Below are 71,714 nucleotides of genomic sequence, written 5' to 3'. Positions count from 1 at the left end.
CTGTGTCTTGGGGTGACTTTATCATGTGTATCCCCCTATTGCTGCTCTATGCCCAGAAGTGAACTTTGTGCATTTCTGTGCCTTTCAACTGAGCCTGAGAGGGGGGAGAGGAAAAAAAAGCCAGACAAACTTCTCAGAGCGTTTGTTCAAGGACACACATACACACTCCTCTGCATCCTGCTTGCAGCAAGAGCAGAGGAAGCAACTTTGTTTCTTTTTAGCCAGTTTTCAGCTCCTTTTCTCTGGGGGGAGATGGAGAGTTGAACTTTGTTTTCCTGGGACTTCGGGGTTTTTTTTCCCTTCTTCTCTTCTTGACTCTTTCAACATCAGAGCACATTGGGAGAATTTTCTCCCGAGGTGGGGGCCCTGAATGTGGGCCCATGAGCCAGCTGCAAGGAGGAGGAGAGAGACTGCACCTACGGAAGTGTTGGGGTTCCTCCCCCCTGCCATGAGGTCATGGGAGAGGGGACCCTGGGGTAGAGGCATGGCCTGGGCACGGGGTCTCCCTGCTCCCTGCTGACATGTGCCCTAATCCTGTTCAGCACTGCTTATTTTGTGTTGCCCTGTGCCAGGAGGGCCCTGGTTGTGCCGTGATTGCTCAGTTCTTTGGCAGTGCCCCGCCCATGTGGCTGGAGAAGAAAGAGCTCTGAAACTTCTCTCAAGAATCGCTCCCTGTTTCTTTGCACGGGCCTCGCTGTCTATGGATGTTTCAGGAGACCCCACCGAAACACGGAAGGACTCTCAAATTATCCCAGCTTTCTCTGCACAGCGAGAGGTTTTAATATTTAGCATTGTTATCCTTTTCCTGTGTGTTTGTTAAAAAAATAGGTTTTATCTCTTTCACTTTCTTCCCAGGAAAGTTCTTTTTTCCAAAAACCTGGTGGGGGAGGGCTGGGTGTAACCTGCCTTCTATAAGAGGATATTTTCCTCCACATTTGTCCAAACCGGCACAGCCTGTCCTTTCCCTGGGTCTCTGTTGCAGATGGAAGCTGCTGGTGCCATTGTCAGCTTGAAGCCCTCTTTTGATGCAAGCAGATGTTGCCAGGTGTGTTCAGCAGCTGTTGCTCAATGCTTATGCCAAGCTCTTGTGTTCCTCATGGAACCAAGGAGCCATTGTGACACTGCAGGGGCTGATGGCATCAATGAGGCAATTGTGACAGTACAGAACCTCCTAGAAACAAGGCTCCATTGTGACACCGTGGGGAATCATGGAATCAAGGAGCCCATTGTGACACGGCTGCATGGAACCAATGGTCCATGGTTACACGGCGGATTCAAGAAGAGCACGGTGACACCACGCAACATCACGGAACCATAGGTCCATTGTGACACAGCGGGGCCTCATGGAAACAAGGGGACCATTGTGGCAAAGCAGGGCCTAATGGAAGCATGGAGAGCATTGTGACACTAAGGAAACTCCTGGAACCAAGATGACCACTGGCACATAATGGAACCTCATGGAAGCAAGCCTCCACAATGGTTTTGGAGGGCCTCAGGGACCACAGGACCCATTGTGACACAGCAGGACCTGGTGGAACCAAGGAGCCTTTGTGATACTCCAGATCCACATGGAAGCCAGGGTGCACTGAGACACAGCGGGGCCTTGTTGGAACCAAAGACACCTCTGCAAAAAGCAGGCTAGCTCATAGAAGCAAGGAGTCCTTTGTTACAACATCAAACCTATGGAAGCAAGGGACCATTGTGACACTGCGGGGCCTCATGGAACCAATTGTCCATGATGACAGTGCGGATCAAAGGAGACCATGGTGACACTGCGGAACCTGATGGAACCAAGGAGCCATTGTGACACAGTGGGGCCTCATGGAATCAAGGAGACCATTGTGACCCAGGTGTTGCATGGGAAGGCAAGGAGCCATTGTGACACTTTGGGCTTCTTCCCTTGAGCTCTGCAGCTGGCTGTCCCAGCCCAGCGCACCATGTGCCACCTGCTCTCCTCAGGGCTCTGCCTGCACACAGCCCCAGGAGAAGTTTTCCTGTTTGCAAGGAAAGAATGGAAAAGCCGGAGCAGGTTTCCTAAACAACAAACCCCACTCAGGAGCCACATGCTCAGTACAGGCTGCCGGGAACGATGTCCCCTTTCTACAAGGGTCAGTGTGAGCAGGAATGAATGATCTCTGGGAGGAGAATTCTCGGAGTCTTTCCACTGAATTCTCTCTCCCTGTGTCTTGGGGTGACTTTATCATGTGTATCCCCCTATTGCTGCTCTATGCCCAGAAGTGAACTTTGTGCATTTCTGTGCCTTTCAACTGAGCCTGAGAGGGGGGAGAGGAAAAAAAAGCCAGACAAACTTCTCAGAGCGTTTGTTCAAGGACACACATACACACTCCTCTGCATCCTGCTTGCAGCAAGAGCAGAGGAAGCAACTTTGTTTCTTTTTAGCCAGTTTTCAGCTCCTTTTCTCTGGAGGGAGATGGAGAGTTGAACTTTGTTTTCCTGGGACTTCGGGGGTTTTTTTTCCCTTCTTCTCTTCTTGACTCTTTCAACATCAGAGCACATTGGGAGAATTTTCTCCCGAGGTGGGGGCCCTGAATGTGGGCCCATGAGCCAGCTGCAAGGAGGAGGAGAGAGACTACACCTACGGAAGTGTTGGGGTTCCTCCCCCCTGCCATGAGGTCATGGGAGAGGGGACCCTGGGGTAGAGGCATGGCCTGGGCACGGGGTCTCCCTGCTCCCTGCTCACATGTGCCCTAATCCTGTTCAGCACTGCTTATTTTGTGTTGCCCTGTGCCAGGAGGGCCCTGGTTGTGCCGTGATTGCTCAGTTCTTTGGCAGTGCCCCGCCCATGTGGCTGGAGAAGAAAGAGCTCTGAAACTTCTCTCAAGAATCGCTCCCTGTTTCTTTGCACGGGCCTCGCTGTCTATGGATGTTTCAGGAGACCCCACCGAAACACGGAAGGACTCTCAAATTATCCCAGCTTTCTCTGCACAGCGAGAGGTTTTAATATTTAGCATTGTTATCCTTTTCCTGTGTGTTTGTTAAAAAAGTAGTTTTTATCTCTTTCACTTTCTTCCCAGGAAAATTCTTTTTTCCCGAAGCTGGTGGGGGAGGGCTGGGTGTAACCTGCCTTCTATCAGAGGATATTTTCCTCCACATTTGTCCAAACCAGCACAGCCTGTCCTTTCCCGGGGTGTCTGTTGCAGATGGAAGCTGCTGGTGCCATTGTCAGCTTGAAGCCCTCTTTTGATGCAAGCAGATGTTGCCAGGTGTGTTCAGCAGCTGTTGCTCAATGCTTATGCCAAGCTATTGTGTTCCTCATGGAACCAAGGAGCCATTGTGACACTGCAGGGGCTGATGGCATCAAGGAGGCAATTGCGACAGTACAGAACCTCCTAGAAACAAGGCTCCATTGTGACACCGTGGGGAATCATGGAATCAAGGAGCCCATTGTGACACGGCTGCATGGAACCAATGGTCCATGGTTACACGGCGGATTCAAGAAGAGCACGGTGACACCACGCAACATCATGGAACCGTACGTCCATTGTGACACAGCAAGGCCGCATGGAAACAAGGGGACCATTGTGGCAAAGCAGGGCCTAATGGAAGCCTGGAGAGCATTGTGACATTGTGGGGAATCATGGAAACATGGAGAGCATTGTGACACTAAGGAAACTCCTGGAACCAAGATGACCACTGGCACATAATGGAACCTCATGGAAGCAAGCCTCCACGATGGTTTTGGAGGGCCTCAGGGACCACAGGACCCATTGTGACACAGCAGGACCTGGTGGAACCAAGGAGCCTTTGTGATACTCCAGATCCACATGGAAGCCAGGGTGCACTGAGACACAGCGGGGCCTTGTTGGAACCAAAGACACCTCTGCAAAAAGCAGGCTAGCTCATAGAAGCAAGGAGTCCTTTGTTACAACATCAAACCTATGGAAGCAAGGGACCATTGTGACACTGCGGGGCCTCATGGAACCAATTGTCCATGATGACAGTGTGGATCAAAAGAGACCATGGTGACACTGCGGAACCTGATGGAACCAAGGAGCCATTGTGACACAGTGGGGCCTCATGGAATCAAGGAGACCATTGTGACCCAGGTGTTGCATGGGAAGGCAAGGAGCCATTGTGACACTTTGGGCTTCTTCCCTTGAGCTCTGCAGCTGGCTGTCCCAGCCCAGCGCACCATGTGCCACCTGCTCTCCTCAGGGCTCTGCCTGCACACAGCCCCAGGAGAAGTTTTCCTGTTTGCAAGGAAAGAATGGAAAAGCCGGAGCAGGTTTCCTAAACAACAAACCCCACTCAGGAGCCACATGCTCAGTACAGGCTGCCGGGAACGATGTCCCCTTTCTACAAGGGTCAGTGTGAGCAGGAATGAATGATCTCTGGGAGCAGAATTCTCGGAGTCTTTCCACTGAATTCTCTGTCCCTGTGTCTTGGGGTGACTTTATCATGTGTATCCCCCTATTGCTGCTCTATGCCCAGAAGTGAACTTTGTGCATTTCTGTGCCTTTCAACTGAGCCTGAGAGGGGGGAGAGGAAAAAAAAGCCAGACAAACTTCTCAGAGCGTTTGTTCAAGGACACACATACACACTCCTCTGCATCCTGCTTGCAGCAAGAGCAGAGGAAGCAACTTTGTTTCTTTTTAGCCAGTTTTCAGCTCCTTTTCTCTGGGGGGAGATGGAGAGTTGAACTTTGTTTTCCTGGGACTTCGGGGTTTTTTTTCCCTTCTTCTCTTCTTGACTCTTTCAACATCAGAGCACATTGGGAGAATTTTCTCCCGAGGTGGGGGCCCTGAATGTGGGCCCATGAGCCAGCTGCAAGGAGGAGGAGAGAGACTGCACCTACGGAAGTGTTGGGGTTCCTCCCCCCTGCCATGAGGTCATGGGAGAGGGGACCCTGGGGTAGAGGCATGGCCTGGGCACGGGGTCTCCCTGCTCCGTGCTCACATGTGCCCTAATCCTGTTCAGCACTGCTTATTTTGTGTTGCCCTGTGCCAGGAGGGCCCTGGTTGTGCCGTGATTGCTCAGTTCTTTGGCAGTGCCCCGCCCATGTGGCTGGAGAAGAAAGAGCTCTGAAACTTCTCTCAAGAATCGCTCCCTGTTTCTTTGCACGGGCCTCGCTGTCTATGGATGTTTCAGGAGACCCCACCGAAACACGGAAGGACTCTCAAATTATCCCAGCTTTCTCTGCACAGCGAGAGGTTTTAATATTTAGCATTGTTATCCTTTTCCTGTGTGTTTGTTAAAAAAATAGGTTTTATCTCTTTCACTTTCTTCCCAGGAAAGTTCTTTTTTCCAAAAACCTGGTGGGGGAGGGCTGGGTGTAACCTGCCTTCTATAAGAGGATATTTTCCTCCACATTTGTCCAAACCGGCACAGCCTGTCCTTTCCCTGGGTGTCTGTTGCAGATGGAAGCTGCTGGTGCCATTGTCAGCTTGAAGCCCTCTTTTGATGCAAGCAGATGTTGCCAGGTGTGTTCAGCAGCTGTTGCTCAATGCTTATGCCAAGCTCTTGTGTTCCTCATGGAACCAAGGAGCCATTGTGACACTGCAGGGGCTGATGGCATCAATGAGGCAATTGTGACAGTACAGAACCTCCTAGAAACAAGGCTCCATTGTGACACCGTGGGGAATCATGGAATCAAGGAGCCCATTGTGACACGGCTGCATGGAACCAATGGTCCATGGTTACACGGCGGATTCAAGAAGAGCACGGTGACACCACGCAACATCACGGAACCATAGGTCCATTGTGACACAGCGGGGCCTCATGGAAACAAGGGGACCATTGTGGCAAAGCAGGGCCTAATGGAAGCATGGAGAGCATTGTGACACTAAGGAAACTCCTGGAACCAAGATGACCACTGGCACATAATGGAACCTCATGGAAGCAAGCCTCCACGATGGTTTTGGAGGGCCTCAGGGACCACAGGACCCATTGTGACACAGCAGGACCTGGTGGAACCAAGGAGCCTTTGTGATACTCCACATCCACATGGAAGCCAGGGTGCACTGAGACACAGCGGGGCCTTGTTGGAACCAAAGACACCTCTGCAAAAAGCAGGCTAGCTCATAGAAGCAAGGAGTCCTTTGTTACAACATCAAACCTATGGAAGCAAGGGACCATTGTGACACTGCGGGGCCTCATGGAACCAATTGTCCATGATGACAGTGTGGATCAAAAGAGACCATGGTGACACTGCGGAACCTGATGGAACCAAGGAGCCATTGTGACACAGTGGGGCCTCATGGAATCAAGGAGACCATTGTGACCCAGGTGTTGCATGGGAAGGCAAGGAGCCATTGTGACACTTTGGGCTTCTTCCCTTGAGCTCTGCAGCTGGCTGTCCCAGCCCAGCGCACCATGTGCCACCTGCTCTCCTCAGGGCTCTGCCTGCACACAGCCCCAGGAGAAGTTTTCCTGTTTGCAAGGAAAGAATGGAAAAGCCGGAGCAGGTTTCCTAAACAACAAACCCCACTCAGGAGCCACATGCTCAGTACAGGCTGCCGGGAACGATGTCCCCTTTCTACAAGGGTCAGTGTGAGCAGGAATGAATGATCTCTGGGAGCAGAATTCTCGGAGTCTTTCCACTGAATTCTCTGTCCCTGTGTCTTGGGGTGACTTTATCATGTGTATCCCCCTATTGCTGCTCTATGCCCAGAAGTGAACTTTGTGCATTTCTGTGCCTTTCAACTGAGCCTGAGAGGGGGGAGAGGAAAAAAAAGCCAGACAAACTTCTCAGAGCGTTTGTTCAAGGACACACATACACACTCCTCTGCATCCTGCTTGCAGCAAGAGCAGAGGAAGCAACTTTGTTTCTTTTTAGCCAGTTTTCAGCTCCTTTTCTCTGGGGGGAGATGGAGAGTTGAACTTTGTTTTCCTGGGACTTCGGGGTTTTTTTTCCCTTCTTCTCTTCTTGACTCTTTCAACATCAGAGCACATTGGGAGAATTTTCTCCCGAGGTGGGGGCCCTGAATGTGGGCCCATGAGCCAGCTGCAAGGAGGAGGAGAGAGACTGCACCTACGGAAGTGTTGGGGTTCCTCCCCCCTGCCATGAGGTCATGGGAGAGGGGACCCTGGGGTAGAGGCATGGCCTGGGCACGGGGTCTCCCTGCTCCGTGCTCACATGTGCCCTAATCCTGTTCAGCACTGCTTATTTTGTGTTGCCCTGTGCCAGGAGGGCCCTGGTTGTGCCGTGATTGCTCAGTTCTTTGGCAGTGCCCCGCCCATGTGGCTGGAGAAGAAAGAGCTCTGAAACTTCTCTCAAGAATCGCTCCCTGTTTCTTTGCACGGGCCTCGCTGTCTATGGATGTTTCAGGAGACCCCACCGAAACACGGAAGGACTCTCAAATTATCCCAGCTTTCTCTGCACAGCGAGAGGTTTTAATATTTAGCATTGTTATCCTTTTCCTGTGTGTTTGTTAAAAAAATAGGTTTTATCTCTTTCACTTTCTTCCCAGGAAAGTTCTTTTTTCCAAAAACCTGGTGGGGGAGGGCTGGGTGTAACCTGCCTTCTATAAGAGGATATTTTCCTCCACATTTGTCCAAACCGGCACAGCCTGTCCTTTCCCTGGGTCTCTGTTGCAGATGGAAGCTGCTGGTGCCATTGTCAGCTTGAAGCCCTCTTTTGATGCAAGCAGATGTTGCCAGGTGTGTTCAGCAGCTGTTGCTCAATGCTTATGCCAAGCTCTTGTGTTCCTCATGGAACCAAGGAGCCATTGTGACACTGCAGGGGCTGATGGCATCAATGAGGCAATTGTGACAGTACAGAACCTCCTAGAAACAAGGCTCCATTGTGACACCGTGGGGAATCATGGAATCAAGGAGCCCATTGTGACACGGCTGCATGGAACCAATGGTCCATGGTTACACGGCGGATTCAAGAAGAGCACGGTGACACCACGCAACATCACGGAACCATAGGTCCATTGTGACACAGCGGGGCCTCATGGAAACAAGGGGACCATTGTGGCAAAGCAGGGCCTAATGGAAGCATGGAGAGCATTGTGACACTAAGGAAACTCCTGGAACCAAGATGACCACTGGCACATAATGGAACCTCATGGAAGCAAGCCTCCACAATGGTTTTGGAGGGCCTCAGGGACCACAGGACCCATTGTGACACAGCAGGACCTGGTGGAACCAAGGAGCCTTTGTGATACTCCAGATCCACATGGAAGCCAGGGTGCACTGAGACACAGCGGGGCCTTGTTGGAACCAAAGACACCTCTGCAAAAAGCAGGCTAGCTCATAGAAGCAAGGAGTCCTTTGTTACAACATCAAACCTATGGAAGCAAGGGACCATTGTGACACTGCGGGGCCTCATGGAACCAATTGTCCATGATGACAGTGCGGATCAAAGGAGACCATGGTGACACTGCGGAACCTGATGGAACCAAGGAGCCATTGTGACACAGTGGGGCCTCATGGAATCAAGGAGACCATTGTGACCCAGGTGTTGCATGGGAAGGCAAGGAGCCATTGTGACACTTTGGGCTTCTTCCCTTGAGCTCTGCAGCTGGCTGTCCCAGCCCAGCGCACCATGTGCCACCTGCTCTCCTCAGGGCTCTGCCTGCACACAGCCCCAGGAGAAGTTTTCCTGTTTGCAAGGAAAGAATGGAAAAGCCGGAGCAGGTTTCCTAAACAACAAACCCCACTCAGGAGCCACATGCTCAGTACAGGCTGCCGGGAACGATGTCCCCTTTCTACAAGGGTCAGTGTGAGCAGGAATGAATGATCTCTGGGAGCAGAATTCTCGGAGTCTTTCCACTGAATTCTCTGTCCCTGTGTCTTGGGGTGACTTTATCATGTGTATCCCCCTATTGCTGCTCTATGCCCAGAAGTGAACTTTGTGCATTTCTGTGCCTTTCAACTGAGCCTGAGAGGGGGGAGAGGAAAAAAAAGCCAGACAAACTTCTCAGAGCGTTTGTTCAAGGACACACATACACACTCCTCTGCATCCTGCTTGCAGCAAGAGCAGAGGAAGCAACTTTGTTTCTTTTTAGCCAGTTTTCAGCTCCTTTTCTCTGGGGGGAGATGGAGAGTTGAACTTTGTTTTCCTGGGACTTCGGGGTTTTTTTTCCCTTCTTCTCTTCTTGACTCTTTCAACATCAGAGCACATTGGGAGAATTTTCTCCCGAGGTGGGGGCCCTGAATGTGGGCCCATGAGCCAGCTGCAAGGAGGAGGAGAGAGACTGCACCTACGGAAGTGTTGGGGTTCCTCCCCCCTGCCATGAGGTCATGGGAGAGGGGACCCTGGGGTAGAGGCATGGCCTGGGCACGGGGTCTCCCTGCTCCCTGCTCACATGTGCCCTAATCCTGTTCAGCACTGCTTATTTTGTGTTGCCCTGTGCCAGGAGGGCCCTGGTTGTGCCGTGATTGCTCAGTTCTTTGGCAGTGCCCCGCCCATGTGGCTGGAGAAGAAAGAGCTCTGAAACTTCTCTCAAGAATCGCTCCCTGTTTCTTTGCACGGGCCTCGCTGTCTATGGATGTTTCAGGAGACCCCACCGAAACACGGAAGGACTCTCAAATTATCCCAGCTTTCTCTGCACAGCGAGAGGTTTTAATATTTAGCATTGTTATCCTTTTCCTGTGTGTTTGTTAAAAAAATAGGTTTTATCTCTTTCACTTTCTTCCCAGGAAAGTTCTTTTTTCCAAAAACCTGGTGGGGGAGGGCTGGGTGTAACCTGCCTTCTATAAGAGGATATTTTCCTCCACATTTGTCCAAACCGGCACAGCCTGTCCTTTCCCTGGGTCTCTGTTGCAGATGGAAGCTGCTGGTGCCATTGTCAGCTTGAAGCCCTCTTTTGATGCAAGCAGATGTTGCCAGGTGTGTTCAGCAGCTGTTGCTCAATGCTTATGCCAAGCTCTTGTGTTCCTCATGGAACCAAGGAGCCATTGTGACACTGCAGGGGCTGATGGCATCAATGAGGCAATTGTGACAGTACAGAACCTCCTAGAAACAAGGCTCCATTGTGACACCGTGGGGAATCATGGAATCAAGGAGCCCATTGTGACACGGCTGCATGGAACCAATGGTCCATGGTTACACGGCGGATTCAAGAAGAGCACGGTGACACCACGCAACATCACGGAACCATAGGTCCATTGTGACACAGCGGGGCCTCATGGAAACAAGGGGACCATTGTGGCAAAGCAGGGCCTAATGGAAGCATGGAGAGCATTGTGACACTAAGGAAACTCCTGGAACCAAGATGACCACTGGCACATAATGGAACCTCATGGAAGCAAGCCTCCACAATGGTTTTGGAGGGCCTCAGGGACCACAGGACCCATTGTGACACAGCAGGACCTGGTGGAACCAAGGAGCCTTTGTGATACTCCAGATCCACATGGAAGCCAGGGTGCACTGAGACACAGCGGGGCCTTGTTGGAACCAAAGACACCTCTGCAAAAAGCAGGCTAGCTCATAGAAGCAAGGAGTCCTTTGTTACAACATCAAACCTATGGAAGCAAGGGACCATTGTGACACTGCGGGGCCTCATGGAACCAATTGTCCATGATGACAGTGCGGATCAAAGGAGACCATGGTGACACTGCGGAACCTGATGGAACCAAGGAGCCATTGTGACACAGTGGGGCCTCATGGAATCAAGGAGACCATTGTGACCCAGGTGTTGCATGGGAAGGCAAGGAGCCATTGTGACACTTTGGGCTTCTTCCCTTGAGCTCTGCAGCTGGCTGTCCCAGCCCAGCGCACCATGTGCCACCTGCTCTCCTCAGGGCTCTGCCTGCACACAGCCCCAGGAGAAGTTTTCCTGTTTGCAAGGAAAGAATGGAAAAGCCGGAGCAGGTTTCCTAAACAACAAACCCCACTCAGGAGCCACATGCTCAGTACAGGCTGCCTGGAACGATGTCCCCTTTCTACAAGGGTCAGTGTGAGCAGGAATGAATGATCTCTGGGAGCAGAATTCTCGGAGTCTTTCCACTGAATTCTCTGTCCCTGTGTCTTGGGGTGACTTTATCATGTGTATCCCCCTATTGCTGCTCTATGCCCAGAAGTGAACTTTGTGCATTTCTGTGCCTTTCAACTGAGCCTGAGAGGGGGGAGAGGAAAAAAAAGCCAGACAAACTTCTCAGAGCGTTTGTTCAAGGACACACATACACACTCCTCTGCATCCTGCTTGCAGCAAGAGCAGAGGAAGCAACTTTGTTTCTTTTTAGCCAGTTTTCAGCTCCTTTTCTCTGGAGGGAGATGGAGAGTTGAACTTTGTTTTCCTGGGACTTCGGGGGTTTTTTTTCCCTTCTTCTCTTCTTGACTCTTTCAACATCAGAGCACATTGGGAGAAATTTCTCCCGAGGTGGGGGCCCTGAATGTGGGCCCATGAGCCAGCTGCAAGGAGGAGGAGAGAGACTACACCTACGGAAGTGTTGGGGTTCCTCCCCCCTGCCATGAGGTCATGGGAGAGGGGACCCTGGGGTAGAGGCATGGCCTGGGCACGGGGTCTCCCTGCTCCCTGCTCACATGTGCCCTAATCCTGTTCAGCACTGCTTATTTTGTGTTGCCCTGTGCCAGGAGGGCCCTGGTTGTGCCGTGATTGCTCAGTTCTTTGGCAGTGCCCCGCCCATGTGGCTGGAGAAGAAAGAGCTCTGAAACTTCTCTCAAGAATCGCTCCCTGTTTCTTTGCACGGGCCTCGCTGTCTATGGATGTTTCAGGAGACCCCACCGAAACACGGAAGGACTCTCAAATTATCCCAGCTTTCTCTGCACAGCGAGAGGTTTTAATATTTAGCATTGTTATCCTTTTCCTGTGTGTTTGTTAAAAAAGTAGTTTTTATCTCTTTCACTTTCTTCCCAGGAAAATTCTTTTTTCCCGAAGCTGGTGGGGGAGGGCTGGGTGTAACCTGCCTTCTATCAGAGGATATTTTCCTCCACATTTGTCCAAACCAGCACAGCCTGTCCTTTCCCTGGGTGTCTGTTGCAGATGGAAGCTGCTGGTGCCATTGTCAGCTTGAAGCCCTCTTTTGATGCAAGCAGATGTTGCCAGGTGTGTTCAGCAGCTGTTGCTCAATGCTTATGCCAAGCTATTGTGTTCCTCATGGAACCAAGGAGCCATTGTGACACTGCAGGGGCTGATGGCATCAAGGAGGCAATTGTGACAGTACAGAACCTCCTAGAAACAAGGCTCCACTGTGACACCGTGGGGAATCATGGAATCAAGGAGCCCATTGTGACACGGCTGCATGGAACCAATGGTCCATGGTTACACGGCGGATTCAAGAAGAGCACGGTGACACCACGCAACATCATGGAACCGTACGTCCATTGTGACACAGCAAGGCCGCATGGAAACAAGGGGACCATTGTGGCAAAGCAGGGCCTAATGGAAGCCTGGAGAGCATTGTGACATTGTGGGGAATCATGGAAACATGGAGAGCATTGTGACACTAAGGAAACTCCTGGAACCAAGATGACCACTGGCACATAATGGAACCTCATGGAAGCAAGCATCCATGATGACTTTGGAGGGCCTCAGGGACCACAGGACCCATTGTGACACAGCAGGACCTGGTGGAACCAAGGAGCCTTTGTGATACTCCACATCCACATGGAAGCCAGGGTGCACTGAGACACAGTGGGGCCTTGTTGGAACCAAAGACACCTCTGCAAAAAGCAGGCTAGCTCATAGAAGCAAGGAGTCCATTGTTACAACGTAAAAGCTATGGAAGCAAGGGACCATTGTGACACTGCGGGGCCTCATGGAACCAATTGTCCATGATGACAGTGCGGATCAAAGGAGACCATGGTGACACTGCGGAACCTGATGGAACCAAGGAGCCATTGTGACACAGTGGGGCCTCATGGAATCAAGGAGACCATTGTGACCCAGGTGTTGCATGGGAAGGCAAGGAGCCATTGTGACACTTTGGGCTTCTTCCCTTGAGCTCTGCAGCTGGCTGTCCCAGCCCAGCGCACCATGTGCCACCTGCTCTCCTCAGGGCTCTGCCTGCACACAGCCCCAGGAGAAGTTTTCCTGTTTGCAAGGAAAGAATGGAAAAGCCGGAGCAGGTTTCCTAAACAACAAACCCCACTCAGGAGCCACATGCTCAGTACAGGCTGCCTGGAACGATGTCCCCTTTCTACAAGGGTCAGTGTGAGCAGGAATGATCTCTGGGAGCAGAATTCTCGGAGTCTTTCCACTGAATTCTCTCTCCCTGTGTCTTGGGGCGACTTTATCATGTGTATCCCCTATTGCTGCTCTATGCCCAGAAGTGAACTTTGTGCATTTCTGTGCCTTTCAACTGAGCCTGAGAGGGGGGAGAGGAAAAAAAACCGGACAAACTTCTCAGAGCGTTTGTTCAAGGACACACATACACACTCCTCTGCATCCTGCTTGCAGCAAGAGCAGAGGGAAGCAACTTTGTTTCTTTTTAGCCAGTTTTCAGCTCCTTTTCTCTGGGGGGAGATGGAGAGTTGAACTTTGTTTTCCTGGGACTTCGGGGGTTTTTTTCCCCTTCTTCTCTTCTTGACTCTTTCAACATCAGACCACATTGGGAGAATTTTCTCCCGAGGTGGGGGCCCTGAATGTGGGCCCATGAGCCAGCTGCAAGGAGGAGGAGAGAGACTACACCTCCGGAAGTGTTGGGGTTCCTCCCCCCTGCCATGAGGTCATGGGAGAGGGGACCCTGGGGTAGAGGCATGGCCTGGGCACGGGGTCTCCCTGCTCCCTGCTCACATGTGCCCTAATCCTGTTCAGCACTGCTTATTTTGTGTTGCCCTGTGCCAGGAGGGCCCTGGTTGTGCCGTGATTGCTCAGTTCTTTGGCAGTGCCCCGCCCATGTGGCTGGAGAAGAAAGAGCTCTGAAACTTCTCTCAAGAATCGCTCCCTGTTTCTTTGCACGGGCCTCGCTGTCTATGGATGTTTCAGGAGACCCCACCGAAACACGGAAGGACTCTCAAATTATCCCAGCTTTCTCTGCACAGCGAGAGGTTTTAATATTTAGCATTGTTATCCTTTTCCTGTGTGTTTGTTAAAAAAGTAGTTTTTATCTCTTTCACTTTCTTCCCAGGAAAATTCTTTTTTCCCGAAGCTGGTGGGGGAGGGCTGGGTGTAACCTGCCTTCTATCAGAGGATATTTTCCTCCACATTTGTCCAAACCAGCACAGCCTGTCCTTTCCCTGGGTCTCTGTTGCAGATGGAAGCTGCTGGTGCCATTGTCAGCTTGAAGCCCTCTTTTGATGCAAGCAGATGTTGCCAGGTGTGTTCAGCAGCTGTTGCTCAATGCTTATGCCAAGCTATTGTGTTCCTCATGGAACCAAGGAGCCATTGTGACACTGCAGGGGCTGATGGCATCAAGGAGGCAATTGTGACAGTACAGAACCTCCTAGAAACAAGGCTCCATTGTGACACCGTGGGGAATCATGGAATCAAGGAGCCCATTGTGACACGGCTGCATGGAACCAATGGTCCATGGTTACACGGCGGATTCAAGAAGAGCACGGTGACACCACGCAACATCATGGAACCGTACGTCCATTGTGACACAGCAAGGCCGCATGGAAACAAGGGGACCATTGTGGCAAAGCAGGGCCTAATGGAAGCCTGGAGAGCATTGTGACATTGTGGGGAATCATGGAAACATGGAGAGCATTGTGACACTAAGGAAACTCCTGGAACCAAGATGACCACTGGCACATAATGGAACCTCATGGAAGCAAGCCTCCACGATGGTTTTGGAGGGCCTCAGGGACCACAGGACCCATTGTGACACAGCAGGACCTGGTGGAACCAAGGAGCCTTTGTGATGCTCCAGATCCACATGGAAGCCAGGGTGCACTGAGACACAGCGGGGCCTTGTTGGAACCAAAGACACCTCTGCAAAAAGCAGGCTAGCTCATAGAAGCAAGGAGTCCTTTGTTACAACATCAAACCTATGGAAGCAAGGGACCATTGTGACAGTGCGGGGCCTCATGGAACCAATTGTCCATGATGACAGTGTGGATCAAAAGAGACCATGGTGACACTGCGGAACCTGATGGAACCAAGGAGCCATTGTGACACAGTGGGGCCTCATGGAATCAAGGAGACCATTGTGACCCAGGTGTTGCATGGGAAGGCAAGGAGCCATTGTGACACTTTGGGCTTCTTCCCTTGAGCTCTGCAGCTGGCTGTCCCAGCCCAGCGCACCATGTGCCACCTGCTCTCCTCAGGGCTCTGCCTGCACACAGCCCCAGGAGAAGTTTTCCTGTTTGCAAGGAAAGAATGGAAAAGCCGGAGCAGGTTTCCTAAACAACAAACCCCACTCAGGAGCCACATGCTCAGTACAGGCTGCCGGGAACGATGTCCCCTTTCTACAAGGGTCAGTGTGAGCAGGAATGAATGATCTCTGGGAGCAGAATTCTCGGAGTCTTTCCACTGAATTCTCTGTCCCTGTGTCTTGGGGTGACTTTATCATGTGTATCCCCCTATTGCTGCTCTATGCCCAGAAGTGAACTTTGTGCATTTCTGTGCCTTTCAACTGAGCCTGAGAGGGGGGAGAGGAAAAAAAAGCCAGACAAACTTCTCAGAGCGTTTGTTCAAGGACACACATACACACTCCTCTGCATCCTGCTTGCAGCAAGAGCAGAGGAAGCAACTTTGTTTCTTTTTAGCCAGTTTTCAGCTCCTTTTCTCTGGGGGGAGATGGAGAGTTGAACTTTGTTTTCCTGGGACTTCGGGGTTTTTTTTCCCTTCTTCTCTTCTTGACTCTTTCAACATCAGAGCACATTGGGAGAATTTTCTCCCGAGGTGGGGGCCCTGAATGTGGGCCCATGAGCCAGCTGCAAGGAGGAGGAGAGAGACTGCACCTACGGAAGTGTTGGGGTTCCTCCCCCCTGCCATGAGGTCATGGGAGAGGGGACCCTGGGGTAGAGGCATGGCCTGGGCACGGGGTCTCCCTGCTCCCTGCTCACATGTGCCCTAATCCTGTTCAGCACTGCTTATTTTGTGTTGCCCTGTGCCAGGAGGGCCCTGGTTGTGCCGTGATTGCTCAGTTCTTTGGCAGTGCCCCGCCCATGTGGCTGGAGAAGAAAGAGCTCTGAAACTTCTCTCAAGAATCGCTCCCTGTTTCTTTGCACGGGCCTCGCTGTCTATGGATGTTTCAGGAGACCCCACCGAAACACGGAAGGACTCTCAAATTATCCCAGCTTTCTCTGCACAGCGAGAGCTTTTAATATTTAGCATTGTTATCCTTTTCCTGTGTGTTTGTTAAAAAAATAGGTTTTATCTCTTTCACTTTCTTCCCAGGAAAGTTCTTTTTTCCAAAAACCTGGTGGGGGAGGGCTGGGTGTAACCTGCCTTCTATAAGAGGATATTTTCCTCCACATTTGTCCAAACCGGCACAGCCTGTCCTTTCCCTGGGTCTCTGTTGCAGATGGAAGCTGCTGGTGCCATTGTCAGCTTGAAGCCCTCTTTTGATGCAAGCAGATGTTGCCAGGTGTGTTCAGCAGCTGTTGCTCAATGCTTATGCCAAGCTCTTGTGTTCCTCATGGAACCAAGGAGCCATTGTGACACTGCAGGGGCTGATGGCATCAATGAGGCAATTGTGACAGTACAGAACCTCCTAGAAACAAGGCTCCATTGTGACACCGTGGGGAATCATGGAATCAAGGAGCCCATTGTGACACGGCTGCATGGAACCAATGGTCCATGGTTACACGGCGGATTCAAGAAGAGCACGGTGACACCACGCAACATCACGGAACCATAGGTCCATTGTGACACAGCGGGGCCTCATGGAAACAAGGGGACCATTGTGGCAAAGCAGGGCCTAATGGAAGCATGGAGAGCATTGTGACACTAAGGAAACTCCTGGAACCAAGATGACCACTGGCACATAATGGAACCTCATGGAAGCAAGCCTCCACAATGGTTTTGGAGGGCCTCAGGGACCACAGGACCCATTGTGACACAGCAGGACCTGGTGGAACCAAGGAGCCTTTGTGATGCTCCAGATCCACATGGAAGCCAGGGTGCACTGAGACACAGCGGGGCCTTGTTGGAACCAAAGACACCTCTGCAAAAAGCAGGCTAGCTCATAGAAGCAAGGAGTCCTTTGTTACAACATCAAACCTATGGAAGCAAGGGACCATTGTGACACTGCGGGGCCTCATGGAACCAATTGTCCATGATGACAGTGTGGATCAAAAGAGACCATGGTGACACTGCGGAACCTGATGGAACCAAGGAGCCATTGTGACACAGTGGGGCCTCATGGAATCAAGGAGACCATTGTGACCCAGGTGTTGCATGGGAAGGCAAGGAGCCATTGTGACACTTTGGGCTTCTTCCCTTGAGCTCTGCAGCTGGCTGTCCCAGCCCAGCGCACCATGTGCCACCTGCTCTCCTCAGGGCTCTGCCTGCACACAGCCCCAGGAGAAGTTTTCCTGTTTGCAAGGAAAGAATGGAAAAGCCGGAGCAGGTTTCCTAAACAACAAACCCCACTCAGGAGCCACATGCTCAGTACAGGCTGCCGGGAACGATGTCCCCTTTCTACAAGGGTCAGTGTGAGCAGGAATGAATGATCTCTGGGAGCAGAATTCTCGGAGTCTTTCCACTGAATTCTCTGTCCCTGTGTCTTGGGGTGACTTTATCATGTGTATCCCCCTATTGCTGCTCTATGCCCAGAAGTGAACTTTGTGCATTTCTGTGCCTTTCAACTGAGCCTGAGAGGGGGGAGAGGAAAAAAAAGCCAGACAAACTTCTCAGAGCGTTTGTTCAAGGACACACATACACACTCCTCTGCATCCTGCTTGCAGCAAGAGCAGAGGAAGCAACTTTGTTTCTTTTTAGCCAGTTTTCAGCTCCTTTTCTCTGGGGGGAGATGGAGAGTTGAACTTTGTTTTCCTGGGACTTCGGGGTTTTTTTTCCCTTCTTCTCTTCTTGACTCTTTCAACATCAGAGCACATTGGGAGAATTTTCTCCCGAGGTGGGGGCCCTGAATGTGGGCCCATGAGCCAGCTGCAAGGAGGAGGAGAGAGACTGCACCTACGGAAGTGTTGGGGTTCCTCCCCCCTGCCATGAGGTCATGGGAGAGGGGACCCTGGGGTAGAGGCATGGCCTGGGCACGGGGTCTCCCTGCTCCCTGCTCACATGTGCCCTAATCCTGTTCAGCACTGCTTATTTTGTGTTGCCCTGTGCCAGGAGGGCCCTGGTTGTGCCGTGATTGCTCAGTTCTTTGGCAGTGCCCCGCCCATGTGGCTGGAGAAGAAAGAGCTCTGAAACTTCTCTCAAGAATCGCTCCCTGTTTCTTTGCACGGGCCTCGCTGTCTATGGATGTTTCAGGAGACCCCACCGAAACACGGAAGGACTCTCAAATTATCCCAGCTTTCTCTGCACAGCGAGAGGTTTTAATATTTAGCATTGTTATCCTTTTCCTGTGTGTTTGTTAAAAAAATAGGTTTTATCTCTTTCACTTTCTTCCCAGGAAAGTTCTTTTTTCCAAAAACCTGGTGGGGGAGGGCTGGGTGTAACCTGCCTTCTATAAGAGGATATTTTCCTCCACATTTGTCCAAACCGGCACAGCCTGTCCTTTCCCTGGGTCTCTGTTGCAGATGGAAGCTGCTGGTGCCATTGTCAGCTTGAAGCCCTCTTTTGATGCAAGCAGATGTTGCCAGGTGTGTTCAGCAGCTGTTGCTCAATGCTTATGCCAAGCTCTTGTGTTCCTCATGGAACCAAGGAGCCATTGTGACACTGCAGGGGCTGATGGCATCAATGAGGCAATTGTGACAGTACAGAACCTCCTAGAAACAAGGCTCCATTGTGACACCGTGGGGAATCATGGAATCAAGGAGCCCATTGTGACACGGCTGCATGGAACCAATGGTCCATGGTTACACGGCGGATTCAAGAAGAGCACGGTGACACCACGCAACATCACGGAACCATAGGTCCATTGTGACACAGCGGGGCCTCATGGAAACAAGGGGACCATTGTGGCAAAGCAGGGCCTAATGGAAGCATGGAGAGCATTGTGACACTAAGGAAACTCCTGGAACCAAGATGACCACTGGCACATAATGGAACCTCATGGAAGCAAGCCTCCACAATGGTTTTGGAGGGCCTCAGGGACCACAGGACCCATTGTGACACAGCAGGACCTGGTGGAACCAAGGAGCCTTTGTGATACTCCAGATCCACATGGAAGCCAGGGTGCACTGAGACACAGCGGGGCCTTGTTGGAACCAAAGACACCTCTGCAAAAAGCAGGCTAGCTCATAGAAGCAAGGAGTCCTTTGTTACAACATCAAACCTATGGAAGCAAGGGACCATTGTGACACTGCGGGGCCTCATGGAACCAATTGTCCATGATGACAGTGCGGATCAAAGGAGACCATGGTGACACTGCGGAACCTGATGGAACCAAGGAGCCATTGTGACACAGTGGGGCCTCATGGAATCAAGGAGACCATTGTGACCCAGGTGTTGCATGGGAAGGCAAGGAGCCATTGTGACACTTTGGGCTTCTTCCCTTGAGCTCTGCAGCTGGCTGTCCCAGCCCAGTGCACCATGTGCCACCTGCTCTCCTCAGGGCTCTGCCTGCACACAGCCCCAGGAGAAGTTTTCCTGTTTGCAAGGAAAGAATGGAAAAGCCGGAGCAGGTTTCCTAAACAACAAACCCCACTCAGGAGCCACATGCTCAGTACAGGCTGCCGGGAACGATGTCCCCTTTCTACAAGGGTCAGTGTGAGCAGGAATGAATGATCTCTGGGAGCAGAATTCTCGGAGTCTTTCCACTGAATTCTCTGTCCCTGTGTCTTGGGGTGACTTTATCATGTGTATCCCCCTATTGCTGCTCTATGCCCAGAAGTGAACTTTGTGCATTTCTGTGCCTTTCAACTGAGCCTGAGAGGGGGGAGAGGAAAAAAAAGCCAGACAAACTTCTCAGAGCGTTTGTTCAAGGACACACATACACACTCCTCTGCATCCTGCTTGCAGCAAGAGCAGAGGAAGCAACTTTGTTTCTTTTTAGCCAGTTTTCAGCTCCTTTTCTCTGGGGGGAGATGGAGAGTTGAACTTTGTTTTCCTGGGACTTCGGGGGTTTTTTTTCCCTTCTTCTCTTCTTGACTCTTTCAACATCAGAGCACATTGGGAGAATTTTCTCCCGAGGTGGGGGCCCTGAATGTGGGCCCATGAGCCAGCTGCAAGGAGGAGGAGAGAGACTACACCTACGGAAGTGTTGGGGTTCCTCCCCCCTGCCATGAGGTCATGGGAGAGGGGACCCTGGGGTAGAGGCATGGCCTGGGCACGGGGTCTCCCTGCTCCCTGCTCACATGTGCCCTAATCCTGTTCAGCACTGCTTATTTTGTGTTGCCCTGTGCCAGGAGGGCCCTGGTTGTGCTGTGATTGCTCAGTTCTTTGGCAGTGCCCCGCCCATGTGGCTGGAGAAGAAAGAGCTCTGAAACTTCTCTCAAGAATCGCTCCCTGTTTCTTTGCACGGGCCTCGCTGTCTATGGATGTTTCAGGAGACCCCACCGAAACACGGAAGGACTCTCAAATTATCCCAGCTTTCTCTGCACAGCGAGAGGTTTTAATATTTAGCATTGTTATCCTTTTCCTGTGTGTTTGTTAAAAAAATAGGTTTTATCTCTTTCACTTTCTTCCCAGGAAAGTTCTTTTTTCCAAAAACCTGGTGGGGGAGGGCTGGGTGTAACCTGCCTTCTATCAGAGGATATTTTCCTCCACATTTGTCCAAACCGGCACAGCCTGTCCTTTCCCTGGGTCTCTGTTGCAGATGGAAGCTGCTGGTGCCATTGTCAGCTTGAAGCCCTCTTTTGATGCAAGCAGATGTTGCCAGGTGTGTTCAGCAGCTGTTGCTCAATGCTTATGCCAAGCTATTGTGTTCCTCATGGAACCAAGGAGCCATTGTGACACTGCAGGGGCTGATGGCATCAAGGAGGCAATTGTGACAGTACAGAACCTCCTAGAAACAAGGCTCCATTGTGACACCGTGGGGAATCATGGAATCAAGGAGCCCATTGTGACACGGCTGCATGGAACCAATGGTCCATGGTTACACGGCGGATTCAAGAAGAGCACGGTGACACCACGCAACATCATGGAACCGTACGTCCATTGTGACACAGCAAGGCCGCATGGAAACAAGGGGACCATTGTGGCAAAGCAGGGCCTAATGGAAGCCTGGAGAGCATTGTGACATTGTGGGGAATCATGGAAACATGGAGAGCATTGTGACACTAAGGAAACTCCTGGAACCAAGATGACCACTGGCACATAATGGAACCTCATGGAAGCAAGCCTCCACGATGGTTTTGGAGGGCCTCAGGGACCACAGGACCCATTGTGACACAGCAGGACCTGGTGGAACCAAGGAGCCTTTGTGATGCTCCAGATCCACATGGAAGCCAGGGTGCACTGAGACACAGCGGGGCCTTGTTGGAACCAAAGACACCTCTGCAAAAAGCAGGCTAGCTCATAGAAGCAAGGAGTCCTTTGTTACAACATCAAACCTATGGAAGCAAGGGACCATTGTGACACTGCGGGGCCTCATGGAACCAATTGTCCATGATGACAGTGTGGATCAAAAGAGACCATGGTGACACTGCGGAACCTGATGGAACCAAGGAGCCATTGTGACACAGTGGGGCCTCATGGAATCAAGGAGACCATTGTGACCCAGGTGTTGCATGGGAAGGCAAGGAGCCATTGTGACACTTTGGGCTTCTTCCCTTGAGCTCTGCAGCTGGCTGTCCCAGCCCAGCGCACCATGTGCCACCTGCTCTCCTCAGGGCTCTGCCTGCACACAGCCCCAGGAGAAGTTTTCCTGTTTGCAAGGAAAGAATGGAAAAGCCGGAGCAGGTTTCCTAAACAACAAACCCCACTCAGGAGCCACATGCTCAGTACAGGCTGCCGGGAACGATGTCCCCTTTCTACAAGGGTCAGTGTGAGCAGGAATGAATGATCTCTGGGAGCAGAATTCTCGGAGTCTTTCCACTGAATTCTCTGTCCCTGTGTCTTGGGGTGACTTTATCATGTGTATCCCCCTATTGCTGCTCTATGCCCAGAAGTGAACTTTGTGCATTTCTGTGCCTTTCAACTGAGCCTGAGAGGGGGGAGAGGAAAAAAAAGCCAGACAAACTTCTCAGAGCGTTTGTTCAAGGACACACATACACACTCCTCTGCATCCTGCTTGCAGCAAGAGCAGAGGAAGCAACTTTGTTTCTTTTTAGCCAGTTTTCAGCTCCTTTTCTCTGGGGGGAGATGGAGAGTTGAACTTTGTTTTCCTGGGACTTCGGGGTTTTTTTTCCCTTCTTCTCTTCTTGACTCTTTCAACATCAGAGCACATTGGGAGAATTTTCTCCCGAGGTGGGGGCCCTGAATGTGGGCCCATGAGCCAGCTGCAAGGAGGAGGAGAGAGACTGCACCTACGGAAGTGTTGGGGTTCCTCCCCCCTGCCATGAGGTCATGGGAGAGGGGACCCTGGGGTAGAGGCATGGCCTGGGCACGGGGTCTCCCTGCTCCCTGCTCACATGTGCCCTAATCCTGTTCAGCACTGCTTATTTTGTGTTGCCCTGTGCCAGGAGGGCCCTGGTTGTGCCGTGATTGCTCAGTTCTTTGGCAGTGCCCCGCCCATGTGGCTGGAGAAGAAAGAGCTCTGAAACTTCTCTCAAGAATCGCTCCCTGTTTCTTTGCACGGGCCTCGCTGTCTATGGATGTTTCAGGAGACCCCACCGAAACACGGAAGGACTCTCAAATTATCCCAGCTTTCTCTGCACAGCGAGAGGTTTTAATATTTAGCATTGTTATCCTTTTCCTGTGTGTTTGTTAAAAAAATAGGTTTTATCTCTTTCACTTTCTTCCCAGGAAAGTTCTTTTTTCCAAAAACCTGGTGGGGGAGGGCTGGGTGTAACCTGCCTTCTATAAGAGGATATTTTCCTCCACATTTGTCCAAACCGGCACAGCCTGTCCTTTCCCTGGGTCTCTGTTGCAGATGGAAGCTGCTGGTGCCATTGTCAGCTTGAAGCCCTCTTTTGATGCAAGCAGATGTTGCCAGGTGTGTTCAGCAGCTGTTGCTCAATGCTTATGCCAAGCTCTTGTGTTCCTCATGGAACCAAGGAGCCATTGTGACACTGCAGGGGCTGATGGCATCAAGGAGGCAATTGTGACAGTACAGAACCTCCTAGAAACAAGGCTCCATTGTGACACCGTGGGGAATCATGGAATCAAGGAGCCCATTGTGACACGGCTGCATGGAACCAATGGTCCATGGTTACACGGCGGATTCAAGAAGAGCACGGTGACACCACGCAACATCACGGAACCATAGGTCCATTGTGACACAGCAAGGCCGCATGGAAACAAGGGGACCATTGTGGCAAAGCAGGGCCTAATGGAAGCATGGAGAGCATTGTGACACTAAGGAAACTCCTGGAACCAAGATGACCACTGGCACATAATGGAACCACATGGAAGCAAGCCTCCACAATGGTTTTGGAGGGCCTCAGGGACCACAGGACCCATTGTGACACAGCAGGACCTGGTGGAACCAAGGAGCCTTTGTGATACTCCACATCCACATGGAAGCAAGGGTGCACTGAGACACAGCGGGGCCTTGTTGGAACCAAAGACACCTCTGCAAAAAGCAGGCTAGCTCATAGAAGCAAGGAGTCCATTGTTACAACATCAAAGCTATGGAACCAAGGGACCATTGTGACACTGCGGCGCCTCATGGAACCAATTGTCCATGATGACAGTGCGGATCAAAGGAGACCATGGTGACACTGCGGAACCTGATGGAACCAAGGAGCCATTGTGACACAGTGGGGCCTCATGGAATCAAGGAGACCATTGTGACCCAGGTGTTGCATGGGAAGGCAAGGAGCCATTGTGACACTTTGGGCTTCTTCCCTTGAGCTCTGCAGCTGGCTGTCCCAGCCCAGCGCACCATGTGCCACCTGCTCTCCTCAGGGCTCTGCCTGCACACAGCCCCAGGAGAAGTTTTCCTGTTTGCAAGGAAAGAATGGAAAAGCCGGAGCAGGTTTCCTAAACAACAAACCCCACTCAGGAGCCACATGCTCAGTACAGGCTGCCGGGAACGATGTCCCCTTTCTACAAGGGTCAGTGTGAGCAGGAATGATCTCTGGGAGCAGAATTCTCGGAGTCTTTCCACTGAATTCTCTGTCCCTGTGTCTTGGGGTGACTTTATCATGTGTATCCCCCAATACTGCTCTATGCCCAGAAGTGAACTTTGTGCATTTCTGTGCCTTTCAACTGAGCCTGAGAGGGGGGAGAGGAAAAAAAAGCCAGACAAACTTCTCAGAGCGTTTGTTCAAGGACACACATACACACTCCTCTGCATCCTGCTTGCAGCAAGAGCAGAGGAAGCAACTTTGTTTCTTTTTAGCCAGTTTTCAGCTCCTTTTCTCTGGAGGGAGATGGAGAGTTGAACTTTGTTTTCCTGGGACTTCGGGGGTTTTTTTTCCCTTCTTCTCTTCTTGACTCTTTCAACATCAGAGCACATTGGGAGAATTTTCTCCCGAGGTGGGGGCCCTGAATGTGGGCCCATGAGCCAGCTGCAAGGAGGAGGAGAGAGACTACACCTACGGAAGTGTTGGGGTTCCTCCCCCCTGCCATGAGGTCATGGGAGAGGGGACCCTGGGGTAGAGGCATGGCCTGGGCACGGGGTCTCCCTGCTCCCAGCTCACATGTGCCCTAACCCTGTTCAGCACTGCTTATTTTGTGTTGCCCTGTGCCAGGAGGGCCCTGGTTGTGCTGTGATTGCTCAGTTCTTTGGCAGTGCCCCGCCCATGTGGCTGGAGAAGAAAGAGCTCTGAAACTTCTCTCAAGAATCGCTCCCTGTTTCTTTGCACGGGCCTCGCTGTCTATGGATGTTTCAGGAGACCCCACCGAAACACGGAAGGACTCTCAAATTATCCCAGCTTTCTCTGCATAGCGAGAGGTTTTAATATTTAGCATTGTTATCCTTTTCCTGTGTGTTTGTTAAAAAAGTAGTTTTTATCTCTTTCACTTTCTTCCCAGGAAAATTCTTTTTTCCCGAAGCTGGTGGGGGAGGGCTCGGTGTAACCTGCCTTCTATCAGAGGATATTTTCCTCCACATTTGTCCAAACCGGCACAGCCTGTCCTTTCCCTGGGTGTCTGTTGCAGATGGAAGCTGCTGGTGCCTTTGTCAGCTTGAAGCCCTCTTTTGATGCAAGCAGATGTTGCCAGGTGTGTTCAGCAGCTGTTGCTCAATGCTTATGCCAAGCTATTGTGTTCCTCATGGAACCAAGGAGCCATTGTGACACTGCAGGGGCTGATGGCATCAAGGAGGCAATTGTGACAGTACAGAACCTCCTAGAAACAAGGCTCCATTGTGACACCGTGGGGAATCATGGAATCAAGGAGCCCATTGTGACACGGCTGCATGGAACCAATGGTCCATGGTTACACGGCGGATTCAAGAAGAGCACGGTGACACCACGCAACATCATGGAACCGTACGTCCATTGTGACACAGCAAGGCCGCATGGAAACAAGGGGACCATTGTGGCAAAGCAGGGCCTAATGGAAGCATGGAGAGCATTGTGACATTGTGGGGAATCATGGAAACATGGAGAGCATTGTGACACTAAGGAAACTCCTGGAACCAAGATGACCACTGGCACATAATGGAACCTCATGGAAGCAAGCATCCATGATGACTTTGGAGGGCCTCAGGGACCACAGGACCCATTGTGACACAGCAGGACCTGGTGGAACCAAGGAGCCTTTGTGATACTCCAGATCCACATGGAAGCCAGGGTGCACTGAGACACAGTGGGGCCTTGTTGGAACCAAAGACACCTCTGCAAAAAGCAGGCTAGCTCATAGAAGCAAGGAGTCCATTGTTACAACGTAAAAGCTATGCAACCAAGGGACCATTGTGACACTGCGGGGCCTCATGGAACCAATTGTCCATGATGACAGTGCGGATCAAAGGAGACCATGGTGACACTGCGGAACCTGATGGAACCAAGGAGCCATTGTGACACAGTGGGGCCTCATGGAATCAAGGAGACCATTGTGACCCAGGTGTTGCATGGGAAGGCAAGGAGCCATTGTGACACTTTGGGCTTCTTCCCTTGAGCTCTGCAGCTGGCTGTCCCAGCCCAGTGCACCATGTGCCACCTGCTCTCCTCAGGGCTCTGCCTGCACACAGCCCCAGGAGAAGTTTTCCTGTTTGCAAGGAAAGAATGGAAAAGCCGGAGCAGGTTTCCTAAACAACAAACCCCACTCAGGAGCCACATGCTCAGTACAGGCTGCCTGGAACGATGTCCCCTTTCTACAAGGGTCAGTGTGAGCAGGAATGAATGATCTCTGGGAGCAGAATTCTCGGAGTCTTTCCACTGAATTCTCTCTCCCTGTGTCTTGGGGTGACTTTATCATGTGTATCCCCTATTGCTGCTCTATGCCCAGAAGTGAACTTTGTGCATTTCTGTGCCTTTCAACTGAGCCTGAGAGGGGGGAGAGGAAAAAAAACCGGACAAACTTCTCAGAGCGTTTGTTCAAGGACACACATACACACTCCTCTGCATCCTGCTTGCAGCAAGAGCAGAGGGAAGCAACTTTGTTTCTTTTTAGCCAGTTTTCAGCTCCTTTTCTCTGGGGGGAGATGGAGAGTTGAACTTTGTTTTCCTGGGACTTTGGGGGTGTTTTTCCCTTCTCCTCTTCTTGACTCTTTCAACATCAGACCACATTGGGAGAATTTTCTCCCGAGGTTGGGGCCCTGAATGTGGGCCCATGAGCCAGCTGCAAGGAGGAGGAGAGAGACTACACCTACGGAAGTGTTGGGGTTCCTCCCCCCTGCCATGCGGTCATGGGAGAGGGGACCCTGGGGTAGAGGCATGGCCTGGGCACGGGGGGTCTCCCTGCTCCCTGCTCACATGTGCCCTAACCCTGTTCAGCACTGCTTATTTTGTGTTGCCCTGTGCCAGGAGGGCCCTGGTTGTGCCGTGATTGCTCAGTTCTTTGGCAGTGCCCCGCCCATGTGGCTGGAGAAAAGCTCTGAAACTTCTCTCAAGAATCGCTCCCTGTTTCTTTGCACGGGCCTCGCTGTCTATGGATGTTTCAGGAGACCCCACCGAAACACAGAAGGACTCTCAAATTATCCCAGCTTTCTCTGCACAGCGAGAGGTTTTAATATTTAGCATTGTTATCCTTTTCCTGTGTGTTTGTTAAAAAAATAGGTTTTATCTCTTTCACTTTCTTCCCAGGAAAGTTCTTTTTTCCAAAAACCTGGTGGGGGAGGGCTGGGTGTAACCTGCCTTCTATCAGAGGATATTTTCCTCCACATTTGTCCAAACCGGCACAGCCTGTCCTTTCCTGGGTGTCTGTTGCAGATGGAAGCTGCTGGTGCCATTGTCAGCTTGAAGCCCTCTTTTGATGCAAGCAGATGTTGCCAGGTGTGTTCAGCAGCTGTTGCTCAATGCTTATGCCAAGCTATTGTGTTCCTCATGGAACCAAGGAGCCATTGTGACACTGCAGGGGCTGATGGCATCAAGGAGGCAATTGTGACAGTACAGAACCTCCTAGAAACAAGGCTCCATTGTGACACCGTGGGGAATCATGGAATCAAGGAGCCCATTGTGACACGGCTGCATGGAACCAATGGTCCATGGTTACACGGCGGATTCAAGAAGAGCACGGTGACACCACGCAACATCACGGAACCATAGGTCCATTGTGACACAGCGGGGCCTCATGGAAACAAGGGGACCATTGTGGCAAAGCAGGGCCTAATGGAAGCATGGAGAGCATTGTGACACTAAGGAAACTCCTGGAACCAAGATGACCACTGGCACATAATGGAACCTCATGGAAGCAAGCCTCCACGATGGTTTTGGAGGGCCTCAGGGACCACAGGACCCATTGTGACACAGCAGGACCTGGTGGAACCAAGGAGCCTTTGTGATACTCCACATCCACATGGAAGCCAGGGTGCACTGAGACACAGCGGGGCCTTGTTGGAACCAAAGACACCTCTGCAAAAAGCAGGCTAGCTCATAGAAGCAAGGAGTCCTTTGTTACAACATCAAACCTATGGAAGCAAGGGACCATTGTGACACTGCGGGGCCTCATGGAACCAATTGTCCATGATGACAGTGCGGATCAAAAGAGACCATGGTGACACTGCGGAACCTGATGGAACCAAGGAGCCATTGTGACACAGTGGGGCCTCATGGAATCAAGGAGACCATTGTGACCCAGGTGTTGCATGGGAAGGCAAGGAGCCATTGTGACACTTTGGGCTTCTTCCCTTGAGCTCTGCAGCTGGCTGTCCCAGCCCAGCGCACCATGTGCCACCTGCTCTCCTCAGGGCTCTGCCTGCACACAGCCCCAGGAGAAGTTTTCCTGTTTGCAAGGAAAGAATGGAAAAGCCGGAGCAGGTTTCCTAAACAACAAACCCCACTCAGGAGCCACATGCTCAGTACAGGCTGCCTGGAACGATGTCCCCTTTCTACAAGGGTCAGTGTGAGCAGGAATGAATGATCTCTGGGAGCAGAATTCTCGGAGTCTTTCCACTGAATTCTCTGTCCCTGTGTCTTGGGGTGACTTTATCATGTGTATCCCCCTATTGCTGCTCTATGCCCAGAAGTGAACTTTGTGCATTTCTGTGCCTTTCAACTGAGCCTGAGAGGGGGGAGAGGAAAAAAAAGCCAGACAAACTTCTCAGAGCGTTTGTTCAAGGACACACATACACACTCCTCTGCATCCTGCTTGCAGCAAGAGCAGAGGAAGCAACTTTGTTTCTTTTTAGCCAGTTTTCAGCTCCTTTTCTCTGGAGGGAGATGGAGAGTTGAACTTTGTTTTCCTGGGACTTTGGGGGTTTTTTTCCCTTCTCCTCTTCTTGACTCTTTCAACATCAGACCACATTGGGAGAATTTTCTCCCGAGGTTGGGGCCCTGAATGTGGGCCCATGAGCCAGCTGCAAGGAGGAGGAGAGAGACTACACCTACGGAAGTGTTGGGGTTCCTCCCCCCTGCCATGAGGTCATGGGAGAGGGGACCCTGGGGTAGAGGCATGGCCTGGGCACGGGGGGTCTCCCTGCTCCCTGCTCACATGTGCCCTAACCCTGTTCAGCACTGCTTATTTTGTGTTGCCCTGTGCCAGGAGGGCCCTGGTTGTGCCGTGATTGCTCAGTTCTTTGGCAGTGCCCCGCCCATGTGGCTGGAGAAGAAAGAGCTCTGAAACTTCTCTCAAGAATCGCTCCCTGTTTCTTTGCACGGGCCTCGCTGTCTATGGATGTTTCAGGAGACCCCACCGAAACATGGAAGGACTCTCAAATTATCCCAGCTTTCTCTGCACAGCGAGAGGTTTTAATATTTAGCATTGTTATCCTTTTCCTGTGTGTTTGTTAAAAAAATAGGTTTTATCTCTTTCACTTTCTTCCCAGGAAAGTTCTTTTTTCCAAAAACCTGGTGGGGGAGGGCTGGGTGTAACCTGCCTTCTATCAGAGGATATTTTCCTCCACATTTGTCCAAACCGGCACAGCCTGTCCTTTCCTGGGTCTCTGTTGCAGATGGAAGCTGCTGGTGCCATTGTCAGCTTGAAGCCCTCTTTTGATGCAAGCAGATGTTGCCAGGTGTGTTCAGCAGCTGTTGCTCAATGCTTATGCCAAGCTATTGTGTTCCTCATGGAACCAAGGAGCCATTGTGACACTGCAGGGGTTGATGGCATCAAGGAGGCAATTGTGACAGTACAGAACCTCCTAGAAACAAGGCTCCATTGTGACACCGTGGGGAATCATGGAATCAAGGAGCCCATTGTGACACGGCTGCATGGAACCAATGGTCCATGGTTACACGGCGGATTCAAGAAGAGCACGGTGACACCACGCAACATCACGGAACCATAGGTCCATTGTGACACAGCGGGGCCTCATGGAAACAAGGGGACCATTGTGGCAAAGCAGGGCCTAATGGAAGCATGGAGAGCATTGTGACACTAAGGAAACTCCTGGAACCAAGATGACCACTGGCACATAATGGAACCTCATGGAAGCAAGCCTCCACGATGGTTTTGGAGGGCCTCAGGGACCACAGGACCCATTGTGACACAGCAGGACCTGGTGGAACCAAGGAGCCTTTGTGATACTCCACATCCACATGGAAGCCAGGGTGCACTGAGACACAGCGGGGCCTTGTTGGAACCAAAGACACCTCTGCAAAAAGCAGGCTAGCTCATAGAAGCAAGGAGTCCTTTGTTACAACATCAAACCTATGGAAGCAAGGGACCATTGTGACACTGCGGGGCCTCATGGAACCAATTGTCCATGATGACAGTGCGGATCAAAAGAGACCATGGTGACACTGCGGAACCTGATGGAACCAAGGAGCCATTGTGACACAGTGGGGCCTCATGGAATCAAGGAGACCATTGTGACCCAGGTGTTGCATGGGAAGGCAAGGAGCCATTGTGACACTTTGGGCTTCTTCCCTTGAGCTCTGCAGCTGGCTGTCCCAGCCCAGCGCACCATGTGCCACCTGCTCTCCTCAGGGCTCTGCCTGCACACAGCCCCAGGAGAAGTTTTCCTGTTTGCAAGGAAAGAATGGAAAAGCCGGAGCAGGTTTCCTAAACAACAAACCCCACTCAGGAGCCACATGCTCAGTACAGGCTGCCTGGAACGATGTCCCCTTTCTACAAGGGTCAGTGTGAGCAGGAATGAATGATCTCTGGGAGCAGAATTCTCGGAGTCTTTCCACTGAATTCTCTGTCCCTGTGTCTTGGGGTGACTTTATCATGTGTATCCCCCTATTGCTGCTCTATGCCCAGAAGTGAACTTTGTGCATTTCTGTGCCTTTCAACTGAGCCTGAGAGGGGGGAGAGGAAAAAAAAGCCAGACAAACTTCTCAGAGCGTTTGTTCAAGGACACACATACACACTCCTCTGCATCCTGCTTGCAGCAAGAGCAGAGGAAGCAACTTTGTTTCTTTTTAGCCAGTTTTCAGCTCCTTTTCTCTGGAGGGAGATGGAGAGTTGAACTTTGTTTTCCTGGGACTTTGGGGGTTTTTTTCCCTTCTCCTCTTCTTGACTCTTTCAACATCAGACCACATTGGGAGAATTTTCTCCCGAGGTTGGGGCCCTGAATGTGGGCCCATGAGCCAGCTGCAAGGAGGAGGAGAGAGACTACACCTACGGAAGTGTTGGGGTTCCTCCCCCCTGCCATGCGGTCATGGGAGAGGGGACCCTGGGGTAGAGGCATGGCCTGGGCACGGGGGGTCTCCCTGCTCCCTGCTCACATGTGCCCTAACCCTGTTCAGCACTGCTTATTTTGTGTTGCCCTGTGCCAGGAGGGCCCTGGTTGTGCCGTGATTGCTCAGTTCTTTGGCAGTGCCCCGCCCATGTGGCTGGAGAAGAAAGAGCTCTGAAACTTCTCTCAAGAATCGCTCCCTGTTTCTTTGCACGGGCCTCGCTGTCTATGGATGTTTCAGGAGACCCCACCGAAACACGGAAGGACTCTCAAATTATCCCAGCTTTCTCTGCACAGCGAGAGGTTTTAATATTTAGCATTGTTATCCTTTTCCTGTGTGTTTGTTAAAAAAATAGGTTTTATCTCTTTCACTTTCTTCCCAGGAAAGTTCTTTTTTCCAAAAACCTGGTGGGGGAGGGCTGGGTGTAACCTGCCTTCTATCAGAGGATATTTTCCTCCACATTTGTCCAAACCGGCACAGCCTGTCCTTTCCTGGGTCTCTGTTGCAGATGGAAGCTGCTGGTGCCATTGTCAGCTTGAAGCCCTCTTTTGATGCAAGCAGATGTTGCCAGGTGTGTTCAGCAGCTGTTGCTCAATGCTTATGCCAAGCTATTGTGTTCCTCATGGAACCAAGGAGCCATTGTGACACTGCAGGGGTTGATGGCATCAAGGAGGCAATTGTGACAGTACAGAACCTCCTAGAAACAAGGCTCCATTGTGACACCGTGGGGAATCATGGAATCAAGGAGCCCATTGTGACACGGCTGCATGGAACCAATGGTCCATGGTTACACGGCGGATTCAAGAAGAGCACGGTGACACCACGCAACATCACGGAACCATAGGTCCATTGTGACACAGCGGGGCCTCATGGAAACAAGGGGACCATTGTGGCAAAGCAGGGCCTAATGGAAGCATGGAGAGCATTGTGACACTAAGGAAACTCCTGGAACCAAGATGACCACTGGCACATAATGGAACCTCATGGAAGCAAGCCTCCACGATGGTTTTGGAGGGCCTCAGGGACCACAGGACCCATTGTGACACAGCAGGACCTGGTGGAACCAAGGAGCCTTTGTGATACTCCAGATCCACATGGAAGCCAGGGTGCACTGAGACACAGCGGGGCCTTGTTGGAACCAAAGACACCTCTGCAAAAAGCAGGCTAGCTCATAGAAGCAAGGAGTCCTTTGTTACAACATCAAACCTATGGAAGCAAGGGACCATTGTGACACTGCGGGGCCTCATGGAATCAAGGAGACCATTGTGACCCAGGTGTTGCATGGGAAGGCAAGGAGCCATTGTGACACTTTGGGCTTCTTCCCTTGAGCTCTGCAGCTGGCTGTCCCAGCCCAGCGCACCATGTGCCACCTGCTCTCCTCAGGGCTCTGCCTGCACACAGCCCCAGGAGAAGTTTTCCTGTTTGCAAGGAAAGAATGGAAAAGCCGGAGCAGGTTTCCTAAACAACAAACCCCACTCAGGAGCCACATGCTCAGTACAGGCTGCCTGGAACGATGTCCCCTTTCTACAAGGGTCAGTGTGAGCAGGAATGAATGATCTCTGGGAGCAGAATTCTCGGAGTCTTTCCACTGAATTCTCTGTCCCTGTGTCTTGGGGTGACTTTATCATGTGTATCCCCCTATTGCTGCTCTATGCCCAGAAGTGAACTTTGTGCATTTCTGTGCCTTTCAACTGAGCCTGAGAGGGGGGAGAGGAAAAAAAAGCCAGACAAACTTCTCAGAGCGTTTGTTCAAGGACACACATACACACTCCTCTGCATCCTGCTTGCAGCAAGAGCAGAGGAAGCAACTTTGTTTCTTTTTAGCCAGTTTTCAGCTCCTTTTCTCTGGAGGGAGATGGAGAGTTGAACTTTGTTTTCCTGGGACTTCGGGGGTTTTTTTTCCCTTCTTCTCTTCTTGACTCTTTCAACATCAGAGCACATTGGGAGAATTTTCTCCCGAGGTGGGGGCCCTGAATGTGGGCCCATGAGCCAGCTGCAAGGAGGAGGAGAGAGACTACACCTACGGAAGTGTTGGGGTTCCTCCCCCCTGCCATGAGGTCATGGGAGAGGGGACCCTGGGGTAGAGGCATGGCCTGGGCACGGGGTCTCCCTGCTCCCAGCTCACATGTGCCCTAACCCTGTTCAGCACTGCTTATTTTGTGTTGCCCTGTGCCAGGAGGGCCCTGGTTGTGCTGTGATTGCTCAGTTCTTTGGCAGTGCCCCGCCCATGTGGCTGGAGAAGAAAGAGCTCTGAAACTTCTCTCAAGAATCGCTCCCTGTTTCTTTGCACGGGCCTCGCTGTCTATGGATGTTTCAGGAGACCCCACCGAAACACGGAAGGACTCTCAAATTATCCCAGCTTTCTCTGCATAGCGAGAGGTTTTAATATTTAGCATTGTTATCCTTTTCCTGTGTGTTTGTTAAAAAAGTAGTTTTTATCTCTTTCACTTTCTTCCCAGGAAAATTCTTTTTTCCCGAAGCTGGTGGGGGAGGGCTGGGTGTAACCTGCCTTCTATCAGAGGATATTTTCCTCCACATTTGTCCAAACCGGCACAGCCTGTCCTTTCCCTGGGTGTCTGTTGCAGATGGAAGCTGCTGGTGCCTTTGTCAGCTTGAAGCCCTCTTTTGATGCAAGCAGATGTTGCCAGGTGTGTTCAGCAGCTGTTGCTCAATGCTTATGCCAAGCTATTGTGTTCCTCATGGAACCAAGGAGCCATTGTGACACTGCAGGGGCTGATGGCATCAAGGAGGCAATTGTGACAGTACAGAACCTCCTAGAAACAAGGCTCCATTGTGACACCGTGGGGAATCATGGAATCAAGGAGCCCATTGTGACACGGCTGCATGGAACCAATGGTCCATGGTTACACGGCGGATTCAAGAAGAGCACGGTGACACCACGCAACATCACGGAACCATACGTCCATTGTGACACAGGAAGGCCGCATGGAAACAAGGGGACCATTGTGGCAAAGCAGGGCCTAATGGAAGCCTGGAGAGCATTGTGACATTGTGGGGAATCATGGAAACATGGAGAGCATTGTGACACTAAGGAAACTCCTGGAACCAAGATGACCACTGGCACATAATGGAACCTCATGGAAGCAAGCATCCATGATGACTTTGGAGGGCCTCAGGGACCACAGGACCCATTGTGACACAGCAGGACCTGGTGGAACCAAGGAGCCTTTGTGATACTCCACATCCACATGGAAGCCAGGGTGCACTGAGACACAGTGGGGCCTTGTTGGAACCAAAGACACCTCTGCAAAAAGCAGGCTAGCTCATAGAAGCAAGGAGTCCATTGTTACAACGTAAAAGCTATGCAACCAAGGGACCATTGTGACACTGCGGGGCCTCATGGAACCAATTGTCCATGATGACAGTGCGGATCAAAGGAGACCATGGTGACACTGCGGAACCTGATGGAACCAAGGAGCCATTGTGACACAGTGGGGCCTCATGGAATCAAGGAGACCATTGTGACCCAGGTGTTGCATGGGAAGGCAAGGAGCCATTGTGACACTTTGGGCTTCTTCCCTTGAGCTCTGCAGCTGGCTGTCCCAGCCCAGTGCACCATGTGCCACCTGCTCTCCTCAGGGCTCTGCCTGCACACAGCCCCAGGAGAAGTTTTCCTGTTTGCAAGGAAAGAATGGAAAAGCCGGAGCAGGTTTCCTAAACAACAAACCCCACTCAGGAGCCACATGCTCAGTACAGGCTGCCTGGAACGATGTCCCCTTTCTACAAGGGTCAGTGTGAGCAGGAATGAATGATCTCTGGGAGCAGAATTCTCGGAGTCTTTCCACTGAATTCTCTCTCCCTGTGTCTTGGGGTGACTTTATCATGTGTATCCCCTATTGCTGCTCTATGCCCAGAAGTGAACTTTGTGCATTTCTGTGCCTTTCAACTGAGCCTGAGAGGGGGGAGAGGAAAAAAAACCGGACAAACTTCTCAGAGCGTTTGTTCAAGGACACACATACACACTCCTCTGCATCCTGCTTGCAGCAAGAGCAGAGGGAAGCAACTTTGTTTCTTTTTAGCCAGTTTTCAGCTCCTTTTCTCTGAGGGGAGATGGAGAGTTGAACTTTGTTTTCCTGGGACTTTGGGGGTGTTTTTCCCTTCTCCTCTTCTTGACTCTTTCAACATCAGACCACATTGGGAGAATTTTCTCCCGAGGTTGGGGCCCTGAATGTGGGCCCATGAGCCAGCTGCAAGGAGGAGGAGAGAGACTACACCTACGGAAGTGTTGGGGTTCCTCCCCCCTGCCATGCGGTCATGGGAGAGGGGACCCTGGGGTAGAGGCATGGCCTGGGCATGGGGGGTCTCCCTGCTCCCTGCTCACATGTGCCCTAACCCTGTTCAGCACTGCTTATTTTGTGTTGCCCTGTGCCAGGAGGGCCCTGGTTGTGCCGTGATTGCTCAGTTCTTTGGCAGTGCCCCGCCCATGTGGCTGGAGAAGAAAGAGCTCTGAAACTTCTCTCAAGAATCGCTCCCTGTTTCTTTGCACGGGCCTCGCTGTCTATGGATGTTTCAGGAGACCCCACCGAAACACAGAAGGACTCTCAAATTATCCCAGCTTTCTCTGCACAGCGAGAGGTTTTAATATTTAGCATTGTTATCCTTTTCCTGTGTGTTTGTTAAAAAAATAGGTTTTATCTCTTTCACTTTCTTCCCAGGAAAGTTCTTTTTTCCAAAAACCTGGTGGGGGAGGGCTGGGTGTAACCTGCCTTCTATCAGAGGATATTTTCCTCCACATTTGTCCAAACCGGCACAGCCTGTCCTTTCCTGGGTCTCTGTTGCAGATGGAAGCTGCTGGTGCCATTGTCAGCTTGAAGCCCTCTTTTGATGCAAGCAGATGTTGCCAGGTGTGTTCAGCAGCTGTTGCTCAATGCTTATGCCAAGCTATTGTGTTCCTCATGGAACCAAGGAGCCATTGTGACACTGCAGGGGTTGATGGCATCAAGGAGGCAATTGTGACAGTACAGAACCTCCTAGAAACAAGGCTCCATTGTGACACCGTGGGGAATCATGGAATCAAGGAGCCCATTGTGACACGGCTGCATGGAACCAATGGTCCATGGTTACACGGCGGATTCAAGAAGAGCACGGTGACACCACGCAACATCACGGAACCATAGGTCCATTGTGACACAGCGGGGCCTCATGGAAACAAGGGGACCATTGTGGCAAAGCAGGGCCTAATGGAAGCATGGAGAGCATTGTGACACTAAGGAAACTCCTGGAACCAAGATGACCACTGGCACATAATGGAACCTCATGGAAGCAAGCCTCCACGATGGTTTTGGAGGGCCTCAGGGACCACAGGACCCATTGTGACACAGCAGGACCTGGTGGAACCAAGGAGCCTTTGTGATACTCCAGATCCACATGGAAGCCAGGGTGCACTGAGACACAGCGGGGCCTTGTTGGAACCAAAGACACCTCTGCAAAAAGCAGGCTAGCTCATAGAAGCAAGGAGTCCTTTGTTACAACATCAAACCTATGGAAGCAAGGGACCATTGTGACACTGCGGGGCCTCATGGAACCAATTGTCCATGATGACAGTGCGGATCAAAAGAGACCATGGTGACACTGCGGAACCTGATGGAACCAAGGAGCCATTGTGACACAGTGGGGCCTCATGGAATCAAGGAGACCATTGTGACCCAGGTGTTGCATGGGAAGGCAAGGAGCCATTGTGACACTTTGGGCTTCTTCCCTTGAGCTCTGCAGCTGGCTGTCCCAGCCCAGCGCACCATGTGCCACCTGCTCTCCTCAGGGCTCTGCCTGCACACAGCCCCAGGAGAAGTTTTCCTGTTTGCAAGGAAAGAATGGAAAAGCCGGAGCAGGTTTCCTAAACAACAAACCCCACTCAGGAGCCACATGCTCAGTACAGGCTGCCTGGAACGATGTCCCCTTTCTACAAGGGTCAGTGTGAGCAGGAATGAATGATCTCTGGGAGCAGAATTCTCGGAGTCTTTCCACTGAATTCTCTGTCCCTGTGTCTTGGGGTGACTTTATCATGTGTATCCCCCTATTGCTGCTCTATGCCCAGAAGTGAACTTTGTGCATTTCTGTGCCTTTCAACTGAGCCTGAGAGGGGGGAGAGGAAAAAAAAGCCAGACAAACTTCTCAGAGCGTTTGTTCAAGGACACACATACACACTCCTCTGCATCCTGCTTGCAGCAAGAGCAGAGGAAGCAACTTTGTTTCTTTTTAGCCAGTTTTCAGCTCCTTTTCTCTGGAGGGAGATGGAGAGTTGAACTTTGTTTTCCTGGGACTTCGGGGGTTTTTTTCCCTTCTCCTCTTCTTGACTCTTTCAACATCAGACCACATTGGGAGAATTTTCTCCCGAGGTTGGGGCCCTGAATGTGGGCCCATGAGCCAGCTGCAAGGAGGAGGAGAGAGACTACACCTACGGAAGTGTTGGGGTTCCTCCCCCCTGCCATGCGGTCATGGGAGAGGGGACCCTGGGGTAGAGGCATGGCCTGGGCACGGGGGGTCTCCCTGCTCCCTGCTCACATGTGCCCTAACCCTGTTCAGCACTGCTTATTTTGTGTTGCCCTGTGCCAGGAGGGCCCTGGTTGTGCCGTGATTGCTCAGTTCTTTGGCAGTGCCCCGCCCATGTGGCTGGAGAAGAAAGAGCTCTGAAACTTCTCTCAAGAATCGCTCCCTGTTTCTTTGCACGGGCCTCGCTGTCTATGGATGTTTCAGGAGACCCCACCGAAACACAGAAGGACTCTCAAATTATCCCAGCTTTCTCTGCACAGCGAGAGCTTTTAATATTTAGCATTGTTATCCTTTTCCTGTGTGTTTGTTAAAAAAGTAGTTTTTATCTCTTTCACTTTCTTCCCAGGAAAGTTCTTTTTTCCCGAAGCTGGTGGGGGAGGGCTGGGTGTAACCTGCCTTCTATCAGAGGATATTTTCCTCCACATTTGTCCAAACCGGCACAGCCTGTCCTTTCCCTGGGTGTCTGTTGCAGATGGAAGCTGCTGGTGCCATTGTCAGCTTGAAGCCCTCTTTTGATGCAAGCAGATGTTGCCAGGTGTGTTCAGCAGCTGTTGCTCAATGCTTATGCCAAGCTATTGTGTTCCTCATGGAACCAAGGAGCCATTGTGACACTGCAGGGGCTGATGGCATCAAGGAGGCAATTGTGACAGTACAGAACCTCCTAGAAACAAGGCTCCATTGTGACACCGTGGGGAATCATGGAATCAAGGAGCCCATTGTGACACGGCTGCATGGAACCAATGGTCCATGGTTACACGGCGGATTCAAGAAGAGCACGGTGACACCACGCAACATCACGGAACCATAGGTCCATTGTGACACAGCGGGGCCTCATGGAAACAAGGGGACCATTGTGGCAAAGCAGGGCCTAATGGAAGCCTGGAGAGCATTGTGACATTGTGGGGAATCATGGAAACATGGAGAGCATTGTGACACTAAGGAAACTCCTGGAACCAAGATGACCACTGGCACATAATGGAACCTCATGGAAGCAAGCATCCATGATGACTTTGGAGGGCCTCAGGGACCACAGGACCCATTGTGACACAGCAGGACCTGGTGGAACCAAGGAGCCTTTGTGATACTCCAGATCCACATGGAAGCCAGGGTGCACTGAGACACAGTGGGGCCTTGTTGGAACCAAAGACACCTCTGCAAAAAGCAGGCTAGCTCATAGAAGCAAGGAGTCCATTGTTACAACGTAAAAGCTATGCAACCAAGGGACCATTGTGACACTGCGGGGCCTCATGGAACCAATTGTCCATGATGACAGTGCGGATCAAAGGAGACCATGGTGACACTGCGGAACCTGATGGAACCAAGGAGCCATTGTGACACAGTGGGGCCTCATGGAATCAAGGAGACCATTGTGACCCAGGTGTTGCATGGGAAGGCAAGGAGCCATTGTGACACTTTGGGCTTCTTCCCTTGAGCTCTGCAGCTGGCTGTCCCAGCCCAGCGCACCATGTGCCACCTGCTCTCCTCAGGGCTCTGCCTGCACACAGCCCCAGGAGAAGTTTTCCTGTTTGCAAGGAAAGAATGGAAAAGCCGGAGCAGGTTTCCTAAACAACAAACCCCACTCAGGAGCCACATGCTCAGTACAGGCTGCCTGGAACGATGTCCCCTTTCTACAAGGGTCAGGGTGAGCAGGAATGAATGATCTCTGGGAGCAGAATTCTCGGAGTCTTTCCACTGAATTCTCTCTCCCTGTGTCTTGGGGTGACTTTATCATGTGTATCCCCTATTGCTGCTCTATGCCCAGAAGTGAACTTTGTGCATTTCTGTGCCTTTCAACTGAGCCTGAGAGGGGGGAGAGGAAAAAAAACCGGACAAACTTCTCAGAGCGTTTGTTCAAGGACACACATACACACTCCTCTGCATCCTGCTTGCAGCAAGAGCAGAGGAAGCAACTTTGTTTCTTTTTAGCCAGTTTTCAGCTCCTTTTCTCTGGAGGGAGATGGAGAGTTGAACTTTGTTTTCCTGGGACTTCAGGGGTTTTTTTTCCCTTCTTCTCTTCTTGACTCTTTCAACATCAGAGCACATTGGGAGAATTTTCTCCCGAGGTGGGGGCCCTGAATGTGGGCCCATGAGCCAGCTGCAAGGAGGAGGAGAGAGACTACACCTACGGAAGTGTTGGGGTTCCTCCCCCCTGCCATGAGGTCATGGGAGAGGGGACCCTGGGGTAGAGTCATGGCCTGGGCACGGGGTCTCCCTGCTCCCTGCTCACATGTGCCCTAATCCTGTTCAGCACTGCTTATTTTGTGTTGCCCTGTGCCAGGAGGGCCCTGGTTGTGCTGTGATTGCTCAGTTCTTTGGCAGTGCCCCGCCCATGTGGCTGGAGAAGAAAGAGCTCTGAAACTTCTCTCAAGAATCGCTCCCTGTTTCTTTGCACGGGCCTCGCTGTCTATGGATGTTTCAGGAGACCCCACCGAAACACGGAAGGACTCTCAAATTATCCCAGCTTTCTCTGCACAGCGAGAGGTTTTAATATTTAGCATTGTTATCCTTTTCCTGTGTGTTTGTTAAAAAAGTAGTTTTTATCTCTTTCACTTTCTTCCCAGGAAAGTTCTTTTTTCCCGAAGCTGGTGGGGGAGGGCTGGGTGTAACCTGCCTTCTATCAGAGGATATTTTCCTCCACATTTGTCCAAACCGGCACAGCCTGTCCTTTCCCTGGGTGTCTGTTGCAGATGGAAGCTGCTGGTGCCATTGTCAGCTTGAAGCACTCTTTTGATGCAAGCAGATGTTGCCAGGTGTGTTCAGCAGCTGTTGCTCAATGCTTATGCCAAGCTATTGTGTTCCTCATGGAACCAAGGAGCCATTGTGACACTGCAGGGGCTGATGGCATCAAGGAGGCAATTGTGACAGTACAGAACCTCCTAGAAACAAGGCTCCATTGTGACACCGTGGGGAATCATGGAATCAAGGAGCCCATTGTGACACGGCTGCATGGAACCAATGGTCCATGGTTACACGGCGGATTCAAGAAGAGCACGGTGACACCACGCAACATCACGGAACCATAGGTCCATTGTGACACAGCAAGGCCGCATGGAAACAAGGGGACCATTGTGGCAAAGCAGGGCCTAATGGAAGCCTGGAGAGCATTGTGACATTGTGGGGAATCATGGAAACATGGAGAGCATTGTGACACTAAGGAAACTCCTGGAACCAAGATGACCACTGGCACATAATGGAACCTCATGGAAGCAAGCATCCATGATGACTTTGGAGGGCCTCAGGGACCACAGGACCCATTGTGACACAGCAGGACCTGGTGGAACCAAGGAGCCTTTGTGATACTCCACATCCACATGGAAGCCAGGGTGCACTGAGACACAGTGGGGCCTTGTTGGAACCAAAGACACCTCTGCAAAAAGCAGGCTAGCTCATAGAAGCAAGGAGTCCATTGTTACAACGTAAAAGCTATGCAACCAAGGGACCATTGTGACACTGCGGGGCCTCATGGAACCAATTGTCCATGATGACAGTGCGGATCAAAGGAGACCATGGTGACACTGCGGAACCTGATGGAACCAAGGAGCCATTGTGACACAGTGGGGCCTCATGGAATCAAGGAGACCATTGTGACCCAGGTGTTGCATGGGAAGGCAAGGAGCCATTGTGACACTTTGGGCTTCTTCCCTTGAGCTCTGCAGCTGGCTGTCCCAGCCCAGCGCACCATGTGCCACCTGCTCTCCTCAGGGCTCTGCCTGCACACAGCCCCAGGAGAAGTTTTCCTGTTTGCAAGGAAAGAATGGAAAAGCCGGAGCAGGTTTCCTAAACAACAAACCCCACTCAGGAGCCACATGCTCAGTACAGGCTGCCTGGAACGATGTCCCCTTTCTACAAGGGTCAGTGTGAGCAGGAATGAATGATCTCTGGGAGCAGAATTCTCGGAGTCTTTCCACTGAATTCTCTCTCCCTGTGTCTTGGGGTGACTTTATCATGTGTATCCCCTATTGCTGCTCTATGCCCAGAAGTGAACTTTGTGCATTTCTGTGCCTTTCAACTGAGCCTGAGAGGGGGGAGAGGAAAAAAAACCGGACAAACTTCTCAGAGCGTTTGTTCAAGGACACACATACACACTCCTCTGCATCCTGCTTGCAGCAAGAGCAGAGGGAAGCAACTTTGTTTCTTTTTAGCCAGTTTTCAGCTCCTTTTCTCTGGGGGGAGATGGAGAGTTGAACTTTGTTTTCCTGGGACTTCGGGGGTTTTTTTTCCCCTTCTTCTCTTCTTGACTCTTTCAACATCAGACCACATTGGGAGAATTTTCTCCCGAGGTTGGGGCCCTGAATGTGGGCCCATGAGCCAGCTGCAAGGAGGAGGAGAGAGACTACACCTACGGAAGTGTTGGGGTTCCTCCCTCCTGCCATGCGGTCATGGGAGAGGGGACCCTGGGGTAGAGGCATGGCCTGGGCACGGGGGGTCTCCCTGCTCCCTGCTCACATGTGCCCTAACTCTGTTCAGCACTGCTTATTTTGTGTTGCCCTGTGCCAGGAGGGCCCTGGTTGTGCTGTGATTGCTCAGTTCTTTGGCAGTGCCCCGCCCATGTGGCTGGAGAAGAAAGAGCTCTGAAACTTCTCTCAAGAATCGCTCCCTGTTTCTTTGCACGGGCCTCGCTGTCTATGGATGTTTCAGGAGACCCCACCGAAACACAGAAGGACTCTCAAATTATCCCAGCTTTCTCTGCACAGCGAGAGGTTTTAATATTTAGCATTGTTATCCTTTTCCTGTGTGTTTGTTAAAAAAATAGGTTTTATCTCTTTCACTTTCTTCCCAGGAAAGTTCTTTTTTCCAAAAACCTGGTGGGGGAGGGCTGGGTGTAACCTGCCTTCTATCAGAGGATATTTTCCTCCACATTTGTCCAAACCGGCACAGCCTGTCCTTTCCTGGGTCTCTGTTGCAGATGGAAGCTGCTGGTGCCATTGTCAGCTTGAAGCCCTCTTTTGATGCAAGCAGATGTTGCCAGGTGTGTTCAGCAGCTGTTGCTCAATGCTTATGCCAAGCTATTGTGTTCCTCATGGAACCAAGGAGCCATTGTGACACTGCAGGGGCTGATGGCATCAAGGAGGCAATTGTGACAGTACAGAACCTCCTAGAAACAAGGCTCCATTGTGACACCGTGGGGAATCATGGAATCAAGGAGCCCATTGTGACACGGCTGCATGGAACCAATGGTCCATGGTTACACGGCGGATTCAAGAAGAGCACGGTGACACCACGCAACATCACGGAACCATAGGTCCATTGTGACACAGCGGGGCCTCATGGAAACAAGGGGACCATTGTGGCAAAGCAGGGCCTAATGGAAGCATGGAGAGCATTGTGACACTAAGGAAACTCCTGGAACCAAGATGACCACTGGCACATAATGGAACCTCATGGAAGCAAGCCTCCACGATGGTTTTGGAGGGCCTCAGGGACCACAGGACCCATTGTGACACAGCAGGACCTGGTGGAACCAAGGAGCCTTTGTGATACTCCACATCCACATGGAAGCCAGGGTGCACTGAGACACAGCGGGGCCTTGTTGGAACCAAAGACACCTCTGCAAAAAGCAGGCTAGCTCATAGAAGCAAGGAGTCCTTTGTTACAACATCAAACCTATGGAAGCAAGGGACCATTGTGACACTGCGGGGCCTCATGGAACCAATTGTCCATGATGACAGTGCGGATCAAAAGAGACCATGGTGACACTGCGGAACCTGATGGAACCAAGGAGCCATTGTGACACAGTGGGGCCTCATGGAATCAAGGAGACCATTGTGACCCAGGTGTTGCATGGGAAGGCAAGGAGCCATTGTGACACTTTGGGCTTCTTCCCTTGAGCTCTGCAGCTGGCTGTCCCAGCCCAGCGCACCATGTGCCACCTGCTCTCCTCAGGGCTCTGCCTGCACACAGCCCCAGGAGAAGTTTTCCTGTTTGCAAGGAAAGAATGGAAAAGCCGGAGCAGGTTTCCTAAACAACAAACCCCACTCAGGAGCCACATGCTCAGTACAGGCTGCCGGGAACGATGTCCCCTTTCTACAAGGGTCAGTGTGAGCAGGAATGAATGATCTCTGGGAGCAGAATTCTCGGAGTCTTTCCACTGAATTCTCTGTCCCTGTGTCTTGGGGTGACTTTATCATGTGTATCCCCCTATTGCTGCTCTATGCCCAGAAGTGAACTTTGTGCATTTCTGTGCCTTTCAACTGAGCCTGAGAGGGGGGAGAGGAAAAAAAAGCCAGACAAACTTCTCAGAGCGTTTGTTCAAGGACACACATACACACTCCTCTGCATCCTGCTTGCAGCAAGAGCAGAGGAAGCAACTTTGTTTCTTTTTAGCCAGTTTTCAGCTCCTTTTCTCTGGAGGGAGATGGAGAGTTGAACTTTGTTTTCCTGGGACTTCGGGGGTTTTTTTTCCCTTCTTCTCTTCTTGACTCTTTCAACATCAGAGCACATTGGGAGAATTTTCTCCCGAGGTGGGGGCCCTGAATGTGGGCCCATGAGCCAGCTGCAAGGAGGAGGAGAGAGACTACACCTACGGAAGTGTTGGGGTTCCTCCCCCCTGCCATGAGGTCATGGGAGAGGGGACCCTGGGGTAGAGGCATGGCCTGGGCACGGGGGGTCTCCCTGCTCCCTGCTCACATGTGCCCTAATCCTGTTCAGCACTGCTTATTTTGTGTTGCCCTGTGCCAGGAGGGCCCTGGTTGTGCCGTGATTGCTCAGTTCTTTGGCAGTGCCCCGCCCATGTGGCTGGAGAAGAAAGAGCTCTGAAACTTCTCTCAAGAATCGCTCCCTGTTTCTTTGCACGGGCCTCGCTGTCTATGGATGTTTCAGGAGACCCCACCGAAACACGGAAGGACTCTCAAATTATCCCAGCTTTCTCTGCACAGCGAGAGGTTTTAATATTTAGCATTGTTATCCTTTTCCTGTGTGTTTGTTAAAAAAGTAGTTTTTATCTCTTTCACTTTCTTCCCAGGAAAATTCTTTTTTCCCGAAGCTGGTGGGGGAGGGCTGGGTGTAACCTGCCTTCTATCAGAGGATATTTTCCTCCACATTTGTCCAAACCAGCACAGCCTGTCCTTTCCCTGGGTGTCTGTTGCAGATGGAAGCTGCTGGTGCCATTGTCAGCTTGAAGCCCTCTTTTGATGCAAGCAGATGTTGCCAGGTGTGTTCAGCAGCTGTTGCTCAATGCTTATGCCAAGCTATTGTGTTCCTCATGGAACCAAGGAGCCATTGTGACACTGCAGGGGCTGATGGCATCAAGGAGGCAATTGTGACAGTACAGAACCTCCTAGAAACAAGGCTCCATTGTGACACCGTGGGGAATCATGGAATCAAGGAGCCCATTGTGACACGGCTGCATGGAACCAATGGTCCATGGTTACACGGCGGATTCAAGAAGAGCACGGTGACACCACGCAACATCACGGAACCATAGGTCCATTGTGACACAGCGGGGCCTCATGGAAACAAGGGGACCATTGTGGCAAAGCAGGGCCTAATGGAAGCATGGAGAGCATTGTGACACTAAGGAAACTCCTGGAACCAAGATGACCACTGGCACATAATGGAACCTCATGGAAGCAAGCATCCATGATGACTTTGGAGGGCCTCAGGGACCACAGGACCCATTGTGACACAGCAGGACCTGGTGGAACCAAGGAGCCTTTGTGATACTCCAGATCCACATGGAAGCCAGGGTGCACTGAGACACAGTGGGGCCTTGTTGGAACCAAAGACACCTCTGCAAAAAGCAGGCTAGCTCATAGAAGCAAGGAGTCCATTGTTACAACGTAAAAGCTATGCAACCAAGGGACCATTGTGACACTGCGGGGCCTCATGGAACCAATTGTCCATGATGACAGTGCGGATCAAAGGAGACCATGGTGACACTGCGGAACCTGATGGAACCAAGGAGCCATTGTGACACAGTGGGGCCTCATGGAATCAAGGAGACCATTGTGACCCAGGTGTTGCATGGGAAGGCAAGGAGCCATTGTGACACTTTGGGCTTCTTCCCTTGAGCTCTGCAGCTGGCTGTCCCAGCCCAGCGCACCATGTGCCACCTGCTCTCCTCAGGGCTCTGCCTGCACACAGCCCCAGGAGAAGTTTTCCTGTTTGCAAGGAAAGAATGGAAAAGCCGGAGCAGGTTTCCTAAACAACAAACCCCACTCAGGAGCCACATGCTCAGTACAGGCTGCCTGGAACGATGTCCCCTTTCTACAAGGGTCAGTGTGAGCAGGAATGATCTCTGGGAGCAGAATTCTCGGAGTCTTTCCACTGAATTCTCTCTCCCTGTGTCTTGGGGTGACTTTATCATGTGTATCCCCTATTGCTGCTCTATGCCCAGAAGTGAACTTTGTGCATTTCTGTGCCTTTCAACTGAGCCTGAGAGGGGGGAGAGGAAAAAAAACCGGACAAACTTCTCAGAGCGTTTGTTCAAGGACACACATACACACTCCTCTGCATCCTGCTTGCAGCAAGAGCAGAGGGAAGCAACTTTGTTTCTTTTTAGCCAGTTTTCAGCTCCTTTTCTCTGGGGGGAGATGGAGAGTTGAACTTTGTTTTCCTGGGACTTCGGGGGTTTTTTTTCCCTTCTTCTCTTCTTGACTCTTTCAACATCAGAGCACATTGGGAGAATTTTCTCCCGAGGTGGGGGCCCTGAATGTGGGCCCATGAGCCAGCTGCAAGGAGGAGGAGAGAGACTGCACCTACGGAAGTGTTGGGGTTCCTCCCCCCTGCCATGAGGTCATGGGAGAGGGGACCCTGGGGTAGAGGCATGGCCTGGGCACGGGGTCTCCCTGCTCACATGTGCCCTAATCCTGTTCAGCACTGCTTATTTTGTGTTGCCCTGTGCGAGGAGGGCCCTGGTTGTGCTGTGATTGCTCAGTTCTTTGGCAGTGCCCCGCCCATGTGGCTGGAGAAGAAAGAGCTCTGAAACTTCTCTCAAGAATCGCTCCCTGTTTCTTTGCACGGGCCTCGCTGTCTATGGATGTTTCAGGAGACCCCACCGAAACACGGAAGGACTCTCAAATTATCCCAGCTTTCTCTGCACAGCGAGAGGTTTTAATATTTAGCATTGTTATCCTTTTCCTGTGTGTTTGTTAAAAAAGTAGTTTTTATCTCTTTCACTTTCTTCCCAGGAAAGTTCTTTTTTCCCGAAGCTGGTGGGGGAGGGCTGGGTGTAACCTGCCTTCTATCAGAGGATATTTTCCTCCACATTTGTCCAAACCGGCACAGCCTGTCCTTTCCCTGGGTGTCTGTTGCAGATGGAAGCTGCTGGTGCCATTGTCAGCTTGAAGCACTCTTTTGATGCAAGCAGATGTTGCCAGGTGTGTTCAGCAGCTGTTGCTCAATGCTTATGCCAAGCTATTGTGTTCCTCATGGAACCAAGGAGCCATTGTGACACTGCAGGGGCTGATGGCATCAAGGAGGCAATTGTGACAGTACAGAACCTCCTAGAAACAAGACTCCATTGTGACACCGTGGGGAATCATGGAATCAAGGAGCCCATTGTGACACGGCTGCATGGAACCAATGGTCCATGGTTACACGGCGGATTCAAGAAGAGCACGGTGACACCACGCAACATCATGGAACCGTACGTCCATTGTGACACAGCAAGGCCGCATGGAAACAAGGGGACCATTGTGGCAAAGCAGGGCCTAATGGAAGCCTGGAGAGCATTGTGACATTGTGGGGAATCATGGAAACATGGAGAGCATTGTGACACTAAGGAAACTCCTGGAACCAAGATGACCACTGGCACATAATGGAACCTCATGGAAGCAAGCATCCATGATGACTTTGGAGGGCCTCAGGGACCACAGGACCCATTGTGACACAGCAGGACCTGGTGGAACCAAGGAGCCTTTGTGATACTCCAGATCCACATGGACGCCAGGGTGCACTGAGACACAGTGGGGCCTTGTTGGAACCAAAGACACCTCTGCAAAAAGCAGGCTAGCTCATAGAAGCAAGGAGTCCATTGTTACAACTTAAAAGCTATGCAACCAAGGGACCATTGTGACACTGCGGGGCCTCATGGAACCAATTGTCCATGATGACAGTGCGGATCAAAGGAGACCATGGTGACACTGCGGAACCTGATGGAACCAAGGAGCCATTGTGACACAGTGGGGCCTCATGGAATCAAGGAGACCATTGTGACCCAGGTGTTGCATGGGAAGGCAAGGAGCCATTGTGACACTTTGGGCTTCTTCCCTTGAGCTCTGCAGCTGGCTGTCCCAGCCCAGCGCACCATGTGCCACCTGCTCTCCTCAGGGCTCTGCCTGCACACAGCCCCAGGAGAAGTTTTCCTGTTTGCAAGGAAAGAATGGAAAAGCCGGAGCAGGTTTCCTAAACAACAAACCCCACTCAGGAGCCACATGCTCAGTACAGGCTGCCTGGAACGATGTCCCCTTTCTACAAGGGTCAGTGTGAGCAGGAATGAATGATCTCTGGGAGCAGAATTCTCGGAGTCTTTCCACTGAATTCTCTCTCCCTGTGTCTTGGGGTGACTTTATCATGTGTATCCCCTATTGCTGCTCTATGCCCAGAAGTGAACTTTGTGCATTTCTGTGCCTTTCAACTGAGCCTGAGAGGGGGGAGAGGAAAAAAAACCGGACAAACTTCTCAGAGCGTTTGTTCAAGGACACACATACACACTCCTCTGCATCCTGCTTGCAGCAAGAGCAGAGGGAAGCAACTTTGTTTCTTTTTAGCCAGTTTTCAGCTCCTTTTCTCTGGGGGGAGATGGAGAGTTGAACTTTGTTTTCCTGGGACTTTGGGGGTTTTTTTTCCCTTCTTCTCTTCTTGACTCTTTCAACATCAGAGCACATTGGGAGAATTTTCTCCCGAGGTTGGGGCCCTGAATGTGGGCCCATGAGCCAGCTGCAAGGAGGAGGAGAGAGACTACACCTACGGAAGTGTTGGGGTTCCTCCCTCCTGCCATGCGGTCATGGGAGAGGGGACCCTGGGGTAGAGGCATGGCCTGGGCACGGGGGGTCTCCCTGCTCCCTGCTCACATGTGCCCTAACTCTGTTCAGCACTGCTTATTTTGTGTTGCCCTGTGCCAGGAGGGCCCTGGTTGTGCTGTGATTGCTCAGTTCTTTGGCAGTGCCCCGCCCATGTGGCTGGAGAAGAAAGAGCTCTGAAACTTCTCTCAAGAATCGCTCCCTGTTTCTTTGCACGGGCCTCGCTGTCTATGGATGTTTCAGGAGACCCCACCGAAACACAGAAGGACTCTCAAATTATCCCAGCTTTCTCTGCACAGCGAGAGGTTTTAATATTTAGCATTGTTATCCTTTTCCTGTGTGTTTGTTAAAAAAATAGGTTTTATCTCTTTCACTTTCTTCCCAGGAAAGTTCTTTTTTCCAAAAACCTGGTGGGGGAGGGCTGGGTGTAACCTGCCTTCTATCAGAGGATATTTTCCTCCACATTTGTCCAAACCGGCACAGCCTGTCCTTTCCTGGGTCTCTGTTGCAGATGGAAGCTGCTGGTGCCATTGTCAGCTTGAAGCCCTCTTTTGATGCAAGCAGATGTTGCCAGGTGTGTTCAGCAGCTGTTGCTCAATGCTTATGCCAAGCTATTGTGTTCCTCATGGAACCAAGGAGCCATTGTGACACTGCAGGGGCTGATGGCATCAAGGAGGCAATTGTGACAGTACAGAACCTCCTAGAAACAAGGCTCCATTGTGACACCGTGGGGAATCATGGAATCAAGGAGCCCATTGTGACACGGCTGCATGGAACCAATGGTCCATGGTTACACTGCGGATTCAAGAAGAGCACGGTGACACCACGCAACATCACGGAACCATAGGTCCATTGTGACACAGCGGGGCCTCATGGAAACAAGGGGACCATTGTGGCAAAGCAGGGCCTAATGGAAGCATGGAGAGCATTGTGACACTAAGGAAACTCCTGGAACCAAGATGACCACTGGCACATAATGGAACCTCATGGAAGCAAGCCTCCACGATGGTTTTGGAGGGCCTCAGGGACCACAGGACCCATTGTGACACAGCAGGACCTGGTGGAACCAAGGAGCCTTTGTGATACTCCACATCCACATGGAAGCCAGGGTGCACTGAGACACAGCGGGGCCTTGTTGGAACCAAAGACACCTCTGCAAAAAGCAGGCTAGCTCATAGAAGCAAGGAGTCCATTGTTACAACGTAAAAGCTATGCAACCAAGGGACCATTGTGACACTGCGGGGCCTCATGGAACCAATTGTCCATGATGACAGTGCGGATCAAAGGAGACCATGGTGACACTGCGGAACCTGATGGAACCAAGGAGCCATTGTGACACAGTGGGGCCTCATGGAATCAAGGAGACCATTGTGACCCAGGTGTTGCATGGGAAGGCAAGGAGCCATTGTGACACTTTGGGCTTCTTCCCTTGAGCTCTGCAGCTGGCTGTCCCAGCCCAGCGCACCATGTGCCACCTGCTCTCCTCAGGGCTCTGCCTGCACACAGCCCCAGGAGAAGTTTTCCTGTTTGCAAGGAAAGAATGGAAAAGCCGGAGCAGGTTTCCTAAACAACAAACCCCACTCAGGAGCCACATGCTCAGTACAGGCTGCCGGGAACGATGTCCCCTTTCTACAAGGGTCAGTGTGAGCAGGAATGAATGATCTCTGGGAGCAGAATTCTCGGAGTCTTTCCACTGAATTCTCTGTCCCTGTGTCTTGGGGTGACTTTATCATGTGTATCCCCCTATTGCTGCTCTATGCCCAGAAGTGAACTTTGTGCATTTCTGTGCCTTTCAACTGAGCCTGAGAGGGGGGAGAGGAAAAAAAAGCCAGACAAACTTCTCAGAGCGTTTGTTCAAGGACACACATACACACTCCTCTGCATCCTGCTTGCAGCAAGAGCAGAGGAAGCAACTTTGTTTCTTTTTAGCCAGTTTTCAGCTCCTTTTCTCTGGAGGGAGATGGAGAGTTGAACTTTGTTTTCCTGGGACTTCGGGGGTTTTTTTTCCCTTCTTCTCTTCTTGACTCTTTCAACATCAGAGCACATTGGGAGAATTTTCTCCCGAGGTGGGGGCCCTGAATGTGGGCCCATGAGCCAGCTGCAAGGAGGAGGAGAGAGACTACACCTACGGAAGTGTTGGGGTTCCTCCCCCCTGCCATGAGGTCATGGGAGAGGGGACCCTGGGGTAGAGGCATGGCCTGGGCACGGGGGGTCTCCCTGCTCCCAGCTCACATGTGCCCTAACCCTGTTCAGCACTGCTTATTTTGTGTTGCCCTGTGCCAGGAGGGCCCTGGTTGTGCCGTGATTGCTCAGTTCTTTGGCAGTGCCCCGCCCATGTGGCTGGAGAAGAAAGAGCTCTGAAACTTCTCTCAAGAATCGCTCCCTGTTTCTTTGCACGGGCCTCGCTGTCTATGGATGTTTCAGGAGACCCCACCGAAACACAGAAGGACTCTCAAATTATCCCAGCTTTCTCTGCACAGCGAGAGCTTTTAATATTTAGCATTGTTATCCTTTTCCTGTGTGTTTGTTAAAAAAGTAGTTTTTATCTCTTTCACTTTCTTCCCAGGAAAGTTCTTTTTTCCCGAAGCTGGTGGGGGAGGGCTGGGTGTAACCTGCCTTCTATCAGAGGATATTTTCCTCCACATTTGTCCAAACCGGCACAGCCTGTCCTTTCCCTGGGTGTCTGTTGCAGATGGAAGCTGCTGGTGCCATTGTCAGCTTGAAGCCCTCTTTTGATGCAAGCAGATGTTGCCAGGTGTGTTCAGCAGCTGTTGCTCAATGCTTATGCCAAGCTATTGTGTTCCTCATGGAACCAAGGAGCCATTGTGACACTGCAGGGGCTGATGGCATCAAGGAGGCAATTGTGACAGTACAGAACCTCCTAGAAACAAGGCTCCATTGTGACACCGTGGGGAATCATGGAATCAAGGAGCCCATTGTGACACGGCTGCATGGAACCAATGGTCCATGGTTACACGGCGGATTCAAGAAGAGCACGGTGACACCACGCAACATCACGGAACCATAGGTCCATTGTGACACAGCGGGGCCTCATGGAAACAAGGGGACCATTGTGGCAAAGCAGGGCCTAATGGAAGCCTGGAGAGCATTGTGACATTGTGGGGAATCATGGAAACATGGAGAGCATTGTGACACTAAGGAAACTCCTGGAACCAAGATGACCACTGGCACATAATGGAACCTCATGGAAGCAAGCATCCATGATGACTTTGGAGGGCCTCAGGGACCACAGGACCCATTGTGACACAGCAGGACCTGGTGGAACCAAGGAGCCTTTGTGATACTCCAGATCCACATGGAAGCCAGGGTGCACTGAGACACAGTGGGGCCTTGTTGGAACCAAAGACACCTCTGCAAAAAGCAGGCTAGCTCATAGAAGCAAGGAGTCCATTGTTACAACGTAAAAGCTATGCAACCAAGGGACCATTGTGACACTGCGGGGCCTCATGGAACCAATTGTCCATGATGACAGTGCGGATCAAAGGAGACCATGGTGACACTGCGGAACCGCATGGAACCAAGGAGCCATTGTGACACAGTGGGGCCTCATGGAATCAAGGAGACCATTGTGACCCAGGTGTTGCATGGGAAGGCAAGGAGCCATTGTGACACTTTGGGCTTCTTCCCTTGAGCTCTGCAGCTGGCTGTCCCAGCCCAGCGCACCATGTGCCACCTGCTCTCCTCAGGGCTCTGCCTGCACACAGCCCCAGGAGAAGTTTTCCTGTTTGCAAGGAAAGAATGGAAAAGCCGGAGCAGGTTTCCTAAACAACAAACCCCACTCAGGAGCCACATGCTCAGTACAGGCTGCCTGGAACGATGTCCCCTTTCTACAAGGGTCAGTGTGAGCAGGAATGATCTCTGGGAGCAGAATTCTCGGAGTCTTTCCACTGAATTCTCTCTCCCTGTGTCTTGGGGTGACTTTATCATGTGTATCCCCTATTGCTGCTCTATGCCCAGAAGTGAACTTTGTGCATTTCTGTGCCTTTCAACTGAGCCTGAGAGGGGGGAGAGGAAAAAAAACCGGACAAACTTCTCAGAGCGTTTGTTCAAGGACACACATACACACTCCTCTGCATCCTGCTTGCAGCAAGAGCAGAGGAAGCAACTTTGTTTCTTTTTAGCCAGTTTTCAGCTCCTTTTCTCTGGAGGGAGATGGAGAGTTGAACTTTGTTTTCCTGGGACTTCAGGGGTTTTTTTTCCCTTCTTCTCTTCTTGACTCTTTCAACATCAGAGCACATTGGGAGAATTTTCTCCCGAGGTGGGGGCCCTGAATGTGGGCCCATGAGCCAGCTGCAAGGAGGAGGAGAGAGACTACACCTACGGAAGTGTTGGGGTTCCTCCCCCCTGCCATGAGGTCATGGGAGAGGGGACCCTGGGGTAGAGGCATGGCCTGGGCACGGGGTCTCCCTGCTCCCTGCTCACATGTGCCCTAATCCTGTTCAGCACTGCTTATTTTGTGTTGCCCTGTGCCAGGAGGGCCCTGGTTGTGCTGTGATTGCTCAGTTCTTTGGCAGTGCCCCGCCCATGTGGCTGGAGAAGAAAGAGCTCTGAAACTTCTCTCAAGAATCGCTCCCTGTTTCTTTGCACGGGCCTCGCTGTCTATGGATGTTTCAGGAGACCCCACCGAAACACGGAAGGACTCTCAAATTATCCCAGCTTTCTCTGCACAGCGAGAGGTTTTAATATTTAGCATTGTTATCCTTTTCCTGTGTGTTTGTTAAAAAAGTAGTTTTTATCTCTTTCACTTTCTTCCCAGGAAAGTTCTTTTTTCCCGAAGCTGGTGGGGGAGGGCTGGGTGTAACCTGCCTTCTATCAGAGGATATTTTCCTCCACATTTGTCCAAACCGGCACAGCCTGTCCTTTCCCTGGGTGTCTGTTGCAGATGGAAGCTGCTGGTGCCATTGTCAGCTTGAAGCACTCTTTTGATGCAAGCAGATGTTGCCAGGTGTGTTCAGCAGCTGTTGCTCAATGCTTATGCCAAGCTATTGTGTTCCTCATGGAACCAAGGAGCCATTGTGACACTGCAGGGGCTGATGGCATCAAGGAGGCAATTGTGACAGTACAGAACCTCCTAGAAACAAGGCTCCATTGTGACACCGTGGGGAATCATGGAATCAAGGAGCCCATTGTGACACGGCTGCATGGAACCAATGGTCCATGGTTACACGGCGGATTCAAGAAGAGCACGGTGACACCACGCAACATCATGGAACCGTACGTCCATTGTGACACAGCAAGGCCGCATGGAAACAAGGGGACCATTGTGGCAAAGCAGGGCCTAATGGAAGCCTGGAGAGCATTGTGACATTGTGGGGAATCATGGAAACATGGAGAGCATTGTGACACTAAGGAAACTCCTGGAACCAAGATGACCACTGGCACATAATGGAACCTCATGGAAGCAAGCATCCATGATGACTTTGGAGGGCCTCAGGGACCACAGGACCCATTGTGACACAGCAGGACCTGGTGGAACCAAGGAGCCTTTGTGATACTCCAGATCCACATGGAAGCCAGGGTGCACTGAGACACAGTGGGGCCTTGTTGGAACCAAAGACACCTCTGCAAAAAGCAGGCTAGCTCATAGAAGCAAGGAGTCCATTGTTACAACGTAAAAGCTATGCAACCAAGGGACCATTGTGACACTGCGGGGCCTCATGGAACCAATTGTCCATGATGACAGTGCGGATCAAAGGAGACCATGGTGACACTGCGGAACCTGATGGAACCAAGGAGCCATTGTGACACAGTGGGGCCTCATGGAATCAAGGAGACCATTGTGACCCAGGTGTTGCATGGGAAGGCAAGGAGCCATTGTGACACTTTGGGCTTCTTCCCTTGAGCTCTGCAGCTGGCTGTCCCAGCCCAGCGCACCATGTGCCACCTGCTCTCCTCAGGGCTCTGCCTGCACACAGCCCCAGGAGAAGTTTTCCTGTTTGCAAGGAAAGAATGGAAAAGCCGGAGCAGGTTTCCTAAACAACAAACCCCACTCAGGAGCCACATGCTCAGTACAGGCTGCCTGGAACGATGTCCCCTTTCTACAAGGGTCAGTGTGAGCAGGAATGAATGATCTCTGGGAGCAGAATTCTCGGAGTCTTTCCACTGAATTCTCTCTCCCTGTGTCTTGGGGTGACTTTATCATGTGTATCCCCTATTGCTGCTCTATGCCCAGAAGTGAACTTTGTGCATTTCTGTGCCTTTCAACTGAGCCTGAGAGGGGGGAGAGGAAAAAAAACCGGACAAACTTCTCAGAGCGTTTGTTCAAGGACACACATACACACTCCTCTGCATCCTGCTTGCAGCAAGAGCAGAGGGAAGCAACTTTGTTTCTTTTTAGCCAGTTTTCAGCTCCTTTTCTCTGGGGGGAGATGGAGAGTTGAACTTTGTTTTCCTGGGACTTCGGGGGTTTTTTTTCCCTTCTTCTCTTCTTGACTCTTTCAACATCAGACCACATTGGGAGAATTTTCTCCCGAGGTTGGGGCCCTGAATGTGGGCCCATGAGCCAGCTGCAAGGAGGAGGAGAGAGACTACACCTACGGAAGTGTTGGGGTTCCTCCCTCCTGCCATGCGGTCATGGGAGAGGGGACCCTGGGGTAGAGGCATGGCCTGGGCACGGGGGGTCTCCCTGCTCCCTGCTGACATGTGCCCTAATCCTGTTCAGCACTGCTTATTTTGTGTTGCCCTGTGCCAGGAGGGCCCTGGTTGTGCTGTGATTGCTCAGTTCTTTGGCAGTGCCCCGCCCATGTGGCTGGAGAAGAAAGAGCTCTGAAACTTCTCTCAAGAATCGCTCCCTGTTTCTTTGCACGGGCCTCGCTGTCTATGGATGTTTCAGGAGACCCCACCGAAACACAGAAGGACTCTCAAATTATCCCAGCTTTCTCTGCACAGCGAGAGGTTTTAATATTTAGCATTGTTATCCTTTTCCTGTGTGTTTGTTAAAAAAATAGGTTTTATCTCTTTCACTTTCTTCCCAGGAAAGTTCTTTTTTCCAAAAACCTGGTGGGGGAGGGCTGGGTGTAACCTGCCTTCTATCAGAGGATATTTTCCTCCACATTTGTCCAAACCGGCACAGCCTGTCCTTTCCTGGGTGTCTGTTGCAGATGGAAGCTGCTGGTGCCATTGTCAGCTTGAAGCCCTCTTTTGATGCAAGCAGATGTTGCCAGGTGTGTTCAGCAGCTGTTGCTCAATGCTTATGCCAAGCTATTGTGTTCCTCATGGAACCAAGGAGCCATTGTGACACTGCAGGGGCTGATGGCATCAAGGAGGCAATTGTGACAGTACAGAACCTCCTAGAAACAAGGCTCCATTGTGACACCGTGGGGAATCATGGAATCAAGGAGCCCATTGTGACACGGCTGCATGGAACCAATGGTCCATGGTTACACGGCGGATTCAAGAAGAGCACGGTGACACCACGCAACATCACGGAACCATAGGTCCATTGTGACACAGCGGGGCCTCATGGAAACAAGGGGACCATTGTGGCAAAGCAGGGCCTAATGGAAGCATGGAGAGCATTGTGACACTAAGGAAACTCCTGGAACCAAGATGACCACTGGCACATAATGGAACCTCATGGAAGCAAGCATCCATGATGACTTTGGAGGGCCTCAGGGACCACAGGACCCATTGTGACACAGCAGGACCTGGTGGAACCAAGGAGCCTTTGTGATACTCCAGATCCACATGGAAGCCAGGGTGCACTGAGACACAGTGGGGCCTTGTTGGAACCAAAGACACCTCTGCAAAAAGCAGGCTAGCTCATAGAAGCAAGGAGTCCATTGTTACAACGTAAAAGCTATGCAACCAAGGGACCATTGTGACACTGCGGGGCCTCATGGAACCAATTGTCCATGATGACAGTGCGGATCAAAGGAGACCATGGTGACACTGCGGAACCTGATGGAACCAAGGAGCCATTGTGACACAGTGGGGCCTCATGGAATCAAGGAGACCATTGTGACCCAGGTGTTGCATGGGAAGGCAAGGAGCCATTGTGACACTTTGGGCTTCTTCCCTTGAGCTCTGCAGCTGGCTGTCCCAGCCCAGCGCACCATGTGCCACCTGCTCTCCTCAGGGCTCTGCCTGCACACAGCCCCAGGAGAAGTTTTCCTGTTTGCAAGGAAAGAATGGAAAAGCCGGAGCAGGTTTCCTAAACAACAAACCCCACTCAGGAGCCACATGCTCAGTACAGGCTGCCTGGAACGATGTCCCCTTTCTACAAGGGTCAGTGTGAGCAGGAATGAATGATCTCTGGGAGCAGAATTCTCGGAGTCTTTCCACTGAATTCTCTGTCCCTGTGTCTTGGGGTGACTTTATCATGTGTATCCCCCTATTGCTGCTCTATGCCCAGAAGTGAACTTTGTGCATTTCTGTGCCTTTCAACTGAGCCTGAGAGGGGGGAGAGGAAAAAAAAGCCAGACAAACTTCTCAGAGCGTTTGTTCAAGGACACACATACACACTCCTCTGCATCCTGCTTGCAGCAAGAGCAGAGGAAGCAACTTTGTTTCTTTTTAGCCAGTTTTCAGCTCCTTTTCTCTGGGGGGAGATGGAGAGTTGAACTTTGTTTTCCTGGGACTTCGGGGGTTTTTTTTCCCTTCTTCTCTTCTTGACTCTTTCAACATCAGAGCACATTGGGAGAATTTTCTCCCGAGGTGGGGGCCCTGAATGTGGGCCCATGAGCCAGCTGCAAGGAGGAGGAGAGAGACTGCACCTACGGAAGTGTTGGGGTTCCTCCCCCCTGCCATGAGGTCATGGGAGAGGGGACCCTGGGGTAGAGGCATGGCCTGGGCACGGGGGGTCTCCCTGCTCCCTGCTCACATGTGCCCTAACCCTGTTCAGCACTGCTTATTTTGTGTTGCCCTGTGCCAGGAGGGCCCTGGTTGTGCTGTGATTGCTCAGTTCTTTGGCAGTGCCCCGCCCATGTGGCTGGAGAAGAAAGAGCTCTGAAACTTCTCTCAAGAATCGCTCCCTGTTTCTTTGCACGGGCCTCGCTGTCTATGGATGTTTCAGGAGACCCCACCGAAACACGGAAGGACTCTCAAATTATCCCAGCTTTCTCTGCACAGCGAGAGGTTTTAATATTTAGCATTGTTATCCTTTTCCTGTGTGTTTGTTAAAAAAATAGGTTTTATCTCTTTCACTTTCTTCCCAGGAAAGTTCTTTTTTCCAAAAACCTGGTGGGGGAGGGCTGGGTGTAACCTGCCTTCTATCAGAGGATATTTTCCTCCACATTTGTCCAAACCGGCACAGCCTGTCCTTTCCTGGGTCTCTGTTGCAGATGGAAGCTGCTGGTGCCATTGTCAGCTTGAAGCCCTCTTTTGATGCAAGCAGATGTTGCCAGGTGTGTTCAGCAGCTGTTGCTCAATGCTTATGCCAAGCTATTGTGTTCCTCATGGAACCAAGGAGCCATTGTGACACTGCAGGGGCTGATGGCATCAAGGAGGCAATTGTGACAGTACAGAACCTCCTAGAAACAAGGCTCCATTGTGACACCGTGGGGAATCATGGAATCAAGGAGCCCATTGTGACACGGCTGCATGGAACCAATGGTCCATGGTTACACGGCGGATTCAAGAAGAGCACGGTGACACCACGCAACATCACGGAACCATAGGTCCATTGTGACACAGCGGGGCCTCATGGAAACAAGGGGACCATTGTGGCAAAGCAGGGCCTAATGGAAGCATGGAGAGCATTGTGACACTAAGGAAACTCCTGGAACCAAGATGACCACTGGCACATAATGGAACCTCATGGAAGCAAGCCTCCACGATGGTTTTGGAGGGCCTCAGGGACCACAGGACCCATTGTGACACAGCAGGACCTGGTGGAACCAAGGAGCCTTTGTGATACTCCGCATCCACATGGAAGCCAGGGTGCACTGAGACACAGCGGGGCCTTGTTGGAACCAAAGACACCTCTGCAAAAAGCAGGCTAGCTCATAGAAGCAAGGAGTCCATTGTTACAACGTAAAAGCTATGGAACCAAGGGACCATTGTGACACTGCGGGGCCTCATGGAACCAATTGTCCATGATGACAGTGCGGATCAAAAGAGACCATGGTGACACTGCGGAACCTGATGGAACCAAGGAGCCATTGTGACACAGTGGGGCCTCATGGAATCAAGGAGACCATTGTGACCCAGGTGTTGCATGGGAAGGCAAGGAGCCATTGTGACACTTTGGGCTTCTTCCCTTGAGCTCTGCAGCTGGCTGTCCCAGCCCAGCGCACCATGTGCCACCTGCTCTCCTCAGGGCTCTGCCTGCACACAGCCCCAGGAGAAGTTTTCCTGTTTGCAAGGAAAGAATGGAAAAGCCGGAGCAGGTTTCCTAAACAACAAACCCCACTCAGGAGCCACATGCTCAGTACAGGCTGCCGGGAACGATGTCCCCTTTCTACAAGGGTCAGTGTGAGCAGGAATGAATGATCTCTGGGAGCAGAATTCTCGGAGTCTTTCCACTGAATTCTCTGTCCCTGTGTCTTGGGGTGACTTTATCATGTGTATCCCCCTATTGCTGCTCTATGCCCAGAAGTGAACTTTGTGCATTTCTGTGCCTTTCAACTGAGCCTGAGAGGGGGGAGAGGAAAAAAAAGCCAGACAAACTTCTCAGAGCGTTTGTTCAAGGACACACATACACACTCCTCTGCATCCTGCTTGCAGCAAGAGCAGAGGAAGCAACTTTGTTTCTTTTTAGCCAGTTTTCAGCTCCTTTTCTCTGGAGGGAGATGGAGAGTTGAACTTTGTTTTCCTGGGACTTCGGGGGTTTTTTTTCCCTTCTTCTCTTCTTGACTCTTTCAACATCAGAGCACATTGGGAGAATTTTCTCCCGAGGTGGGGGCCCTGAATGTGGGCCCATGAGCCAGCTGCAAGGAGGAGGAGAGAGACTACACCTACGGAAGTGTTGGGGTTCCTCCCCCCTGCCATGAGGTCATGGGAGAGGGGACCCTGGGGTAGAGGCATGGCCTGGGCACGGGGGGTCTCCCTGCTCCCTGCTCACATGTGCCCTAATCCTGTTCAGCACTGCTTATTTTGTGTTGCCCTGTGCCAGGAGGGCCCTGGTTGTGCCGTGATTGCTCAGTTCTTTGGCAGTGCCCCGCCCATGTGGCTGGAGAAGAAAGAGCTCTGAAACTTCTCTCAAGAATCGCTCCCTGTTTCTTTGCACGGGCCTCGCTGTCTATGGATGTTTCAGGAGACCCCACCGAAACACGGAAGGACTCTCAAATTATCCCAGCTTTCTCTGCACAGCGAGAGGTTTTAATATTTAGCATTGTTATCCTTTTCCTGTGTGTTTGTTAAAAAAGTAGTTTTTATCTCTTTCACTTTCTTCCCAGGAAAGTTCTTTTTTCCAAAAACCTGGTGGGGGAGGGCTGGGTGTAACCTGCCTTCTATCAGAGGATATTTTCCTCCACATTTGTCCAAACCGGCACAGCCTGTCCTTTCCCTGGGTGTCTGTTGCAGATGGAAGCTGCTGGTGCCATTGTCAGCTTGAAGCCCTCTTTTGATGCAAGCAGATGTTGCCAGGTGTGTTCAGCAGCTGTTGCTCAATGCTTATGCCAAGCTATTGTGTTCCTCATGGAACCAAGGAGCCATTGTGACACTGCAGGGGCTGATGGCATCAAGGAGGCAATTGTGACAGTACAGAACCTCCTAGAAACAAGGCTCCATTGTGACACCGTGGGGAATCATGGAATCAAGGAGCCCATTGTGACACGGCTGCATGGAACCAATGGTCCATGGTTACACGGCGGATTCAAGAAGAGCACGGTGACACCACGCAACATCATGGAACTGTACGTCCATTGTGACACAGCAAGGCCGCATGGAAACAAGGGGACCATTGTGGCAAAGCAGGGCCTAATGGAAGCCTGGAGAGCATTGTGACATTGTGGGGAATCATGGAAACATGGAGAGCATTGTGACACTAAGGAAACTCCTGGAACCAAGATGACCACTGGCACATAATGGAACCTCATGGAAGCAAGCATCCATGATGACTTTGGAGGGCCTCAGGGACCACAGGACCCATTGTGACACAGCAGGACCTGGTGGAACCAAGGAGCCTTTGTGATACTCCAGATCCACATGGAAGCCAGGGTGCACTGAGACACAGTGGGGCCTTGTTGGAACCAAAGACACCTCTGCAAAAAGCAGGCTAGCTCATAGAAGCAAGGAGTCCATTGTTACAACGTAAAAGCTATGCAACCAAGGGACCATTGTGACACTGCGGGGCCTCATGGAACCAATTGTCCATGATGACAGTGCGGATCAAAGGAGACCATGGTGACACTGCGGAACCTGATGGAACCAAGGAGCCATTGTGACACAGTGGGGCCTCATGGAATCAAGGAGACCATTGTGACCCAGGTGTTGCATGGGAAGGCAAGGAGCCATTGTGACACTTTGGGCTTCTTCCCTTGAGCTCTGCAGCTGGCTGTCCCAGCCCAGCGCACCATGTGCCACCTGCTCTCCTCAGGGCTCTGCCTGCACACAGCCCCAGGAGAAGTTTTCCTGTTTGCAAGGAAAGAATGGAAAAGCCGGAGCAGGTTTCCTAAACAACAAACCCCACTCAGGAGCCACATGCTCAGTACAGGCTGCCGGGAACGATGTCCCCTTTCTACAAGGGTCAGTGTGAGCAGGAATGAATGATCTCTGGGAGCAGAATTCTCGGAGTCTTTCCACTGAATTCTCTGTCCCTGTGTCTTGGGGTGACTTTATCATGTGTATCCCCCTATTGCTGCTCTATGCCCAGAAGTGAACTTTGTGCATTTCTGTGCCTTTCAACTGAGCCTGAGAGGGGGGAGAGGAAAAAAAACCGGACAAACTTCTCAGAGCGTTTGTTCAAGGACACACATACACACTCCTCTGCATCCTGCTTGCAGCAAGAGCAGAGGGAAGCAACTTTGTTTCTTTTTAGCCAGTTTTCAGCTCCTTTTCTCTGGGGGGAGATGGAGAGTTGAACTTTGTTTTCCTGGGACTTCGGGGGTTTTTTTTCCCTTCTTCTCTTCTTGACTCTTTCAACATCAGAGCACATTGGGAGAATTTTCTCCCGAGGTGGGGGCCCTGAATGTGGGCCCATGAGCCAGCTGCAAGGAGGAGGAGAGAGACTACACCTACGGAAGTGTTGGGGTTCCTCCCCCCTGCCATGAGGTCATGGGAGAGGGGACCCTGGGGTAGAGGCATGGCCTGGGCACGGGGGTCTCCCTGCTCCCTGCTCACATGTGCCCTAACCCTGTTCAGCACTGCTTATTTTGTGTTGCCCTGTGCGAGGAGGGCCCTGGTTGTGCTGTGATTGCTCAGTTCTTTGGCAGTGCCCCGCCCATGTGGCTGGAGAAGAAAGAGCTCTGAAACTTCTCTCAAGAATCGCTCCCTGTTTCTTTGCACGGGCCTCGCTGTCTATGGATGTTTCAGGAGACCCCACCGAAACACGGAAGGACTCTCAAATTATCCCAGCTTTCTCTGCACAGCGAGAGGTTTTAATATTTAGCATTGTTATCCTTTTCCTGTGTGTTTGTTAAAAAAATAGGTTTTATCTCTTTCACTTTCTTCCCAGGAAAGTTCTTTTTTCCAAAAACCTGGTGGGGGAGGGCTGGGTGTAACCTGCCTTCTATAAGAGGATATTTTCCTCCACATTTGTCCAAACCGGCACAGCCTGTCCTTTCCTGGGTCTCTGTTGCAGATGGAAGCTGCTGGTGCCATTGTCAGCTTGAAGCCCTCTTTTGATGCAAGCAGATGTTGCCAGGTGTGTTCAGCAGCTGTTGCTCAATGCTTATGCCAAGCTATTGTGTTCCTCATGGAACCAAGGAGCCATTGTGACACTGCAGGGGCTGATGGCATCAAGGAGGCAATTGTGACAGTACAGAACCTCCTAGAAACAAGGCTCCATTGTGACACCGTGGGGAATCATGGAATCAAGGAGCCCATTGTGACACGGCTGCATGGAACCAATGGTCCATGGTTACACGGCGGATTCAAGAAGAGCACGGTGACACCACGCAACATCATGGAACCGTACGTCCATTGTGACACAGCAAGGCCGCATGGAAACAAGGGGACCATTGTGGCAAAGCAGGGCCTAATGGAAGCCTGGAGAGCATTGTGACATTGTGGGGAATCATGGAAACATGGAGAGCATTGTGACACTAAGGAAACTCCTGGAACCAAGATGACCACTGGCACATAATGGAACCTCATGGAAGCAAGCATCCATGATGACTTTGGAGGGCCTCAGGGACCACAGGACCCATTGTGACACAGCAGGACCTGGTGGAACCAAGGAGCCTTTGTGATACTCCAGATCCACATGGAAGCCAGGGTGCACTGAGACACAGTGGGGCCTTGTTGGAACCAAAGACACCTCTGCAAAAAGCAGGCTAGCTCATAGAAGCAAGGAGTCCATTGTTACAACGTAAAAGCTATGCAACCAAGGGACCATTGTGACACTGCGGGGCCTCATGGAACCAATTGTCCATGATGACAGTGCGGATCAAAGGAGACCATGGTGACACTGCGGAACCTGATGGAACCAAGGAGCCATTGTGACACAGTGGGGCCTCATGGAATCAAGGAGACCATTGTGACCCAGGTGTTGCATGGGAAGGCAAGGAGCCATTGTGACACTTTGGGCTTCTTCCCTTGAGCTCTGCAGCTGGCTGTCCCAGCCCAGCGCACCATGTGCCACCTGCTCTCCTCAGGGCTCTGCCTGCACACAGCCCCAGGAGAAGTTTTCCTGTTTGCAAGGAAAGAATGGAAAAGCCGGAGCAGGTTTCCTAAACAACAAACCCCACTCAGGAGCCACATGCTCAGTACAGGCTGCCGGGAACGATGTCCCCTTTCTACAAGGGTCAGTGTGAGCAGGAATGAATGATCTCTGGGAGCAGAATTCTCGGAGTCTTTCCACTGAATTCTCTCTCCCTGTGTCTTGGGGTGACTTTATCATGTGTATCCCCCTATTGCTGCTCTATGCCCAGAAGTGAACTTTGTGCATTTCTGTGCCTTTCAACTGAGCCTGAGAGGGGGGAGAGGAAAAAAAAGCCAGACAAACTTCTCAGAGCGTTTGTTCAAGGACACACATACACACTCCTCTGCATCCTGCTTGCAGCAAGAGCAGAGGAAGCAACTTTGTTTCTTTTTAGCCAGTTTTCAGCTCCTTTTCTCTGGAGGGAGATGGAGAGTTGAACTTTGTTTTCCTGGGACTTCGGGGGTTTTTTTTCCCTTCTTCTCTTCTTGACTCTTTCAACATCAGAGCACATTGGGAGAATTTTCTCCCGAGGTGGGGGCCCTGAATGTGGGCCCATGAGCCAGCTGCAAGGAGGAGGAGAGAGACTACACCTACGGAAGTGTTGGGGTTCCTCCCCCCTGCCATGAGGTCATGGGAGAGGGGACCCTGGGGTAGAGGCATGGCCTGGGCACGGGGGGTCTCCCTGCTCCCTGCTCACATGTGCCCTAATCCTGTTCAGCACTGCTTATTTTGTGTTGCCCTGTGCCAGGAGGGCCCTGGTTGTGCCGTGATTGCTCAGTTCTTTGGCAGTGCCCCGCCCATGTGGCTGGAGAAGAAAGAGCTCTGAAACTTCTCTCAAGAATCGCTCCCTGTTTCTTTGCACGGGCCTCGCTGTCTATGGATGTTTCAGGAGACCCCACCGAAACACGGAAGGACTCTCAAATTATCCCAGCTTTCTCTGCACAGCGAGAGGTTTTAATATTTAGCATTGTTATCCTTTTCCTGTGTGTTTGTTAAAAAAGTAGTTTTTATCTCTTTCACTTTCTTCCCAGGAAAATTCTTTTTTCCCGAAGCTGGTGGGGGAAGGCTGGGTGTAACCTGCCTTCTATCAGAGGATATTTTCCTCCACATTTGTCCAAACCAGCACAGCCTGTCCTTTCCCTGGGTGTCTGTTGCAGATGGAAGCTGCTGGTGCCATTGTCAGCTTGAAGCCCTCTTTTGATGCAAGCAGATGTTGCCAGGTGTGTTCAGCAGCTGTTGCTCAATGCTTATGCCAAGCTATTGTGTTCCTCATGGAACCAAGGAGCCATTGTGACACTGCAGGGGCTGATGGCATCAAGGAGGCAATTGTGACAGTACAGAACCTCCTAGAAACAAGGCTCCATTGTGACACCGTGGGGAATCATGGAATCAAGGAGCCCATTGTGACACGGCTGCATGGAACCAATGGTCCATGGTTACACGGCGGATTCAAGAAGAGCACGGTGACACCACGCAACATCATGGAACCGTACGTCCATTGTGACACAGCAAGGCCGCATGGAAACAAGGGGACCATTGTGGCAAAGCAGGGCCTAATGGAAGCCTGGAGAGCATTGTGACATTGTGGGGAATCATGGAAACATGGAGAGCATTGTGACACTAAGGAAACTCCTGGAACCAAGATGACCACTGGCACATAATGGAACCTCATGGAAGCAAGCATCCATGATGACTTTGGAGGGCCTCAGGGACCACAGGACCCATTGTGACACAGCAGGACCTGGTGGAACCAAGGAGCCTTTGTGATACTCCAGATCCACATGGAAGCCAGGGTGCACTGAGACACAGTGGGGCCTTGTTGGAACCAAAGACACCTCTGCAAAAAGCAGGCTAGCTCATAGAAGCAAGGAGTCCATTGTTACAACGTAAAAGCTATGCAACCAAGGGACCATTGTGACACTGCGGGGCCTCATGGAACCAATTGTCCATGATGACAGTGCGGATCAAAGGAGACCATGGTGACACTGCGGAACCTGATGGAACCAAGGAGCCATTGTGACACAGTGGGGCCTCATGGAATCAAGGAGACCATTGTGACCCAGGTGTTGCATGGGAAGGCAAGGAGCCATTGTGACACTTTGGGCTTCTTCCCTTGAGCTCTGCAGCTGGCTGTCCCAGCCCAGCGCACCATGTGCCACCTGCTCTCCTCAGGGCTCTGCCTGCACACAGCCCCAGGAGAAGTTTTCCTGTTTGCAAGGAAAGAATGGAAAAGCCGGAGCAGGTTTCCTAAACAACAAACCCCACTCAGGAGCCACATGCTCAGTACAGGCTGCCTGGAACGATGTCCCCTTTCTACAAGGGTCAGTGTGAGCAGGAATGATCTCTGGGAGCAGAATTCTCGGAGTCTTTCCACTGAATTCTCTCTCCCTGTGTCTTGGGGTGACTTTATCATGTGTATCCCCTATTGCTGCTCTATGCCCAGAAGTGAACTTTGTGCATTTCTGTGCCTTTCAACTGAGCCTGAGAGGGGGGAGAGGAAAAAAAACCGGACAAACTTCTCAGAGCGTTTGTTCAAGGACACACATACACACTCCTCTGCATCCTGCTTGCAGCAAGAGCAGAGGGAAGCAACTTTGTTTCTTTTTAGCCAGTTTTCAGCTCCTTTTCTCTGGGGGGAGATGGAGAGTTGAACTTTGTTTTCCTGGGACTTCGGGGGTTTTTTTTCCCTTCTTCTCTTCTTGACTCTTTCAACATCAGAGCACATTGGGAGAATTTTCTCCCGAGGTGGGGGCCCTGAATGTGGGCCCATGAGCCAGCTGCAAGGAGGAGGAGAGAGACTGCACCTACGGAAGTGTTGGGGTTCCTCCCCCCTGCCATGAGGTCATGGGAGAGGGGACCCTGGGGTAGAGGCATGGCCTGGGCACGGGGGTCTCCCTGCTCCCTGCTCACATGTGCCCTAACCCTGTTCAGCACTGCTTATTTTGTGTTGCCCTGTGCCAGGAGGGCCCTGGTTGTGCTGTGATTGCTCAGTTCTTTGGCAGTGCCCCGCCCATGTGGCTGGAGAAGAAAGAGCTCTGAAACTTCTCTCAAGAATCGCTCCCTGTTTCTTTGCACGGGCCTCGCTGTCTATGGATGTTTCAGGAGACCCCACCGAAACACGGAAGGACTCTCAAATTATCCCAGCTTTCTCTGCACAGCGAGAGGTTTTAATATTTAGCATTGTTATCCTTTTCCTGTGTGTTTGTTAAAAAAATAGGTTTTATCTCTTTCACTTTCTTCCCAGGAAAGTTCTTTTTTCCAAAAACCTGGTGGGGGAGGGCTGGGTGTAACCTGCCTTCTATCAGAGGATATTTTCCTCCACATTTGTCCAAACCGGCACAGCCTGTCCTTTCCTGGGTCTCTGTTGCAGATGGAAGCTGCTGGTGCCATTGTCAGCTTGAAGCCCTCTTTTGATGCAAGCAGATGTTGCCAGGTGTGTTCAGCAGCTGTTGCTCAATGCTTATGCCAAGCTATTGTGTTCCTCATGGAACCAAGGAGCCATTGTGACACTGCAGGGGCTGATGGCATCAAGGAGGCAATTGTGACAGTACAGAACCTCCTAGAAACAAGGCTCCATTGTGACACCGTGGGGAATCATGGAATCAAGGAGCCCATTGTGACACGGCTGCATGGAACCAATGGTCCATGGTTACACGGCGGATTCAAGAAGAGCACGGTGACACCACGCAACATCATGGAACCGTACGTCCATTGTGACACAGCAAGGCCGCATGGAAACAAGGGGACCATTGTGGCAAAGCAGGGCCTAATGGAAGCCTGGAGAGCATTGTGACATTGTGGGGAATCATGGAAACATGGAGAGCATTGTGACACTAAGGAAACTCCTGGAACCAAGATGACCACTGGCACATAATGGAACCTCATGGAAGCAAGCATCCATGATGACTTTGGAGGGCCTCAGGGACCACAGGACCCATTGTGACACAGCAGGACCTGGTGGAACCAAGGAGCCTTTGTGATACTCCAGATCCACATGGAAGCCAGGGTGCACTGAGACACAGTGGGGCCTTGTTGGAACCAAAGACACCTCTGCAAAAAGCAGGCTAGCTCATAGAAGCAAGGAGTCCATTGTTACAACGTAAAAGCTATGCAACCAAGGGACCATTGTGACACTGCGGGGCCTCATGGAACCAATTGTCCATGATGACAGTGCGGATCAAAGGAGACCATGGTGACACTGCGGAACCTGATGGAACCAAGGAGCCATTGTGACACAGTGGGGCCTCATGGAATCAAGGAGACCATTGTGACCCAGGTGTTGCATGGGAAGGCAAGGAGCCATTGTGACACTTTGGGCTTCTTCCCTTGAGCTCTGCAGCTGGCTGTCCCAGCCCAGCGCACCATGTGCCACCTGCTCTCCTCAGGGCTCTGCCTGCACACAGCCCCAGGAGAAGTTTTCCTGTTTGCAAGGAAAGAATGGAAAAGCCTGAGCAGGTTTCCTAAACAACAAACCCCACTCAGGAGCCACATGCTCAGTACAGGCTGCCTGGAACGATGTCCCCTTTCTACAAGGGTCAGTGTGAGCAGGAATGAATGATCTCTGGGAGCAGAATTCTCGGAGTCTTTCCACTGAATTCTCTCTCCCTGTGTCTTGGGGTGACTTTATCATGTGTATCCCCCTATTGCTGCTCTATGCCCAGAAGTGAACTTTGTGCATTTCTGTGCCTTTCAACTGAGCCTGAGAGGGGGGAGAGGAAAAAAAAGCCAGACAAACTTCTCAGAGCGTTTGTTCAAGGACACACATACACACTCCTCTGCATCCTGCTTGCAGCAAGAGCAGAGGAAGCAACTTTGTTTCTTTTTAGCCAGTTTTCAGCTCCTTTTCTCTGGAGGGAGATGGAGAGTTGAACTTTGTTTTCCTGGGACTTCGGGGGTTTTTTTTCCCTTCTTCTCTTCTTGACTCTTTCAACATCAGAGCACATTGGGAGAATTTTCTCCCGAGGTGGGGGCCCTGAATGTGGGCCCATGAGCCAGCTGCAAGGAGGAGGAGAGAGACTACACCTACGGAAGTGTTGGGGTTCCTCCCCCCTGCCATGAGGTCATGGGAGAGGGGACCCTGGGGTAGAGGCATGGCCTGGGCACGGGGGGTCTCCCTGCTCCCTGCTCACATGTGCCCTAATCCTGTTCAGCACTGCTTATTTTGTGTTGCCCTGTGCCAGGAGGGCCCTGGTTGTGCCGTGATTGCTCAGTTCTTTGGCAGTGCCCCGCCCATGTGGCTGGAGAAGAAAGAGCTCTGAAACTTCTCTCAAGAATCGCTCCCTGTTTCTTTGCACGGGCCTCGCTGTCTATGGATGTTTCAGGAGACCCCACCGAAACACGGAAGGACTCTCAAATTATCCCAGCTTTCTCTGCACAGCGAGAGGTTTTAATATTTAGCATTGTTATCCTTTTCCTGTGTGTTTGTTAAAAAAGTAGTTTTTATCTCTTTCACTTTCTTCCCAGGAAAATTCTTTTTTCCCGAAGCTGGTGGGGGAAGGCTGGGTGTAACCTGCCTTCTATCAGAGGATATTTTCCTCCACATTTGTCCAAACCAGCACAGCCTGTCTTTTCCCTGGGTGTCTGTTGCAGATGGAAGCTGCTGGTGCCATTGTCAGCTTGAAGCCCTCTTTTGATGCAAGCAGATGTTGCCAGGTGTGTTCAGCAGCTGTTGCTCAATGCTTATGCCAAGCTATTGTGTTCCTCATGGAACCAAGGAGCCATTGTGACACTGCAGGGGCTGATGGCATCAAGGAGGCAATTGTGACAGTACAGAACCTCCTAGAAACAAGGCTCCATTGTGACACCGTGGGGAATCATGGAATCAAGGAGCCCATTGTGACACGGCTGCATGGAACCAATGGTCCATGGTTACACGGCGGATTCAAGAAGAGCACGGTGACACCACGCAACATCATGGAACCGTACGTCCATTGTGACACAGCAAGGCCGCATGGAAACAAGGGGACCATTGTGGCAAAGCAGGGCCTAATGGAAGCCTGGAGAGCATTGTGACATTGTGGGGAATCATGGAAACATGGAGAGCATTGTGACACTAAGGAAACTCCTGGAACCAAGATGACCACTGGCACATAATGGAACCTCATGGAAGCAAGCATCCATGATGACTTTGGAGGGCCTCAGGGACCACAGGACCCATTGTGACACAGCAGGACCTGGTGGAACCAAGGAGCCTTTGTGATACTCCAGATCCACATGGAAGCCAGGGTGCACTGAGACACAGTGGGGCCTTGTTGGAACCAAAGACACCTCTGCAAAAAGCAGGCTAGCTCATAGAAGCAAGGAGTCCATTGTTACAACGTAAAAGCTATGCAACCAAGGGACCATTGTGACACTGCGGGGCCTCATGGAACCAATTGTCCATGATGACAGTGCGGATCAAAGGAGACCATGGTGACACTGCGGAACCTGATGGAACCAAGGAGCCATTGTGACACAGTGGGGCCTCATGGAATCAAGGAGACCATTGTGACCCAGGTGTTGCATGGGAAGGCAAGGAGCCATTGTGACACTTTGGGCTTCTTCCCTTGAGCTCTGCAGCTGGCTGTCCCAGCCCAGCGCACCATGTGCCACCTGCTCTCCTCAGGGCTCTGCCTGCACACAGCCCCAGGAGAAGTTTTCCTGTTTGCAAGGAAAGAATGGAAAAGCCGGAGCAGGTTTCCTAAACAACAAACCCCACTCAGGAGCCACATGCTCAGTACAGGCTGCCTGGAACGATGTCCCCTTTCTACAAGGGTCAGTGTGAGCAGGAATGATCTCTGGGAGCAGAATTCTCGGAGTCTTTCCACTGAATTCTCTCTCCCTGTGTCTTGGGGTGACTTTATCATGTGTATCCCCTATTGCTGCTCTATGCCCAGAAGTGAACTTTGTGCATTTCTGTGCCTTTCAACTGAGCCTGAGAGGGGGGAGAGGAAAAAAAACCGGACAAACTTCTCAGAGCGTTTGTTCAAGGACACACATACACACTCCTCTGCATCCTGCTTGCAGCAAGAGCAGAGGGAAGCAACTTTGTTTCTTTTTAGCCAGTTTTCAGCTCCTTTTCTCTGGGGGGAGATGGAGAGTTGAACTTTGTTTTCCTGGGACTTCGGGGGTTTTTTTTCCCTTCTTCTCTTCTTGACTCTTTCAACATCAGACCACATTGGGAGAATTTTCTCCCGAGGTGGGGGCCCTGAATGTGGGCCCATGAGCCAGCTGCAAGGAGGAGGAGAGAGACTGCACCTACGGAAGTGTTGGGGTTCCTCCCCCCTGCCATGAGGTCATGGGAGAGGGGACCCTGGGGTAGAGGCATGGCCTGGGCACGGGGGTCTCCCTGCTCCCTGCTCACATGTGCCCTAACCCTGTTCAGCACTGCTTATTTTGTGTTGCCCTGTGCCAGGAGGGCCCTGGTTGTGCCGTGATTGCTCAGTTCTTTGGCAGTGCCCCGCCCATGTGGCTGGAGAAGAAAGAGCTCTGAAACTTCTCTCAAGAATCGCTCCCTGTTTCTTTGCACGGGCCTCGCTGTCTATGGATGTTTCAGGAGACCCCACCGAAACACGGAAGGACTCTCAAATTATCCCAGCTTTCTCTGCACAGCGAGAGGTTTTAATATTTAGCATTGTTATCCTTTTCCTGTGTGTTTGTTAAAAAAATAGGTTTTATCTCTTTCACTTTCTTCCCAGGAAAGTTCTTTTTTCCAAAAACCTGGTGGGGGAGGGCTGGGTGTAACCTGCCTTCTATAAGAGGATATTTTCCTCCACATTTGTCCAAACCGGCACAGCCTGTCCTTTCCTGGGTCTCTGTTGCAGATGGAAGCTGCTGGTGCCATTGTCAGCTTGAAGCCCTCTTTTGATGCAAGCAGATGTTGCCAGGTGTGTTCAGCAGCTGTTGCTCAATGCTTATGCCAAGCTATTGTGTTCCTCATGGAACCAAGGAGCCATTGTGACACTGCAGGGGCTGATGGCATCAAGGAGGCAATTGTGACAGTACAGAACCTCCTAGAAACAAGGCTCCATTGTGACACCGTGGGGAATCATGGAATCAAGGAGCCCATTGTGACACGGCTGCATGGAACCAATGGTCCATGGTTACACGGCGGATTCAAGAAGAGCACGGTGACACCACGCAACATCATGGAACCGTACGTCCATTGTGACACAGCAAGGCCGCATGGAAACAAGGGGACCATTGTGGCAAAGCAGGGCCTAATGGAAGCCTGGAGAGCATTGTGACATTGTGGGGAATCATGGAAACATGGAGAGCATTGTGACACTAAGGAAACTCCTGGAACCAAGATGACCACTGGCACATAATGGAACCTCATGGA

This window comes from Aphelocoma coerulescens, unplaced genomic scaffold, assembly GCF_041296385.1.
Source record: "Aphelocoma coerulescens isolate FSJ_1873_10779 unplaced genomic scaffold, UR_Acoe_1.0 HiC_scaffold_61, whole genome shotgun sequence".
In the NCBI taxonomy this organism is placed as follows: Eukaryota; Metazoa; Chordata; class Aves; order Passeriformes; family Corvidae; genus Aphelocoma; species Aphelocoma coerulescens.
This window is presented reverse-complemented; position numbering follows the sequence as displayed.